Here is a 70673-nt window from a genome sequence, read left to right as displayed (position 1 = left end):
GATCCCTCAGCTTTTATACTGAGCATGAGGCAGATGGGATGGAATACCCTGTTGGTCAGTTTTGGGTCACCTGTCCTGTCGCTCCTCCCCGCAGGTGGGACCCCACTATGCTTTTCCGCTTCCGACCCTCCAACGGGGCAAATAACAAAGCTGGTTGGCCGTGGGGGTTATAGCAATGAGTATAAGCAGAGCCTCTCTGCATCCCATGCCTGGGCATCAGCTGTAACCATTGCTCTTATCGCTCTGAGAGAGTGAACGCTGACGGCACAATAGGCAGTTAATTTCAGTTGGTAGAAGAGGCCCAGCTAAGAAGCCAAGTTACTGAACAAAATTGGTTCTCTTTTACCTCAAACCAGGACACAGGGAGAGTTTCCTTCCATTAAGGCTCTTTTTATTAAAATAAATATTTATATTATATAAAGAAATAAATACTTCTCTTTTCACATTAGATAACTCCCTGGAGACAGCAAAAAACAAACCTGTTGCGGCCAGGTGGAGGGGAGCAAACACACCGATACGATGTATGTTAGCGTCAATCTCCGCTAAGCTCCGTTTATTGTTAACACTCGGGTTACATATATAGTCATTCATATCTTGTACACGCGATCACGCATTGTTTGATTGGCTGTCTCGCTTTGTGCATGCGGCGAGCACGCAGGGTTATTTCACCCATGATTGGTTAACATTATCATATTGTTTAGTCTTGCTCAAGCGTTATTTTTCTTGCGGACACCTGCTCTTGTTTTACTCTTTCTGCCAACTTTCCTGTTATCTAGTCTCAAGGTTAAGGCGTTCTTCACAATTTGCTATACACACGGTCTATTTTCCAAGGACTGGCTCCCACACAAACCACCCCAAACCAGCCCAAAGGACAGGGGCTTTGGTGAGAAATCAAGAGATGGTAAACGCTTTCTTTCCGTGGTCATGACAAATCCAGTTTTAGGAATCAAGTAGACGGTAGATATTCCAGAAACAGAGGAAAACTCTCTTTGAGGAGACGGTAGTTCAGCACGTTGTCCTTGGGAAGGTAAGTTGGGCAAACACAACTGTAACCACCACCACAGATGTTTCCCATTTGTCTGTAATGTGGTCGCGTGCGCTGCGAGGCGCGAGCGTGTGGCTCAGCCATGGAAGTTGACGACATTCCTTCTTCACTCTGCCCTTAACGAGGTCACACCCATCTTTCTGGCTCTCGCTTAAGGTGCGTTAGCTAATTTCAAAGAGAGTTACTGTCTCCAAAATAAGGGGGGGGGGGGGGGGGGCGGGGAAATAAACTGTCTTAACCCACTACTTCATAACTTGAAGAGGAAAATTTGTGTGCCTGCTGCTGTTCCAAATGAGGTCTAAGAAATGTAACTACAATAACAACTAGTCACCTGGAGGTGATCACAGCGTTGTTCTAATAGTGCACATCTCACAGCAGCTGTTGGTGGTGTTGGCAAAAAAAAAACCCAAAACCCCAGAGTTACTGTCTCCAAAATAAGGGAGGTGGGGGGAATAAACCATCTTAACTTCTACTTCATAACCTAAAGAGGAAAATTCGTCTAAGAAATGTAACTAAAGGTCTAAGAAAACTAACTAAAGGTCTAAGAAAAGTAACTAAAGGTCTAAGAAAAGTAACTAAGGTCTAAGAAAAGTAATTAAAATAAGAACTCTTAATAGTCCACATGTCACAGCAGCTGTTGGTGGATTATCTCCCACACCATCTTCTTGCGGAAGTATGGCATGTGAGTCTGAAAAGAGAAGAGAAATCCATTAAATAATGACGTCACAGTAGAAAGAGGCAGCAAACAGGCATAAACGCCCAGCGGAGTCCTTAATATGAAGTTCCCTTTAAGAACTGTCAACCGTTTGGGTACAACACCCCACGCGGTTCCTAAGAGGGTGACACGACAACCCGACAAAACCAGATTGACTTGACTGCGCGACAGCTTACAAGCACGCTAATAAAAGACCGGTCTAAAACAAAATCAATAAAAATAAGCGGTGTCTTGACTGGTCAAAGGGTAGAAGCCATTTCTCCAAAAGATACCGAGGCCAGATATGCCAAACCCGCTGGCGGCAGTATCTTGCCCAAGAGGAATCTCACCGGCAGCAGCTCCCAAAGGCGGGGATGGAGAACCACAACTCTGCCCTGCCCAGGCCACTTGGAAGTTCTGACCCCAGCAACTACGCACCGAAACGGGGCATGAAACCTCAGCCCCTGTCCCGGACACAATTAAGAGCTGCTGCCTAACCTCCCTGGCTCCTGTCCCTGGGCGAGAGGGGCTTGGAGGGGTTTATGACCTTCACTCACCTGGCTAAAGTTGAACGGTTTCTCTCTGGCGATGTACTCTGCGTATTTACACATAAAGACGCCGCAGTCGCTTCCGTTCAGCTGCTGAGGGATCTCCTAAGGAATGCAAAGAAGATGGAGGATTTCCCTCTGTCTCAAAAGAAAAGCAACTTGGAAGTAGCGCACATTACCCACACCGACACTGCGCTCACCGCACACTCCTGACCCTACTTGCCTAATCCCCAATACCCACTCCCGCCCACGAGGAACAGACCCAGTTCACTGCGCACCATCCCTCCCCTCTGCCTCCCGGACTCGGACACTACAATCCAAATTCTTGGCAGTCCCAGAAGTGGCAGCAGCCCTCCTCCCTGCGAGGTGTCTCAAGGTTCGCACGGCGTCTTTCTCAAGTGACCTTTCTTAAATCCAGTCTTTAGGGACCCTTTGCTTTGTCACGTGCCAGGATCTGGGCCCCAAAGAAGCACTTACAGTTCCCATTTCAAACCCAAGTGGTGCTCACGTACACGTGGCTCCATGCTGTGAAGAGTCCACTCCGAAACATTCAGCTCCAGGTTTCTTTTTTCCCGGCTTTCTTTTTGCAGGTATTGGCTGGTTAAAACAAAAGGGAAAAAAAAAATCCCTTTTCATCTCTGTAATTTAGGCCAACAACAAAATAAAGTGGCTGAAGGATCACAGGAAGATGAATGGCAGGACGGGAAAACGTCAGAGGATCCTCACAGCAGCTGATTTAAGGCTGATTTGGGAGGAAAAATCCCAATCTTCAATTTATAAACACGCTGAGAGGCTGTGAGCTAATGGTCAAGAATGAGACCAACAATTCCAACAGAGGCTTCCACACAAACCTAAGTTCATTGCTTCGGAGAGGTCAAAAAACCCCAAATCACATGTTATCAGAGGACCAAGAGACAAACCAAGCAGGGAACTGTAATGCCATAATTCCACCAGGTGCCTTCATCCCACATACTGGGATCCAACTAACAAAGTCGGCACACGTGTGCCACGGGGCTATGGTGGATTTGGCTGTGCCTATCACGGGAAGGCGGCAGAATCCAGGCACCCCAGACCTTGGGCGGAGGGGACGCTGTGACACCAGATAAGCAGTCGATGCCAGACAACTCGCAGCAAGCAACTCCAAGATTCCGGGTTGGTTATCTACAAGCCATGTGAAAACTTGCAGTCGCCTTACAGGGACAAAATCTAAAAACCCTCTCCTCATTCACACCAGAAAAGCAGTGATGGAGCGGTTACTTACAGCAAAGTCTGACAAATCTTGTCCCCTTTCTGCCCAAGCGAGTCCAAGTACGTGATCGTATTCTTCCTGAGATCTATGACCTGTTATTAAAAGGTGACCATTAGACAAAGCACAACCTTCTGCCACACACCCCCCAACACCTAAATGACTTCTCTTGCCAGATTTTGCTCCCCGTCCAATTCTAAAGAAAAAGCCCGTGGGACTCACGGCTAGTGTCCAGTGTGCTCGCAAGTTCACAGGCACGAAGATGATGTCCTGCTTGAAGACATCGACACTTCTGGTCCATCTTCTTACTGCTTCGTAGCCCCCAGATGTTAGTTTGGCATAAAAGAAAGTACTGAATGCATGGACCGCTGGATAGCCTTCCTTCTTGCCTCTTTCCATCAGAAGACCCATGTAGAAATTAACCACCTGTACCATAAAGAGGAAACGTGAGGTGTCAAAATAAGACGCTGCCTTCCCCAACGAAAAATACAGCACCATGTCTTTTCTGGCCACCCTTAAGCACGCAGCGGAGAGAACTCCAGCCTCAGCTGTCAGCTTTTGTTCCCAGAATTTCACACGGGGTTACATCGGCAGTTTGATCAAAACACCTGCCCCCCACACCAATAACCCGGACGAACTCCGGGAAGCTGCGTCATACAAGAAGTAACGGAACTTCCAGAAACGCTCGACCCTTCAATACCTCAAATAAGACTTGTACAGAGATTTCTAGGCTCTGCCGCGGAGGTCGTCAAAGAACGTTGACGGGACTTCTGTACACGGAGGGGTATTTTTCAATAAAGGCTGAGTGAGACTAGCCCTGTGCTGCAGCTGGTTTTACCTCATCATTTAGCCAGCAAAGGTTCCTGAGCGTGCGGATGTCTTCGCGAGTGACCTTTAGTTTGAAGGCACTGCTCATGATCTCATCTGGCTCACCTCTGCCAAATGCGGCACTGACCTCTCTCTCCATGGCCTGAAAGGAACAATTCAATGGGGAAGGACTTGTGAAACAGCGCATGGAGCACGCTGACCTGGGGGCAGCTTTCCACTGAAACACGGCCTGTAAATTCAGCTCAGGTGACAGAGCAACTGCCTTCGACGGTTTCTTGGCTCAGTGAGCGATAGCGCTTTTGCCTTGCTTGGGTGGTTTCAGCATCCTAACTTTGAACTTCACAGGCTTGCTGCCATTTCTTTTCACCAAGGACGTTGGGATAAAACCCGTAAACTCAGCAAACACGCTAAAGCAGCTGAAAATGGAACACAACTCTGGCAAACCCCTTTCCCACGTGCTGCCGCGGCCCTCGCAATACCCAGGTTTAAGCCAATCCCAGCGGGGAATGCAAAGAAACCACTACGGATGGTGGTATAAAATACTCTGATCTGCAATAGTATCTCCTTCTTGCTTGAATCTGGGCGAGCAAAATAAGAAAACCACCCGGTTTCCCTTGTACCCAGCATCAACGCTGCAGACTTTGTAAACTCTGCATTTGCTCGCCCTTTCCAAGTCCATCCTCAACAGGCAGGAAAAGGTGGGGGGAGCTCAATTAGACTGCAACTCCGAAGAATAAAAGCAGCCAAAATTCATACAAGCAGGGGAAACTGAACTCCCACTCCCCGGTGGACGGCACCACGGATCAGCACAAGCTGATCTTTCAGGTTCTATCACCACTGTAGGACAAGAGGCACATCCAATATAACTGGATGAGTCGGGTTAGCACTGCTCTGGAGACTGGTGTTCAACCTGGACTCATTTTTTGTCCTGCTAACAGAAGGCCCACAAACCCTCAAGGCAGCACAACTGAAGGAGCGCTGGAGCACACGAAATCCTTCAAACCAGCTTTAGTGCTGACCCTCGCACTGCGAAGTCACAGCCGCAGACGCTCGCTAACAGGTTCAATGCAAGTTCTTCAGATTTCAAAGAGCCTTAAGAACCACCGAGAATAAGAGGAGTTCCCTGCAGCTCTGTCACAACCTTCTCTTTTGTCTAACAGACTGTCGGCTGTGGTACCTCTGTGAGCGGAGGAAAGCGTTCCGCTACTTTTCCCAAGCCTGGCACTTTCTTTCCTTCCACATTGAGGCTGGCTGACTTTTTGGACTGAACACGTGTTGGGTGTCCTCGGAATAACGCATCTTCTGAGATTTCAGTGCCACGCTGCCTCTGTTAGACAAACGGACGTTAAGCTAGCAATCAAGCACAGATTTGTTTGCTTGGGAATAGGACAGAAAATCTTGCTTATATAGGAAACTGGAAGGGTTTTTGTACACACATCCAAACAGCAAACCCCAAAGTGACTTTTTATTGACGACTGCATTCCAACTGTGCACCCATGGAGTGCTGCACTTGGAGGCAAGAGAGGCAGAGAGCTCGTTTGGTTTGGGCTAGCGTTAAGAACCCCAGCAAAGCCTCCACGTGTAGGTATTAAGTTGAGAGTGAGACTACTATTTATGATTTCCATGATTAAAATTGTATTTTTGACCTCAATCCTGACCAGAGGTGGAAGTCGGAGATGTACTTCCCATCCCAGCAAACAAGATAAGACTAAAGACACCCCAGTCCAGCTTTGCAGGTCAACTAAGGCTGTGCAGTAAAGATTTTGAGGCTATACCCAACACATGAAAGGGGAAGAATCAAAATGCTATAGTGTAGCGTGCTCCTAATAGTCCAGAAACAAAATTAACGGCAGCGGAAAACACTTTGCGACAGCGCTACTCATCAAATAATGCTCCCACTTTCCCGGGGAAAAACAACCTGGGCAAATACAGATATTGTTGAGTAAGTCATGTGAAGAGTGCTGAAGTTTCTGATCACAAATAGCTCTATTTTCCTTGTGAATAACACAATCTTACCCCCGCGATGGTTTGTTTCGCTGCTCCTTCCTCTTCCTCAGAGTTTTCCTCTGGTGTGCAGTACCTGCCAGGAGAGGGAGAGAGAGAAGTGAGCTTTGTATCCGTCCTCTCCCATGGAATTCTCAGGAATTCACCTTCTGGACAAGAAAGGCTTTTTCAAGGCTTATTCTGACAACAGCCCCAGTTGCACACATCAACACGTGACAATATCGCCTCAACGTCCAGCACCATTCTTTCTTAGCAGCAAGACTGGGATAGAATGAAGAGCTGGGAGCTTTGGAATTTTTTTTTTTTTCCCATTTACTTGTACAAGACTCCTTTTCCTTCTCTTTATCAGTTGCATTATTTAGAAAACAGGGAAGCAACCAGCACTTCCTCTATCGAGGGCTTTGTGATCTACTGCTGATAAACACTGCACGCTGGGTGTTCTACTGCAAGGTGTAACAGGAACATCTGCAACTAGACTTGCATCCAAAGAGTGAGCTTCGGGAAACTAAGACCAGCACACTGAATTCCAAATGGGACAGCGACAGGATGTTTACTTGCCTTCTACAGGCCAGTCAAGAGAGTGACTATCCCCATTTGGAGAGGATTGTCATTCAAACCACACAGACTCTGAAGAGCAAACAAATACACAGACATTAAAGTTGTCCAGATATATGTCCCTGCTTCAAAAACAAGAATTCGCATTGTCACCAAAAGACCCCTTTGAGAGAGGCTGCTGGCCTCTCAAACCCAACCGCACGCTGCTTTTTTCCCCCTCCTAGTCAAACCCCACGCATCCTCTAAGTCCCAAAAACTGCCTCAAGTCCCACCAGGCTTTACAAGCTCTCTAATCCTTATGCTCAGGATGCGAGTTTCCAAGTGAAAGAAATGAAATGTCAGCTCATTGATGGCTCGGCAGAACGACTCACAAACAAAAACGGATTCTGCACATCCAAGGACAACTTGGGACAGCCACCACTCGCACCCTTACTGGCTTTCTTCCCACAGCAAACACCACACCAGCACAACCCTCTTTGTCACACAGCACGGCTCTCGCATGGCAGCTGTGTTGGAGATGCAACTGGCTTGCGAGCAATTCCGGAGCCGCAAGGTAGCTACTCATTACTACATTAAAAGAGACTCTACCTGATCGTATCACCTCTCTGCGACCGCTGCGGGCAGCAAACATCTATACATTCGACACCTGCACAGAAAAGAAGTAGTAAGAAAACAAGAAGTCGATTTTCAATCACCATTGGATGTACATAGCTCTCCATTTCTGAGTGATAATTAAAAAAAAAAAAAGAAAAACTTTGAATGCTGACTGTATGGTCAGGAAGTTCGAATTCTGGCAAGCGCTTTGAACATCATCTGCCAGTGTATAAGAAATGCCCTATTCTGATTTGAAGTCTACCTACAAAGTGGAACGGATTGGAATCATGGGGATACTCACCGGTCCTTAGTGTTGGACGTGGATAGACCTCTCCTCCGTATTTTGGTTCTTCCAGGTGACTCACAGTCGTCACTGGTTCCTTAGAGGAGGCTTGAACACTTTGGGGCAGGAAACAAACAACAGAGGAGAATCACAATTTTTATATGTGGGGCATTTGTTATCAGTGTATACCAATTCACGGTGGCTTTTGGGGTTTTTCTTTGAAAAGAAAAAAATATTCTTTGCACATCCAACAAATATCTGCATCAACCTGAGGAGGCCACTTTACTCTGCGGGACAAGACAGCGTTCATTTCAACCAGCCTTGACCAATTCTGCTCAATCTATTTGTTAAAGGTTATGCTGACGCTGAGAATGGCAATGTCCACAACATCCACACTGCTGGGACATTTTACTTCAGACCTGCCCTGCTCTGACCTCAGGGACTATATGCTCAGTAGCAGTTGGAGTGCATTAGACACGTTCCCCAGGAACCTTCTCTGGTTTAGCTTCCTCTGAAAGGAATCTCTTTCTCATGCTGCAGATCTGCTCCAAAATATGAGCCAAACCACAATAAGCAACGACTGGCAGATTAGACGCCGAAAGCAGAGTCTTGACCCGCTCTCAAATGCTATTGCCAGCGCACTTAAGATTACATGAGAAACTGTTTTCTGTATCATTTTCATGATATGGATTTTCATCTGAAGTGGCGGATTCTGGCACAGCGCGCTCCTTCATGGGTGGCCTCAGTGGTAAGAAGCTGTCTGGAGCAGCTTTGATGCTCTGTTTGCCGTTCCGGCTTGTGCTGAAAACATCAACGGCAAAAGAAATGGTATCCAGAGAACATTCCAATATGCACCTCCACCACCAACTACTTTGTCAAGCACGTACACCGATGATGATGGAGACAGACACGAGATGTTCATGACTTTCAGATGAAGACCTGATGTCTTCAACTGGCTAATGGGGAATTACAGAGAAGTGAAAGTGAAAATCACAACTGCCTTGAAGATACGCTGTTGATTGTGTCCTCAGCCTCCTCTCAAGTTCAACACTTCCTCTTACCGCAGACCTTTAATCTCTAGCTAATCTCCTGTGTGAATTAAGTAGCTGGGTTTAAAGAAAATGTTGAAAATTGGTTCTTCTGGGGGGAAGCAGCTGGAGACCTCCCTTACCATAGGCAGTAAACCTTTTGGGGAAGAAGTCGAAGAAAACGGAAGGATTTTTACCTCAGACGTGGAATTGTCTTGTGAGGACGAGATAGTGTTTCCTTAGTCAAGTAAGCATGGGTTCCACACGGCATTTGATCTACGAGAGAAGAGCGTAAGGCATCAGGAACTATGAAAGGGAACTGAAGAGGTTCATGAGTTTACAGTAACGAGCACACACCGGCAACTACAGCAAGTTGTGCGCACAAGGTATTGCCAGCCGAAACCTGAAATACAAAAGGCTTCTCGGGATCTACTACATAAAAGGAGTATTGAAAACAATTTACTTCTGGCAAGCTAACAGTGGACGGATCAGAATGGAAGGACTGCATCCAAGGCAGCTCTGGCACTGAGACGACAAGATAAACGCTCAGCTCCACTCCAGAAGCAATGCAAGGATGCGGGTAAGAAACAGAGGTCACGCTCAAGTCTTCCCAGATGCTGCCTCGTCCTGTGCCTGCAATAATCCGTACAGAACCCCAGGGGTAGGCTTGGACAGTACACAAGGTAGGGTGAAAATGAAACAAGTCGTATAACTTGATGTCAGCCTTACCAATTTGCAGCATTGCTACATCGAGCGATGAAAATCTCGGTCTTTTAGATGAAGTCTCAAAAGAAGTGGACCGAGTCTTAAAAGAAAACAAAAAAAAGTACCAATGTGAGTATAACCTGAATGAGAATCCAAGCAAACACACTTCCTGAGACTTAGCCAGCTCTGCTATGACTTGCGGACCATGACTTGCTGGGTCAGATTGCAGAAGAATGCCAATCTTTGCAGGACCTTTGACAGGGACGCTTTAATTTTTGAATACAGGCTCTCATACGTGCAGTCAGCTCCTAAACATTCCAAAGTGTGATAATTCAGCCCTTGAAAAATATATTTTGTACAAATAAGAGTTAACGACTCTCTCAGGAATGAAGAATTAGAGCCCGACAGTCTCTTAGCCCTCTAATCCCATGGGGTAATAAGAAAAATAGCACTACACCTTTGAACCAAACTAGGGAGTCAAGCAGTCGGTGGCTCGTTTTTACAGAGCCAAAGTCCTACAGGAATCCTCTCCTGAACTGTTGGATAATGAGCAGAAATAGGTTTATCCACAGAAAGTATGCAGTTTTTCTTGTCAGGTAGTGTATTTTGATTCCTTAACCACAAACTTGAGGAAGAGAATAACACAGACTTGAGTAAGGCAAACCCAGCCCACATTATAGCTGCCTGCTAGAAATGGAAAAGAACCACCTACAGCTGTACAGGCTCAGAGCAGGCTCAACCTCAAGATGCATTAGGGAGAGCCGCTTGCTCTCGCACCTTGCACAGATCCTAATATTTCAAACCCCTCGCTAACCTCTTCCGCAGACTCTGTGCCTGGAGCATCTTCGCTGACGGAAGCCGCCAGGCGTTTGGTTGCCTTGGTTGGCAACTGCACCACAGCAGAAACTTCTTCAGCTTTCTCCTTCCGCTCAGAGATGGCATAATCTAAAAAACAAAGACAGGCCATGTAAGAACATGATAGAAAACCAACAGAGGTACATTACGAATACAGCCAGGAGGGAGCACACAGCTTGGATTTAAAATACTCTTTCTGCTGACACGCGCGGGCTCACCGCCAGAGACCTGGGCTATCTCCTGCTGGCAGTAAAAGTATTGTGCCCTGCCACAGTCACCGCAGATAACGTCACACATAGGGCTAAGCCCTACCGTACACCCTCAAGCCATTGGCTATGGGGATAGATAGCCACAAGGAAAGAACAGCTTGAAAAGCCACAGTTTCAGGAACAATGCCAGAGCACAAAAGCCAGACTTTTCCAAGGGACACGAAACCTCAGAAAAATCAGGCATATTCAATACTTCTGTAATGTGCAATACCTGATGTTTTCTTTTTCGGCGGACTCTCGTCACCATCGTCCACAGGTATCCAAACGCTGAGGAAAGAACACACACAACAGTGTTTTGCAGCCCTAGGGAAGCTCCCAACAGGCTGACTTCCCTTCACAGGGCCCAAACTTTCAAAGTTACTTTTCCTATCCCGAAGGTCTTCCCCTCCAAGCGCCCCTGGGATCATCTCAGGCACACACACACCTAACTGCACCTCTCCTCAACATCCCCCAACCTCTCCCAGCCAACGACCGCTCTCAGAGAGCTAATTATCCTGCTGCAGCACATTAGGCCTCTTTTTCTCATTCGGTTAATGCTTCCTAACATTTAACGTTTGTTCCTATTGCCAAAAAATTAAGTTCATATGTAAAGTTTTCCTCTTTCATCAGGGAAAGCAGCACACCAGAGATTACTACGCCATCTCATTTCGTAAATCACTACACTGAGTTGCAAAGAAAGGTCTAAGGAGGACAGGAAATAAAAGGTGGGAAAGCAACTCATGCATACACCCACTTCAATCACTTTTTCCTTTGGGAATGGAGCACAAAGGATGGTCCTAGGTGGGTTTTTGCCTCTATTTGCCCTCCCAAATGTCATGACAGACGGCAAGGATTCTTTGAAGAATTCTATGGTCTTTCTTACACAAAGGAATTTCTTTTAAACTGTTATGCCCCCAAATCCTGCTGATATCATTGCTTCTGGACTATCTTCTCTCTGTATCAGGAGCACAAAGAAGTCCCTAACGGCACCTTTCATACAATGTCAAAAGTATTGGCTATTCCTATGCTATTAAAGTCAGGCAGAAAATATTGGGGGGTAGGCATTAGAGGCAAATACCCTCCCATAAAGATGCACTCTTACTCAGCATATTTCATACTTCAGAAGGCAAAAGTAAAGAAGGCAAAATCTTTGTATCCTCCTGCTCAATTGTTCGCAGGAGCTAACTCCTTCTGAGCTGCTCTCCAGGCTCAAGGCTACGTCCTGAGAGAAGCGCAGTTTCAATACCTGACGGCACTTACGGCAACTCCCTGTGAACAGAAATGCCGCTTTCTCCAGCTTTACCAGAGCACCCGGCACCTGGGAGAGCCTTGTTTTGTCCTTTTTTACTTTACCAGCCACTTGGAGGTTTAGAATCAGTTTGATGGCGAGAAAAGAGGAATTCTCTCCTGGGAAGTTGTACTAAGCTGCTCCCCGCTCCTTCACCACTCCAAGTCTCCACCCCCTCTTTTTCCCTTTTCAAGCCCCCGCTGTGCAGACGGAAAGCCAACGAGGGGGTGGCTTTGCCCACGGATTTGGGGGGAACATCTGGAAGCCACAGTCATCTCGGCATCACAGGGGAACGACTCTGACTGCGGCCCGGGGCGAGCCCAGAGCGGCAGGAGCCACAGCCGCCGCACAGGGCCGGAAGGACGGGGCTGCCGGGCTGGGAGAGGGCGGGGGGGGCACGGGGCTGCCGGGGCCCACCACGAGCCCCACCGCCCCGGAGGGGGGGCTCTGGGCGGGCAGAGGGGCCGAGGCCAGAGCCAGGGGAGCCCCAGAGCAAGACCCCGCCCTGCACCCGAGCCCACAGAGCGACTAACGCCGCTCCCGGCCGAGGCGCCGGGCGGGCTCCCGCCAAGGAGCCCCGGGGGTCCCGCAGGCCCCAGGCGGAGGGGGGAGTGGGCGCCGGGGCAATGCCCGGGGGCGGCCCTGAGGCGACGGGGCGGCTCGCTGACCTGGGGGGCGGCCTCTTGCGCGGCGGCGGGGCCGGGGGCGGCGAGGAGGGCGACGAGGGCCCCCCACAGCCGTCGGTACAAGGGAGGCTGAGGGGGGAGAGAGGGGCGGGGCGGTGGGTGCGCGCAGGCGCGCCGCGTCTGTGCTCTGCCTGAGGGGGCCGTTAAGGGCCGCCCGGCCCGCTTCTGCCCCTGCCCTGCGGTGGGGCCGGGCCGGCGCCGTCCCGCCTCGCCCTCCTCTGTCTTGGGGAGGCACTGGCCCTTCTCCGGAAGCCCCGAGCCGGGCCCCGGCTGGCAGCTGGGAGGCGGGGGGTGCCCGGAGGCGGGGAAGAGGCCTGTCTGCCCTCGGGGAGAGGCCCCCACAGAGGCCGGAGGGGCCCCCCAGAAGCCCTCCAGAGACGGAGGGGCCCCCCAGAAGCCCTCCAGAGACGGAGGGGCCCCCCAGAAGCCTCCCAGAGAACGGAGGGACCCCCCCGATAGCGGAGAAGCCTTTCGGCGTCCCGCAGGCCTGAGGCGAGCGACAGCGGCCGGCGGCGCGGGCTCTCGCGCGCCCCCTCCTGCCTCCTCTGCCCTCGGTGGGTGAGGGAATGCCAGTCCCGGGCTTACCGAGCCCTTTCCTCCGCGCTCGCACGGCGCTTTGCGCCCCTCTGGCGCGGAGCTCCGGTGGCCGCATCCGGCTGCGCCATGGCTGCGGCGCGACTGGAAGGACGCGGACTGCGTTCGGCGTTCCACCATGGTGAGCGGCTGTGACGGAGCGGCGCCCGACCGCCGGCCGCGGGCAGCCCCGCTCGAGCCGCTGCTGCGGGGGCCGGCGAGCGTGTGGTGAGCGCTGAGCTGTGTGCGGGGGGTTGGCTGGCTCTTGGGGCGCTGCCTCGCCCTGCCCTTGCTCCTAAGGGGGCTTTTCAATGCGGTGCTCGCCCGTCGTTAACGGGGGGTGGACATGTGCGGGTGTTGCTGCAGCCCCGTGGCGGAGAGGCTTTTCCAGAGGGGTTTTTAAGTGTAAGAGGAGCGAATGTTCTGAGCAGGACGTGGTGTCGGTGGCTGTAGCTTCATCTGTGGAGCTGTAGAGTCCTGGGAAGGATGGAGGAGAAGGAATGAGGCTCCCGGTGAAGGGAGGGAAGTGAGGAGGTGCAGTGTCCTGCCCGGCGTCGAGGAGTGTCTGGGCAGGAGGGGACACGTTGGTGTAGGAGCCATGGAGCAGCCCGTGGCCCGAAGCAGGGGGTGGACACGGGGAGCATGGGCTCAATGCGAGGAGGAGCACGAAACCTCGGCGTGGTGGGTTTAAATGGAGGGCTGGGAGCGAGAGCGGCATCCAGCCTGGGCAGGGGAGCTGGGTCTGCTCCTTCTCCACGTGAGCAATGGTGGTTTGCAGGTAGCATATGGCTGCACTTGCTGGAACGCAGAGCGGGAGAGAGTTGTGTCCTGGTTTTCCCCTACAAAGGCAGGACATGGGTGGAAACGTGGCAGCGGGGAGGGAGTGGGGTAACTGGGAGCCCCCATGCGCCTCCCAGCCCCATCGCGCTGGGTTGGGGCTGCAGCTCACCCCAATGCACCCTTGGGTGCACCCACGCTCTGTGATGGGGTGTTTCAGGGCCTGAAGGGTTGTCCCCGTGTCCCTGCTGGGCTCACGGTGGTGGCACACTGGTCTGCGTGGGACTGGGAGTGGCCGGGAAGGGTCTCACGCTGAGGCCATCGCTGACCCTCGTTTTCTCTCCGACCATAGGGCTCCTCGATGTACCTCTTGGGTGTGTATGGAGCCCCCACCGGCCGGTGCCTTCTGCCATCAGCACCCAGTAAGTGCCTGGTACCCCTTTCCAGGAGATCTTCGCTTGGGCACCTTGGGAGGGTGAGCAGCTACTACCATGAGATGGTAGCATGGGGACAGCCACCTCCCTTGTCCCTTGTCCGGCCGGTCCCCTGACCCTCTTGCTCTTCTGTGCCCCTTCAGCTGCCAGAGCAAGAGTTTGTGAACCTGTTCATTGGGACGCAGGCGGTGGGGGCCATCATTGGGAAGAAGGGGCAGCACATCAAGCAGCTGGTGTGGTTTTTGGGTGCCTCCATCAAGGTGAGGAAGAGGCCGCGGGGCTTGTCCTGTGTTTTGTGCCTCAGTTTCCCCTCCCCACTGCCGAGGGCAGGGAATGGGATTCTGCGGGTTACAGTGTTGCTCCCCAAATTATCATAGAATGGTTTCGGTTGACAGAGACCTTGAAGACCATCCAGTCCACCCTGCTGCCCTGGTCAGGGACACCTCCCACCCGCCCAGGTTGCTCCAAACCCTGACCAACCTGGCCTTGAACACCTCCAGGAATGGGGCAGCCACAGCTTCTCTTGCCATCTCATGTTGAGCTTCTCATCAATCAGCACCCCCAGGTCCTTCTCCTCAGGGCTGCTCTCCATCCATTCTCCGCCCAGCCTGGATTTTTGCTGGGGATTGCCCCGACCCATGTGCAGGACCTTGCACTTGGCCTCCTTGAACTTCATGAGGTTGGCATGTGCCCACCTCTCCAGCCTGTCATTAGTAGAAGGCCAGGCCTGCAGCACCCTGGTTATTAGCCCAGCTCAGGTGGGAGGGGATGCTCCTGCATGGGGGGGTTGCCCTGCGTTGGGGGGGTACATCCCACCAAGGGAAGGTCTTGCCAAAGTGGGGGCTGCGCTCATGCTCCCTCTCCCTCATCCCTCCCCAGATCGCCCCGGCAGAAGGTCCCGAGGGCAGTGAGCGGATGATCATCACGGGGCTGCCCGAGGCTCAGTTCAAGGTGCGCTGGGTGGGGGGGACAGTAAGGGACAAGTCGAGGGCATCCCTGTGGTCACCACTGTGCTGCCAGCCTGGCTTGGCCTCCCTCAGCGCCAGGGGAGCTCTTTGCTGGGTACAGTTGTTTTGATGCTGCTGGACATGGGGACATCATCAGCTTTGGGGATGGAGAGGCACAGTGGGCGCTGCCTGATGGTTTTCCTTCTGTCCGTCTCCTCCCCAGGCCCAGGGGTGAATATTTTGGGAAGCTGGAAGAGGAAAACGCGAAAGACGTGAAGCTTGAAGCCCACATCAAGGTGCCTTCTTTCGCCACTGGCCATGTTATAGGCAAAGGTGGCAAGATGGTAGGTGGTGGTGCCCCGGGGACGCAGAGTTGGGCATCAGCCATCACCCCTGCCCACCCCAGGGGGACAAATCCCGAGTGCACAGTGGTTTCGGCGATGTCTCAGCCCCCATGTCCTGGTGGTGGTTCTTGTTGGTCCCAAGGAAGGGGGAGACACACAGGGTGCCTGGTGCCGTGGTGACACCGGCAGCAGAGGATTTTGGCTCTTCCACAACACAACCCTCTTGTGGTTCGCTCCAGGTGAATGAACTGCAAAGCTTAACCAGTGTGGAAGTCATTGTGCCACGAGACCAAACCCGGACAAGAACGAGGAGGTCATCGTTAAAATCATTGGGCATTTCTTTGCCAGTCAAGTACAGTTTGGCCGTGGCTTTACCCAATATTTCCCGGCTGCTTCCGTCCACTGAGGAAAGGCGTGGGGTGGCTGAGCCCAGCACCACCCGAGTGTCCTGCCGCTCTTCTTTCAGGTGGTCCCTGTGCCCCCAAGAGGCACTGAAAGTGTTTCGGTAGCTCCCCCCGGCTGTGGGAGTGCTGAAATTGAAGATTGGCTTGTTTGAGCTAAAAATGGGTGTTTTGGATGCTGTGCAGAGCAGCACCCAGGGTGTGAATGGACTCCTCGGTGCGGGCAAAGCTACGCGCATCGCACCTGGGTGCATCTTCCATAACCTTGTCTCCTGTCCACTTGAGAGGGATGGTGGCCCCCCAGAAAAATTCAGGTGCTCTTGAGGAGCGATGGAGGAAGCGCAGGTTTAAAAAAAAAAAAAAAAAAATAATCAAACAGAAAAACCAAACCAAAACAAACCCCTTGAAATTACTTACAGCTTGTCTGCAGTGACAAGTTGGGAGTGGCAAGATGCTCGGTGGGGGCTTGGGGGTGGGTGGTAGGGGGAGAAACAGTGCCCTGACCCCCAACTCTTGCTTTTCCCCTCTCCTCCCCAGGACTGCACAGCACAAGATGAGGGAAATGCTCCAGCAGGGGAAGCAGCAGGAGCAGAAACACGCTCCGGGAGCGCCGGCCTCGCAGCACAGCAAGGGAGGCTCCCGCCATGATGCCCAGCACTGCCCGATGAGTGTAACCCCACTGCCAGACTTCGCCCCCCCCCCCCCCCCCCCCCCCAGCAGGTCAGGGGAGCAAACCAAAGACCCCTCCCAAACACACCTCCCCCCCCCCCCCCCCAATTCCACATGGCACTGTGAGGATGCGCAACCGAGGGGTACGGGGAGGGCTCTCTCCATCACCTCCCGACACTATCCCTTTAGTTGGACTAACATAGGCAGAGAGAGAGAAAGAGAGTTTTTATTATTCTTTTTTTTTTAAATTTTTTATTTCTTAAAAGCCACCGGTTTTTCATCCCAGGCACGGCCAGAGGAGCTCGCCCAGCGTTGAGGGGGGGAGGTTGGGCTGCGTTGCGCAGCGCAGCGGCTCATCAGTTTTTAGAATTAATGCAATGATAACGAAACTAACGGCGATTTTTAAGTTTTGTAAGGATTTTAATTCTTTATTTATTTCATTTCAGAGGGAGTGGGGGCGGGAGCGGGATGTTTGTTTTTTAGCACAAGCTGGCTTTTCTAGAGGTTAAAGGAAAGGCCGTGCTCGGCCGTAAACGCTTTGGGGAATGATCCCGGTTGCAAGGAGAGAAGGGGGAAAGAGGGGCCGGGCGGGAAAGCCAGATTTCCAAGAGGTTGTCAGCCCAGGGCTGGGAAAAAAAAAAAAAAACAAAACACTAGCAAAATAATTTTTTTTTTTAATTTCAAAAATAAAACGCATACAACCCTCAACCCCCGATGACACACACACAACCACAAACAAAAACTACCTCAGGGTTTCATACCTCAGCACACTGTGCTTCTGTTTCCCTTTTAGAGATTTTGTGTGCCTTACAAAACTGATAACTGGCACATTATTTTTGTTTATTTTCTTAATAAAAAAAAAATGAATTGGAAAACATGCTCTACTGAGTGCGAGGCGGGAGAAGGAAAGCAATCCCACGGGTGCCAGAGCTCTTCCATAGTCTCCTTCTGCTGGCTGAGAACCAGGGGCCGTTCCTTCGGAGAAAGATTGAGAAATGTTTAAAAAGAGAAAAAGAAAGAAAAATAAAAGAAAAAATGAGGGGAAAGAAGAAAAAAGGGAAAAAGATAAAAAGGGGGAAAAAGAAAAAAGGGAAAAGGAAAAAAGGGGGGGGGAAGAAAAAAAAAAAGGGAAAAAAAACCAACAACCCCCAAATATAAAAAAAAAGAAAGGTAGAAAGGAAAAAATAAACCAACCAAACCAAGCAAGGTAAGTGGGTGAAAGCCGTCCGGCAGAGGAGGGACGAGAGCCAGCGGTGGGGTGGCGGTGCCAGCGCCGGCCCCGGGGGCTGTGACACCACACTGCAAAATGTTCTGTGAAAAAAACAACCAAAACCCACCCAACGACAACAACATCAAAAAACAAAGAGAAATCTCTCCAGCTCACAAGAGCCTGAGCTTGCTCTCTGTTGCTTTCTCTCCAGTGACTCGGGGGGGGGGGGGGGGGGGGGGGAGGGAGGGAAGGGGAAGGGGGTATAGCGGAGCTGAGAGTGGGGGGGGGGTTGTGGTGGGGAGTTTGCCCCATGGCTGTGATGGGGAGAGAAGGGGTGGGTGGGGAGCGGGGGATGTGGTGTCAGGTTTTTTAGGGTGGTGTGGGTTTTTTTGCCAGGTGTCGCTTTACCCAGTGGCTCGGGGAGTGTGACGAAACGGGAAAAAGGGCTTCACTGAGAGGTTCAAATTAACAATTGATTTGGACTTCACTCACAGGCCCAATACATCACTATTGCAAGTTCTGTGTGTGCGATGGCGATTACACTATTGCGGTTTAGAAGCAATTAGCGGGATCCACTATTGCAAGTTACAAATGATCCCGACAATTGACAACACAAACCACAAGGGCGCTAGATATTAATACCTTAAAAGAGTGCACCAGTCACAAACTCAATCGCATGCCCTATACCGTACGGATGTTTCTTAGTCACTTACCCTCTCTCTCTCAGGTGAGGTCACTCCATCCCGGGGAAGTTACCCTGTACAGCGTCCTGGATGGGGGGGGGCGGATCTCCTAGGGGCCAGCTGTATCCTTGGAGGATTCCCCATTTGTCTCCCCAGACCCTGCGGTTTATATTTCCTGACTCGGTGAGGGTGCAGGATTATGCCCCGAGTGGATTACACTGTCTGGGATATTTCCCTCTGGTGGTGCCATAGCGAAGTCTCTGTTGCCAATTTGTGATGTCCGGCGCTCAGCGTCACGGGAAGAGTGGTGGGATGGGACTCGGGGCATTTTGATTGTTAAGGGCCATTTGGTTTTGGTTGTTCTGTGCCATCTTGAGATAAGCCCGGGCTGAGCTGTTTTGCAGCTCCCCCCAAGTTCTCTCTGCACAGCCAAGGCACGGCGGGGATGGAGCTGAGTGGGATGGCAGCTCCCTGCCTCTCACCTCTGGTGCTCTGAAACCGGCTTGGCTGGCTGCTCCCACACAGTGTGTTACTGGCTTGCCCAGCAGGTAAAGAACCCAGATTTGGGACGCCACTGGGGTGTCTGTAAGGAGTCCTGGGTGGCCCTTATGGGGTCCTGGGGGGGACTCTTGCAGGCCAGAGGGAGTCTGGGGCAGCCCTTCAAGGATCCGGGGGTCCCCTCTGGTGCCTCTGGGGAGGGTTTTGTGGCTGGAGAGGGCCGAGCTGGTTTCAAGAGGTGCTTCCTCCCTTTTTCCAGCCCACCCAGCTCCCCCGACACCACCACCCCCCCAGGTTGGTGGGTGCCAGCAGTGCCAGCCTGTCCCACTGGGTCGGGCACTGAGGGGGGCACAGCCCCAGCCGCGGGATGGGAGGATGAACCACAGCACCAGGGATAGAGACCAACATTTTATTTCTTTAACATTTCCCATGGGGGGCACCCCAGGGTTGCGCGGCTGCACCGCAGCTGGTGCCAGGAGGGACTCCAACGTCCCCCCCACAGCTCACCTGGCTCCGCGCGTGATGCTTTTGATGGGGCTCAGCGCGGTCTCTTCCTGTGCTACGACCAAGCGGCTCCAGGTAGGCGACTGCTGCACCGCACTGTGCCACAGCGTGGGGAGGGGTGGGGGATGCGGCGCGGGCTGGGAGCTGCTCCCAACTCACCCAGCTCCCGGAGTCCTGCAGAGGGACTGGAAGAAGCCAAAGCAAGGGATGACGGACGCGAGAGCCTGCCCGCAGGAGCAGAGCGGTGAGTGGCCCTGGCACCGAGCACCATGCAAACAGCCCACACCCCACGGCAGCCCTGAGCCGGGGGCTGCTGGCTGCTCACTCCTTCCCCTCCCTCAGCAGCTTCCCGGCTAGTGGATGAAGGATCAGAGCTCAAGTCGACGCAGGAGAAGCAGGGAGTGTGGGGGAGACCCCCAGTTCCTGTGCCCTTCCTGCCTGTGCTGGGCAGCCCTGCCCGCCTGCTGAGGAGGGGGTGCTGCCCGCGAGCCCCGACGGAGGAGACGGGGTGCAGCAGGTCTCTTCTCTCTCCTCCTCTGCAGGGCAACCGAGGAGGCAGCAACGGGCCCCGCAGGACCCACTGGGCTCCCTGCCAACCATATACCATCTGAGCAGTGATGCCTCTCTCTACCCCCTGTCCCCCCCAAGCCCCCACGTCCCCCTGCCCTCCTCTGCCGCCTATAGGTCCTATCAGTGGGGACAGCTCCTTCTGGTCCAGGGAACCCCCCGGGCTCCTGGGCCCCTCAAGGGCCACCGCAAGAGCCCCTGCAGCCTGTGCTCGCTGGCCAACTCGGAGGACTGCAGCAGCCTGTTGAGGAGCAGCTCCTCTTCCCAGAGCTCCCTCTACCACTTCCTGGAGCCCTGGCCCAGTGCAGCAACAGAGCCAGTGGTGCTCACACACTCAGGACAACCCCGCTCTCCCATGGCTGCTGGTGGGGCAGTGGGGAAACCGGGGCCAATCCTCGGCCAAGAGCCTCCACAGGAGCTGCCAGCAGGGACCGAGAAAGAGCGGGTTCCCAGGTAGGGGACGGAACTGAGTGTGGAAGCATACGCTGTGGGGCTCTGAGCTGCTGCGTGCTGCCAGGTCTATCCAACGTCAGGCAGTACGTTCCCAGGAGATGTCACTGCTAACAACTCTTCCGTCGTAGCCTGCCTGAAGAAACAGCCCCACGGAGCTAATAGTCTGCTGAGCAGCAAGGGAGCAGAGTCGCTGACTCTCAACCAAGGACTGAAATACAGCAACCCACTCTATTGCCTTCCCCCTTCGCCCGCTGCCTCCCACAGTTTGGAAGAAAAGAACCAGGGAGCTCCAAAGGAGGGGACCCCTCCCCCACTCCCCCAAATCTGCTCAACACCCCCAAACCTCCCCAAAGACACGGGACTCCTCCCACACATCTCCACTCCCCACACCGACAACCCTGCCTCCCCCCCAACGCTCCAAAAAGCGGCATTCCTTAGGGCAGACTCCTTAAGCTGACTCCACAGCTACGGCTCCCCGTCGGCTCTGGGGGAGAAAAGGCGGCCCCGGGGGTCTCCGTGGGCTTTAAGGGGGTCCCAGGGCTGCCCACGGGCTCCCAGCAATGCCCGTGCCCACCACCCACCCCCGCTTCAGGGGGCCCAGCGCTGACACCCCCCGACCCATCTCGGGGGTACCTGGGGGGGCTCGGCCGTGGGCTGGAGGCGGGCGAAGGGGGCACGGCCGGGCTGACCTGCCGGGGGGGGCTGAGAGCGGAGCCCAGAGCGGAGCCAAGCGCCCGGCCAGGCCGGCCCCGGGCACCCTGCGCTGCGGCCGGGGCTGCCGCCACCTGCGGGGAGCGAGCGGGGGGTGAGGGGGGGCAGCGGGGGACGGGGGAGCCTGAATCGGCCCTGTTCTCCCCGGGGACCCCCCACTCGGCTCTGCCCCCTCCAAACAAGTCTAGACCGCCCCCCGAGCCCCCCAACCCGGTCCTGCCACCCCACAAACCCCCCCAACTGGCCCCGGAGACCTCCGCACCGCTCCTGCAGCTGCTGCCGCCGCCACGCCACGCCACGCCACGCCACGCCACGCCACGCCACGCCACGCCACCCCTACCCCTACCCCTACCCCCACCCCCACCCCCACCCCCACCCCGCTCCCGCCCCCCTCGTCCCCGGTCCCCCCATCTCTCCCGGTACCGAACGCCGCAGCTCCCGACCACCGCCGCACAACGGAAACGTTCTCCTTCGCGTCCGCCCAACCGCGCATGCGCTGAGGGGCAGATCCGGGCCACGCCCCCCAACGTCGCCGCGGCAACGGCGGACGAGAGGGGCGGGGCCGCGCCGAGGAGGACGAGGCCCCCTCAGCCCCGCACCACCGCTTCTTTCCGCCCCGGGCACTGCGAGGCCGAAACCAGCCCAGCCCTCCCCCAAAATGCGCCGGGACCCCCCTAAACCAGCCCAATCCTCCGCAAAATGAGCCGGGACTCCCTGAAATCAGCTCAGCCCTCACCAAAATGAGCCCCACATCCGCCTGCAGAGCTCCGCCAGCCCCCCCGACGGACATCACGGGGGTGGGGGGAAAGAAAACAACCAGAAAGGTACTGAAAATTACGTGGAGACGGTGCTTAGAGATCCTTCTGAGAGGCAAAACCCGTCCTTTGTTCTCATTTTTGAACACGGGGTTTCGCAGTGCTTCGCGGGCAGTGGTTATCCAGGGGCATCAGCTATCCCGGGAAGCGAACGTTCCCATCCCACGTGGAAAAAATCCACTCGCATGAATAACTTAGACAGAACCAGCCCACAAAAGGACAAGAGGCACCTTTGGTCACCCTTTGCTTGAAGCTTCGCAAAAACTGTATACTCAGATTGGCCCTGTCCTGCAGTTTCTTTCCCAGAGTTTTGCCCCAAACCCACGCTTCTAGCCCCGCTCCCCAAGCCCTCCCTCGGGGCCCACCACCTTTCCCCAGCCCAGCCTGTCCTTAAAGCTTTTCTTTCCACACACAGCCCTTTCCACTCAGCTCCCTCCGGGGCCTCCTCTCTCACAGGCACCTCACAGCCCTGCAAACCTCCTCTCCTTCGCCTCTCCCGCTCACGAAAACCCATTCCCCCCTCACAAACACCCATTCCCCTCACTCCCCCCTCACACGCTCACTCCCACACCCCCAACCCTTCCCCCCACCATTCTCCCCTCCCCCCTCGACCCACCTCTTCTCTTCTCTTCTCTTCTCTTCTCTTCTCTTCTCTTCTCTTCTCTTCTCTTCTCTTCTCTTCTCTTCTCTTCTCTTCTCTTCTCTTCTCTTCTCTTCTCCTTTTTTCTTCTCCTACCCCTCTCTCTGCCCGTGGGCAGCCCTGGGACCCCCTTAAAGCCCACGGAGACCCCCGGGGCCCCCTTGTCTCCCCCAGAGCCCACGGGGAGCTGTAGCTGTGGAGTCAGCTTAAGGAGTCTGCACTAAGGAATGCTGCTTTTTGGAGCGTTGGGGGAGGGGGAGGGTTGGCGGTGTGGGGAGTGGAGGTGTGTGGGTCCCTTCTGCCAAAGTGCAGTGAGAACCACGTTCACTGAACCCCCATTCTACATGGACAGGGTCAGTTGGATGTATAGGACCAAGTTGTTGGAATAACCTCAGCTCTTTTATTAGCAATTCCAAGGCATTGGTATGTTGGTCAGTCCATTCCCAGGATTTTCCCTTCCTGAGCAAATTATCAAGGGGCGAGCAATGATGGAAAAGCCAGGGGAGTGTTTACGCCAACAGCTTAAAGTTCCTAGAACTTGCTGTAACTCCTTCACACTGGGTGGATTCTGCCCCTGTTCTGTTTTTTTTAGGGTATCTTGAGGGTCCGAAGCAGCTCCTTTAATCCACCAGAGCCCCCGGAATTGCACTTCCTGCGCCGGTCCTTGACACTTGGTGGGGAACGGCCCCAGTTTCAGATCTGACCTTGGGGGATGAAACCAGGCTTGGGTCTAGTGGGAGGTGTCCCTGCCCATGGCGGGGGGGTGGAACTCGATGACCTTCAAGGTCCCTTCCAGCCCAAACCGTTCCGTGAGTCTATGATGGTGTCTGTCCAGCTGATGAGCTCCCACCCGAGTTTCACTCAGCGGAAAGCAGCAGCCGGTGCTTGGGTACCCAAAGGCTTTTACATTTTTCCTCTTTTTTGTATCTTAACTTTTTCAACTCAAACCAAAGGTGTTGGAAAGGGCGGCCCCATGGGCAGAGAAATCATTCCTCCCTGCGAGATGGGCTGTGGCACCACGGGGCCATCTCACCTGAAAGGAGGAAACCCACAGGTCACTCCTTTTGGTCCAAAGAGTGGAAAAAAATAGAAAAGAGAACCACCACCACCACCCACCCCCTACCCCCCCCCACCCCCCACCCCCCCCAACCACCAAACCAGCCCCTCGCTGAAGGCGTAAGGTGGGAAATACTGCAACAACTGTATTTTTTGCAACAGCCCCACTTAAAAAATGCTGTAATGATTCATAACGACCCATCCGACTAAAACCAGGAGTAGCGGTGACCTACCCGTCAGCTTTTAGCATCCTGCTAACCAGCTTAAAGGCACCGGTGAGGAGAAGAGTTCAGCCACAACCAGCTCGAAGGAGGAAAAGAGGATCTTGCTTTTAGGGGAACGGCTGTCTTCGCAGAAGGTAAGTGCCCCCGCGGCTCGACCGCCCCTTCAAACCTCGATTTCTCTGGCTCAGTTTTCTCTGTAACTGCTCCCACAGCACCGCGGATCCTGCAGCTTTCCCTAAATCGTAATAAAACCTTCCCTAAATCCGGCAGCAGGTTTCTGACGTCTCCAACACCTCCGAGCATCGCATGGGGATCCCGCACGCCGCTGGTCCCCCGGGATTTCCAGGCTCTGACCCCTGGCTTGGCTCAGGTGCCCTCTTTTTTCACTCAATTCCTCAAGTTTTAGGTAAAAGGGCACTGGGGATGCGCCTGCCTGACCCCACAGACCTGTGCCAGAGGGGATTTTGAAAGAAATTAATAAAAAAAAATACTATATGAAAGATAACTAGAATCTCTTTGGATTTAATGTAATGCTGATTAACTGTATTGCAGATGGGCAAAAATATACCCCCAAGAATGTAGGGAGGAAGAAATGCTCAATTTCTGTTGTGCGCTGGACCCTCCCTCCCCCCAGTCCCCTTTCTGAGCTCCCTGAGCACCCCACGGTCTGGCAGAGGGGACACGTGTGACACTGCTGTCCCCTCCCTCCTGCAACACAGAGCTCATTGCAATTACTTGCACAGAGAAACAAACAAAATTTAAAAAAAAAATTTAAAAACCCAAATTAAAGAAAACAACAAAATTTAAAACCCCCAAATGTAATAACCCAAATTAAAAAAAAAAAAAACCAAAACAACAAAATTTAAAAACCAAAACATAGTTAAGTCATTAAATTTTTCAAACCCCCAAACCCACTAATTTCAGCCCTTTCCCCAGTCAGCTGGTTCCTCACCCCCAGCCCCAGGCAAATGGGCTTTCCCCCAAAAATCAGTGCTGCCCACTCCCCCATCCCCTCCAGCCCTCCCAAAAAAAGCTCCACAGCCCCCTCCGCCTCCTCCCCGCCCTCCCAAAGACACGGCAGCGGCGCAGTGAGACAAACGAGAGGTTTATTCCATTCTTTTTCCCATTACGTTCAATGGGCAATAAGAGAAAAAGGGCCGACAGTCCCGGCTCCGGCGGGGGGAACCCCTCAGTCCACAGTGACGCTCCACCGACGGGACCCACGCGACGGCGACAGGGATTTGTGTCATTTGTGTTCCACAGAATGAACCCAAAATAAATTAAAAAACCCAATGAAACAAAAAAACTAAAACCAAACACAAAACCACACAAAGATTCAAAGTGATAAATAACACAGATTCGCTTGGGGGATTCCCCCACCCCCCACCCCCAGTTTTATTTACAACACGGAGCGTTTCCAAACTAGATCATCTCTTACAATAAAATAAATATATTTCAGCATCTGCGCAACAAAAATAATTACTGTATTTCTACATGTAGCGCACTGGGGGAGGGGGAATTAAAATAATTTAAAAAAAAAACACCCGTTTTAATTACCTTTTTACATTCCCCCCACCCCGCTTAAGGATCTCTATTATGCGCATCATTTTAGGAAACTTCTTTTGAGGGGCCCCCGGGGGATGTGAGGAGCTGTTTGAAGGCACCGAAGCGCACAGCAGCCCCCGTCCCGCCTCGCTGGGAAGGGGCTTTGCTGCCAACTAAAGCATTGCGGGGCACTGCAGGGATATCTCTTTTGATTCCTAAAGCGACTCCAGCAGCAGCTTTGAGAGGGATTTTTCCTCCCGACTCCTCCCCATAAAATTCTCCTCTGCACAGGGAAATATTAAATCCTCCCGAAATACAGAGCCGGCTGTGGGATTACGGGGCACAAATTGGGGGACAGGCGCAGCACTGTGTCCCACAGTCAGCCCGGGGGGTTACAGCCGCCTTTTAGGTGGCTCAGAGTCACGTTGTTAACCAAGACCTCAGCTTTCATTTAATTAAAAATAAATACATAAATATATAAATAAATAAAAAATCTCACCCTGTAAGCAGCAAAAACCCCCGAGCTTCGAATGCAGAAGAGGGCCGCGCTGGGGAAATCTGCTTTGCTTTTTAAGTAAGGACTTTTGGAGGCAGCCGCCAAGGTTTTGTGGCCCCTGGGGAGGGGGGAGATGCAGAGCCGGACTCAGCCCGCTCTGCCCCAAAACCGGCCGCGTTTTCCCTCCAGGGTGATTTTCTTCCTTTCTGTCTCTGCTGGAGTGATGCCCGGCACGTGCCGAAAACAATCCCAGGCTCTGGCCCTGGTCCCGGCCAGGAGGGAGTGAAGCTCAGCTCCACTCCCTCCTTTTACAGGGAGGAAAACAAAATGGAAAAAAAAACCCAAATTGTCCTATATTAGAAGTGTATAATTCCATTTTAAGGGCAGGGCAGCAATAGGGCTGGTACCACAGCCCCCAGTCCCACAGCCACTGCGGGTCACCAGCGTAAGGATTAAATTACAGTTTCTTTTGGGAAGGGGGGAGAGACAGGGACTCTCCTGCGCCGGGACCTTTCCCCTCCAGGGAGGCAGAGCCGGAGCAGCGAGCACGGTCCTGCCCGGAGGGCAGCGTGGAGGGGACGCGCACGGGCATCCCGGAGGAACAGCAGCAAGGAAACCCGGTGCTGCACCTTTCCCTTCCTCCGAGCCTTTTTCTTTTCCTCTTTTTAAGGGCTCCTCAAAAGGAGGAGGAAAAGGCACCTTCCCACTTGCCTCCGGGCTCATCCCACCCTGCGAGAGAGACGCGGCTTTGTGAGGAGAGGGGAGGAGGAAAAAACACCACAGAGAGAGAGCCAGGGAGGGAAAAGGAAGGAAAGCGGAGGGACAGCGGAGGGGCAGCCCAGGGACACAGAGCCCCAGGTCTCGCCTGGCCGCTCCCGCCACCACCCGGCGGATTGGAGGGGTTTGATCTGAAGTGCTGCCTTATATTAATTTAACAGCCGGGGGAGGAGAAGGCGCCATTTCTGCCTTTTGCAGCTTCCAGGCTGACGGCAGAGCCAAAGCAAGAAAAATAATTATCATAAAACAGACAAACAAACAAACAAAAATTCCAAAAAAAACTCCAGTGTAAAACTGGAGCGCAGGGAGCAAATGCTTTTCCTTCGCCTCGGCCCAACCGCTCGGGCGCTCTGCGCTGCCCCGCCACGGAGGGCATCCCTCTCCTGCCAGGGAGAGACAGAAGGGCAAACTGAAGGCAGGACCCCAAACCAGACCCGAGAACCTGGTCGCGATGAAGAAGAAAGTGGAGAATGCATCACATACAACAGAAACATTCAGAGTTTATTTTTGGGGAACAAAAAAAAAAAGAGAAACAGAAGAGGAGGAGTGAGATATTAAAAAAATGGCACTGAACGATGAAGCAGTAGCAGTCCCTCTACCGCTACAAAACGGCAACAACCCACACACGAACACACGGAGGCGGAACACCACCGAACTCCCACTGACTGTCATGTGCACCTCAGTTTGCTGCTCTGGAGAGAGGGAATGCCTGAAGCACACCAAGGACAGCTGAAACCATCGCCATGGCTTAAAGGGGAATCCTCCAACTGGAAAACAAAATAAAAGCGGTTTCTGCCCATGTCTGCGTGGGCACATCCCCGAGTCACGTTCTCACGCCTCTCCTTCAAAGTCAAGATTCCTAAACATGAAAACTGGAGTTGGGGGGAGGGAGGAGAGAGAAAAGGAGGGAGAGCGTCATCAGTGGGGCTGTTGTCCCGCTCATGGGACCGCGCCGGCAGAGAGGAGCTGGTTCGTGTGCCGCAGCCCTCGCCGCTTGCTCAGCATTGCCGGCAAAAAAAAAAAAAGCCGTAGGCACGTGCCACCGCTCGCAAAGTAGCACGGCCACGTTCCCACGAGATCCTTTACCTCTTTCCTCCCCAGATTCAGACTGTTTCCGTGCTCATAGTGAGAGCCTTCCACATGGGTATTTTCGACACCTCATTCGAGATATTAATCTCCGAAGGATCAGTCCTGCAATAAATATTTGAGACAGCAATCCGTGACTGCGGGAACTGACGCCACCCAGCGCATCAGCACCAGCAAGAGGAACAGGGGGGAGGAGAACCAAAGCTGAGCATAAGCACAGCGGGTTGGGCGGGATGAGGAGGTTTGGAAGGCGAGCCGGAGAGCCGCAGAGCTACAGCTCTGTGCAAAGGCTCTGCACAGAATCCCAGACTGGTCAGGGCTGGAAGGGCCCTCTGGAGCTCACCCAGTCCCACCCCCGCCAGAGCAAGGGCACCTACAGCAGTGGCACAGGACACCTCCAGGCGGGTTTGGAATGGCTCCTGAGTGGGAGACTCCCCCACCTCTCTGGGCAGCCTGTGCCAGCACTCTGCCGCCCGCCCTGCCCATAAATTTGCTCTTCCCACCAAGCTGAGTGCATGGCGCTGGGATGCTCAGCAAAGATAAACGTGGAGAAAATTCTGCCAACCCCCTTCAGGCTGATCTTGCCGGGGGTCCTGCTGCTTGGTGGGGCTTTACCTGTCGCTGCTTGGCTTTGGGATATCCGCGCTGCTGGTCTTGCCCAGCTGCAGCCGAACGGAGTTTGCAGCAGCAGCTTCCATCATCTCCTGGGACTCCTGACATAAAAAGGGACAAATCAAAGTTGTCTGTCTATGATCGAAGTGGAGATAAACTAAACACCCAGCAAAGCCCACGTGCTGCCCTCTCCTTCTGACCTTCTGTTAGCGCAGCCGGGGAAAGACCTTTCACTCCAAACATTTTGGGGGGGGGTTAAAACCACCCTTACGAGCAAATCTTTCCATCATAATTATAATGTTGATTATAAATGGCACCTTTAAAAATTATACCGCTATTCAAGTGTTAAGCACACTGCTAATTTAAAAACAAGGTTATGATGCGGGATCCAGGCTGTCAGGATCTCTTTCTATTGAGTTCGGATCTTCCCCCAACATTTCAAAAGAAGCTGTGACGGAAAGAGGCAATCTCAGAGCCCGAGGGAGACATCCACCCCCGAGCACCCAGCAAGCATCACCTCTTCTTCTTTGGCTTCATTTTTGGCATCGGACAACTTCTTCCTGCTTTCTGGCATAAGGTCATCCAAAAAGCTGAGCTCTCGCTTTGAGAAGCAGAAGTCCATCACTTTCCGGACAAACACGAGAGCCAAAACCTTCACAAAATAAGAAGGAAGAGGGGGTTGAGGTGTGAGATGATGCTACGTCTCACTCCGACGCTGCAAACGTCCCGCTGCAGAGCGGCACCGGCTCTTACCATCATGGGAAAGATAATGGCAGCACGGGACACCTTGATGGCCCAGAGCAGGACGAGGCAGATGAGCTGGATCACGGTGAAGAAATGCACCTTCCGCAAGGGAACGTGCCGCAGGTAGATGAAATCCGGCTGGTGTTTTGCCGGCATCCAAAAGAGCTTCAAGCGGTCGAAGAACTGCAAAATAAAAGCGGAAAAGTTACCCCTTGGGGCTGCAGAAAGTTTCCGGCCCTGTTGGGACGTGGAAGGAGTTTTCAGGATCTCGCGTGCAGTGAGAAATCCTGGATCCCATTTTGTTCCTCCCAGGAGCAGCACCCGTTTTCCCTTTGCTCCATCTATAAACCAGTGTGTCCATGAGAGCTGCCCACCAAATTGCAATTATTCCACGTCCTTCTATTATAGAATCACAGAAGGGTTTAGGTTGGAAGGGACCTCGAAGATCATCCAGTCCCACCCCCTGCCTTGGGCAGGGACACCTCCCACCAGCCCAGGTTGCTCCAAGCCCCGTCCAACCTGGCCTTGAACACCTCCAGGGATGGGGCAGCCACAGATTCTCAGGGCAACCTGCGCTGGTGCCTCACCACCCTCACAGGGAAAAATTTCTCCCTGATATCTCATCTCAATCTGCCCTCTGTCAGTGTCAAACCATCCCCCCTCGTTCCATTGCTCCCCTCCCTCATCCAGAGTCCCTCCCCAACTCTCCTGGAGCCCCTTTAGGCACTGGCAGGGGCTCTGAGGACTCCCCGGAGCCTTCTCTTCTCCGGTCTGAACCCCCCACCTCTCCCAGACTGTCCTCCCAGCAGAGGGGCTCCAGCCCTCCCAGCAGCTCCAGGGCCTCCTCTGCCCCCGCTCCACCAGGTCCATGGCTCTCCTGTGCTGTGGCCCCAGAGTTGGAGGCAGCACTGCAGGGGGTCTCCCCAGAGCAGAGCACAGCAGAGGGCACAATCCCCCCCTCGCCCTGCCGGCCACACTGCTGATGCAGCCCAGGATGCGGTCGGCCTTCTGGGCTGTGATCGCGCATTGCCGGCTCACGGTGAGCTTCTCATCAGTCCGCACCCCCAGGTCCTTCTCCTCATACCGTCTCCCCCTCCCCCTCCCTGTTCTTCTATAAAAGTATATGTTTAATATATTCTATTCTTCTGTTTGTTATTTGGCATTTCTCAGCCCACTCAATCCCCCAGTGAGGATTCCCACCGGCAGTAGAAATCGCCTTCGCTTTGCACTGAATTCCCCCATTTTCACCACACCAAACACTGCCCTGTCCCAAACCGTGACGCAGAGCGCGCTGAACTTGCCTGGTCCTCCCGCCCTACGTACCTCCTGTGCCCCCACCAATCTTTTCCTTATACAAAATACTTTCACTGCCTGCTTTTTGGGGAGGTTTTCTCCCACACCACTGCTTTTTTCCTGCTTCTCTGGAGATGACACAGCAGGGAGCTGCACGCTGTAAGAGTCCGTACCTGAATCCCTCTGAGCGACGACACACCCATGTAGAGAAAGACACCGTAAAGCACAGGCATGGGTATAAACTGGGAAATTAAAAAAAAAAGAATGCAATAATTAATTTTTTTAATTGCTTTTTCAGTATTACTGCTCTCTTCTAGAGGCACTGCCTAAAATTGCCTAAAGCTTTCCAGTTTCCACAGGCTTAGAGATGTTTCAGCTCTCAACCCGTAGAGGTTTTGTGCGTGCGAGTGAGTGAGTGTATGCTCTGCTTTAGGCAGAGCATTTAGTTACGTTTCATTAGAATACTCCTGTTTTCCTGAAAGGTTGGAGGAAAATAGGACATTTCACCCATGAAACTGTACGCCACGTTCTGTGACGGCAGAAGAACATTTCTACACATTTTTGTGGCAACACGCAAAAGCGAAGTGCCTCCTTTTAGCCTAGAGCTGCGGTGACTTTGTGGGAGGAGCACACAAGGAAGCCCACGGGGATGATTTTGGTGTGTTTAGCTACTGGGAAAGGCTGTTGGGAGGCATTTGGGGGAGCCAATTGCATCCCATAAGGTGCTGCCTGCTTGAAAGACAGCAGTGTACTGGTCTGAATCCGCTTCGTCGTAACCCATAAACACAGGTGGGCCTGAGAGACACCTGGGAATTAAAGCAGTTGTCCTCCTCACTTGCCTCGAGGACACCAAACTGGTGGAAAGGGTAACTGAGGCTGGTTCCCACCATGGGCCAAGCCTCAAGGTTTGGGATCGCCTCCTCCTCTGCTCCACACCTACTCAGGCCTGGAGGGAGGGGATGGTTTTTGTATAACCTCCAAAAAGCTCACGCTCGTTGAGCGTTTTGCATTTTCCTCTTACCTTTAACACCGAAGTGAAGAAGACAGAGCAGCCCATGAGCACAAAGACCATCAAGCCGGTGACTCTCTGCTCTCGTATCCCCAGAAACTTGGGTTGTTCTCCTGGAGCTGAGCAGCCAGACTCCACTTTGAGGCTATTCACGTGGGTGATGGACAGGACAGTCGCAGCCACAAACCAGGGCAGCCCCATCACGGAGCACACCCCGAGCATCACGGCCACCATGAAAAGGTCCAGGTGGTACCCGCATCCTTTCTGTGGGCAGCAAAACAAGGAACAGAGCATCCCACAGCACAAGAGCGAGGACAACGTCGCGACTCAGACTCAAACCCTACTTGGGCGCAAGTCACCCTCTTGAAAATTTAAGAGAAGAATTGGCAAAAATAAGGATGGATCCAGTCTTTGCGCAAGCACCTTGCATGAAAATCTGGCAGGAGTTCAGACCAAGTGGATTTGGGAGGTTTGTGCAATAGCTACTTCTCAAACAAACACACAAACAAACAGACTATTTTCATTCATAAAGAAATTTCTACTGCTTGTAAGCAAGATGTGACCCTGAGTTATCCCTGGCAGTGCGTCAAAACAGTTCGTTCCCCCAGCTCCTGCTGGCATTCTGAAACAAAAACACGCTTCTATAGTGCTCGAAAATTAATTTGTTCCTCCAAAAGATTGCTCATCTGAACTGCCCTCGTTTGCTCCCTGTGACATCACTAATCCAGCAGAGCATCCTGCCACACAGCCTGACCTTGTCCCAAACCAACGCCTTCACAAAGCACTTGGCATAGGAGCTTCTCCTCACACCTGCAGCCCAGAGTGGGGTGGGGATGGGGTCAGCTCTTGCAGCCCCTTACCTTCAGCTTGTGCTCCTTCCTGTTGACAATGACAGACGTGATCTGCTGGTCCATGAATATCAAGATGGTGCAGAGCAGAGCTGGGATGGGCGCGGCCAACACTGTCCACCAAGGGTTGGGCCCTATGGGGTTGACCAACCACCCGCGGTCGTCTCTGGTAGGCTGCAACAAAGCCAAACCACACATCAGGATCAACTCCCAGCCCAGCCACTTCACTGGCTTTGATTTTCCTCTCCATCGCTGTGCCGCCTCATCTCCTGGCCCTGCCTTCGTGTCACCCTCTCCTACGGGGTTCAGCAGTGCCAGTGTCCTCGTTGCAAGCACCTATAGATACTTCTGTAGGTATCAAGTTTTGGGGCTGGCGTCTTCTTTCCAGAAGGAAACGATGCATTCGGAGGTGGAAGAGGAGATGGTAACACCACCAGCATCCCCAGACTCAGCCCTGTCCTGTCCCAGCATCACCCTGTGGCATCCCCAAGGGCCGAAAGCGGCTCCACACCAAAACACCCCATTACCTTGAACATGTGGGGGACGTGGAGCTTCGGCGATGGGATCCCAACCAGGAAGTCAATGAGGACCATGACGACGATGGTGAGGAAGACACCAAAGTCACTTACTGTGGACCGTACCTGGGGCAAGAAAGCAGAGCTGAAAGGGACAGCACAAACGGGGCCATACCATGAGATGGAAAAGTTAAAGACATCAACAGCATTAAGGCTGGTTAACAAATTCCCACCACTCTGAGAAGATGCAGCCAAATCCCTCGATTGGATAGTGTTGCTGTGTTTGTACCTGCAAGATCTGGTGTCAGGCAATAAAAAAAGTTTAATTAGGTGGAAAAGGGTGGTTTAAATTCAAACTTAAAAAAAAAGCCAATAAATATTAAAAAATAACGAAACAGACGTCTGCCACTACAGCTGCACTCACAGCTACAATGGGAATAAGGCACTGAGGCATCATTTGCTCCTCAAAAGGAAGAAACAGTGTCTTTTGTGTCTTTTTCTATGGCAGTTCCTCATTTGAATCAACTTTCCCCTTGGGCACACAAGGTGAAAAAAACCACAAATGAAAATACAACAAACAACCAACTTTGGAAGACCGATTTCCCACTGCCTGGGGAAAAAACCACTCCGGGGCAGGTCACGAGGCAGGTGGGAAACACTACGATCATTTTGCACTCCTGGAAATGAGTGAGAGACATCCAAGTTTGGCCTTCAAGGTCCAATATTTCCCAGTTTGACCAAGCGGTGGCAAACACTGCTTAGTGCTCCGGGAAAGCCATTTTGGGAAATGAGTGTGGAGACTGCTGCTGGCCACCGTCTTATACCTACTCTGGTCGGGAAGTAGCGGCTGGTTTTAAACTTCTTCAATAAGCCCGACAGGACAAAGGTGGAGAAGAAGAGGATGCAGCACCAGAAGAGGACATCGGGCGTGTAGGGGCCATCGTGTCCACAGGCAGGTCCACGAAACTCTCCATGCAAATACCGACATTCCTGGGGAAACAGAGCATCAGGACACAAAGGTAGTGCACATGCGTCAAGGAAACCTCGGATAACTAGGGAGTTTGGAGGATCTTGCTCCAAGATCTGTGACCTCGGGACTGCTGCAGCTAGCGGAGATTTATATTTAACGATCAACAGCAGCTGAATAAGTGACACATGGAACTACACAGACAGCGGAGAGAGGAGATGTGATGGGACACTGTACCACAGACCTATGGCACATTCTCTGCTTGAACAGCAGGTAACCGTGGCTGAAGAAGACACCAGAGGGGAAGGAAACACTGGGAACTCTTGGGGAGAGTGAAAGAGGGAACGGGGAAGGAGGGCTAAGACAACAGTGACAGGAAAGGAGAAGAGACAAATTGTCCCTTCCCAGGGGCGGGCTCACAGGACACGGCCAAGGGGGGTGAAGATGTCCATAAGAGCATCCCACCCTGTGCCTGAGCTCTGCTTCCAGCAACAATGGCCCAAGGGGCTGCTCAGACATGCAAGTTTATGCACGTACCTTCAGACAGCGCTGAGTAAGAAAGCAAGGCCTGGAGTTACTAGGAACCAATGAAGGAAGCTAATTACAGCCTTCAAGCATGAACTTAAGTCCTCCAACTTCTCCAATAACCAAAGCACCCACTGAACCTTGCTCCCAGACAGAACCGCTGTCCTGAGGATAACAGTTATTGCCCACCATGTCGGGGATGAGGTGGACTCTCCTTCCCAGGCCCAAGGAGGTTAAACACACTGAAGTAATGACTTTTCAGAGCAGCACTGGCACAAGTTGAAGCCCACCATCACCTGAAGGGCTCTGAGCTTTGCACCAGGCCAGTGCCCCTGGACCCCGCGGCCGCAGCACGAGGAAGCAGTGACTCGGGGCACTTACAGTCACCGTGAGGTTCTCCCAGGTGATGCCAGACACATTGATCTTGTTGCTCTCCCAGAACTGCAGGGTTTCGTTGCTGGGATGGGTCGGTGCCTCACACTTACAGCTGGGAGGAGAGAAGCCAAGACAGGGGTGAGGGGAAGGCGATGGAGGTGCAGCCCTGAGCTCCTGCCAAGGGGCAGCGGCACTTTAGGAGGAAGAAACCCACTAGGAGATGGTGAGGAAGTCCAGCTTGCTGTGCGTGTGCACAGGGTAGGTCTCTCGCAGGTGACTCAGCTTCTCCAGAGCCTCATAGATGAAGATGATGCAGATGAGGGAGGCGAAGGCTTCTTCGGTGAAGCGGGTGATGTAGCACACCAAAGAGCTAGCATCAGTGGCCACCAGCACTATGCAGAAGAAGGCGGTCCACAGACCAATGCATGCCCGGAGAGAGAGATAAGAGAGCGCGTAGTCCCTGGGAAAGCAAAAGAAAACGCAGGGTGGAGAGGGCAGCAAGAGACTCCGAGCCGTGCCTTCCTTCGGGGAAAGTCGGCAGCAATTCAGGAGCGTGTCAAGGCTGCGGATGGTGAATGCAGTTTCCAGTCCTACGACAGACAGCCTCGGGGCTGCGGCACAGGGTGTGGGCCCGCAGGAGGAGAGGCTAATTAATCCTTATTTAACAATGACCTTGTGTTAATGCCTCGGAGGCTAATTGAGGTCAGGTCCCTGTTGTGGAAGGTGGTGTTCTCCCACATCACCCCGATGCCCTAACAGCGAAACCGGCTGGGTTTGCACCCAGTTACCTGCTGCCAGCAAGTTGGGGCTTCATAATAAATTTAATTGCAATAAGGGGGTTAATCTCCCATCACAGTTGCCACAACAAAAAGACTGTCATGGAAAATATCCATTTCGCCTGAAAAGCTCCTGCTTTCTCAAAAATCATCAAAACATTGGACCAGAAAACTCTTTGGATATGTGGGTAAAATATATTTCCACTTCCAGCAAAAATCATGCAAAAAAGTGCCCGAGTTTGTACTGAGAGGAAAGCAAATCTTCCCTCATTCCCAAACCAGAGTCATTTGTCTCATCTTCCCTGTGCAGCCCAGCTCGGGCATCCACATCCTTGTGGTTTCTCCTCCTCCTGCTCTTTCACTTTAACCCTAAAAAACCCGAACCACCCATCCATCCTTCAGAGACTGAGGGCTCCTGCACCGTCACATACTAAAGCAGCAGCGCGTGATGTCTGTGACACAGAAGACAACTTAAATCTACCAACTACCACTAAGAAAAACATCCTTTCTCCATCCCTGCCTTCTTCCAAAGGCGCTCGCAGCACCTGGCCGCAGCAGCCAGCCTTACTTGCAGAATTTGTAGAGGATCTTCTCGAACATGAGGACGGGGCCGGTGCTGCCGAGGATGGTGAGAGGTTGGCCAGCAAAGAGGGAATACACCACGCCGGTCATGGATGCGCCCAGCAGCGACTCCATGGCACTCTGTCCGGGGAAGAGAGGCAGCAGTGAGTAATTAAATCATTAGGGGGAAAAAAACAAGTGCAAATTCACTGCAGCAAGGACTTTTGCATGAGTTTTGTCCTCCCCCGTGCCACCCAACAGAGAGAGGTGCTCACTATGTGGCCGTTGGTCGCCTCCCCCAGCAGTCCCCCGAAGGTGATGATGGGGGACATGCAGGCACAGTAGAGGAAGAGGAAGGACGCCAGACACTGCAGGCTCAGACCATCCCGAAAGTCACTCCAGAACCAGGGGGCTTTTCGCTTCACATCCCGGATCAAACCGCCAAAGAGCCTGGAGGAAGGAAAAAAAAAAAAAACAACATTTTCGTGGAAGACAGCGTTAAATTTTCTTGGCTGAGGAAGGACAATCACAAGCACAGAGTAACTTCCGTTGCTAAAAAGAAGTCTCCTTCTCCCATTTTAGCCCCAGTAGAAACTGAGGCATACAAAAAACCCCTCCAACAAAAAGAAAAGGAGACCAAACCTGAGAGCCCACCCCCTCTTATTGCAACAGTCCCTCACTTTGAGAAGCAGCAGAGCTCTACCTGGAGGTACTTACACATCTGCTTCCACCCCAAAGCAAGAAAACCTCTGTGCAACCACACTGCAGCTGAGCCCAGCTGCCCAAATCTCCCACCCACCCAGCCCAGGGGACCAAGCTGGGAACCTGGAGCCCCTTCACTGACCCAGTTAACCCCAAAACTCTGCTAGAAGGGAGGTGCGCACTCAGATTTTAGGGGCAAACAGAAAAACACCCCACCAAACTATTTCAGTTCACACCTTCCTGTCCGCTCCAGTTCAGGACCGCTGTGTTTCTCCGGCTTGCTGTGAGAAGCGCTGTCATCAAGACCTTCTGGCACCTTCCTTTTTTCCTGTTAAAATGGAAATAAGATAAAGATATGTCTTTGCAGCCACTGGCTTGTTTTGCTTTTTGGGCTGGGTACGTGACCTGTGAATTTGGGCCCCTGAGCAGCACCCCCAGCCGTGCTGCCCTCCTGCCCGTCCCCATTGTGCCTCCTTCTGCCGCAGCACCCACCTGCGAAGGGACGTTTTTCGGGGGCTCAATTCGGATGGAGGGATCCCACTCTCCTGGTGGCAAAACCATGACCTGATCCAGAAACTCATCGATGCCAGCCACCAGGTCAGCCCGGTTCTTGGCTTTATAGGCAACGTCGTGGAAAACCTGCCGTAGGAGACAACCCGGTGAGAGCATGACCCATCTCGGATGTCCTAACCTGTGCAATAAGCTCTTGGCTAAATGCAAGGTCATTTCCCCCAAATCGCCTGTTGGAAGTGGCAGGAAATATTCCCCCAAAGGAAAAATCTGTGCATCACAGTATTTGTAACCATCTCCACCAGGCTCCCGTCCCCCATGGCACACCACAGCCTTCTGCTTCAAGAGGAGAAGTTTCACTGGCCCTGGCAATGCCACCACTGGGGACAGCATGCTGGGGACCCTGGGGAGAAGGATGAGGCGCGGGCTGCAGCCCAGGTGGGATTTTAGCCTCCTGCAGGCAGCTAACAGGGACAACAAACCCTCTTCCTCACTACTACAGAGACAGGAAGAGGTGAAGAAAGCCCCAAAAAAATGACCCGGCGATATCTCTTATCTCGTCACACCTCATCCGTCATGATAGTAGCCATGGACCTGCCGATCTCGTGGTACTGATGGGCTTTTCCTCCTGGTCCAAGCAAAACAAACAGGAACCTAGGCAAGAAAACCAAAATGAGAGAGAAGAACATGGCCTCACTCAAAGGGCACCCAAGGAAATCCCTGGGAGCTCCCACCCCAGAGCGTGGCTCCAGGGGGGACGTGTAGGCTCACCGACTCCGGTGATGAATTTGAAACGCATCAAAACCAAACGCAAATTTGAGTTTTGGGCAAACTTTCATTAAAATTGGCCAATGGGTTTAAAAGCTCCAGCAGGGAAGGGAGAAATGAAAGCACGGAGATGTGGGTGGGAGAAACCTGCTTGCTCCCACTGGCCGTGTTCCCCTGGGACGCCCAACTGATGCATGAATTTGGTGTTTTGTTGTGGTGGGTTTTTTTTAAATAAAAACTTTGCGCTTCTCATTCAGACCTCGTTGGGATGGGAACTTCCGTCATGCCCGAGAGGAGGACAGCTGGGGTCAGGCGGACAAATGCCACGATGGGCTGGCGAAGGAAATCCAGCTCTCCTACGAGCACGTTGCACGCTTCAGCCCCGGTGGGAATTTTCTTCATGAAGCGCAGCTCCGCCTGGGCACGACAAGGGATTTTCAGCCATTACCCCAAAAGCAAAGCCCACAGCACTCTGCAGAACACTCTGCAGCCAAGTTTGCAAGAGCAAATCTGGCCTAAAAGCGTAAGAAAGCTACGAGTGTCTCACCTTGCTTAGATCCATTGCATTGGTGTCACGGTTCACCCCATTTTTAGCTTCTGCAGTGGTGGGAGATGGATGAGGAATGAGTGTTTGGGTTGGGAGGAGAAAGAAAGACACTGAGAAAGACAGGCAAGGAGCAATCGGGACACTTCTCCTTTGCCGGGAGAAGTCTAATGGGGCCAAAGCCCTGCAGAAACCTTCACCTGGTGCCAAAGCCTGGCAGAAACCCTCACCGGGTACCAAACCCTGCAGGAACCCTCACCTGGCTTGTCGAGGGGAAGGACGTCTAACTGCTTCTTGCTCATGTCAGCAAATGAGCAGACGATGGGGAGAAGGTTGTTTCTTTTCTTCGCGTTCTGATGGTGATGCTTCTTCAAAAGCACTTCTCGAACTTTCACCCGCATGCGCTCATCAAACCCCGCGGACTGCTCTTGCTGGCCCAGGATCATATCTGGAGATGGCAACGGGAAACGAAGCCGTCAGAGCAGAAAGTCCCCAAGCCCCGACCCCTCAAGCCCCCGGCGAAGGCTGCGCCACGCAGGATACCCTAACGTGGGCTCAGCCTTGCTTAGCAAGACGTTTTAACGCAGTTCAGCCTTTGCAGCGAAAGGAAGAATTCTCTTTTGCTAAAAGCCATCATCAAAGTGCTTATTCATCACTCCGCTCAGATAATTATTCCCAATCCTAGATAATGACATTTTTTTGCCCAATCTGGCGTTTCTAGACAGACTCTCTAGACTCGACACATTTCAACAAATTATAAGCAATCTCTAGCACAGGCTTTCCCAGAGTTTCCTTTGCCCATCGACTGCAATTTGCCAAACACAGGGAGAAACGTGCTAATAACGGCTCCGATTTCTCCAGCTCTTGCAAGGGCTGAATGGAGACCTGCCAGTCAAAGATAATTTCTCCAAAGCCGCTTTTTCAATTAACTTCAATTATCTTCCCCACAGAAATATGCTGCTTGGTCACCTGCCATATAAACTCTGCCTTTAAAGCTCTTAAATCCTGGATGTTAAGGCAATAGGAAAAAAACAAAACAAACAACGGGAGGAAACAGCTTGTAGTAAGTAGCTTATTTAAGGAGGTTCAGCTCTTACGCAGACTCCATGTTTCTGAGAGCAGCCTGCCAAGCCCTGACACTCCTTTCTGGCCAGAGAATATTCTCTAATCGCCTCTCTGACCCCACAAATTGCTTTCAAAAGGCTCCCATACTGGGAGAAAAAGCTGATGTGACTGTTGTACACCCAGTCTACATCCAAAAAGCAACCCACGATTTAAAAACACCGCGCGACTTCTGGAAAAGGATGTGCCATTGGGGCAGGGTTTGATACGGGAGTGAAGGGCACCGCGGCAAATTGAGCTCAGCCGTTCCCGGCGGGACACAGCGTGCTCAGTACCTGCGATCTCTTCGATGCTGTTGGCACAAACGTCCAGCAGCACCATCCCGTTGCTGATGCAGCTCCGCAGCTCAAAGAGGCTGTGCAAGGACAGCGTGGCCACGTAGGGCTTGCTCCAGCGCTCGCCACCATCTTCCACGTCCTCCTCAAACTTCAGCCACCTGCGGACATTGGGCACGATCAGCCCCGTTGCAAGAAAACAGCCTCAGCTCTGCAACCCCTTCGGTGCAGCTACGGGGCGGCAAGAGGAGAAGGCTCCGCGCATCGGCACCTGCAGCTGCAAAAGCTTCGCGTTCCAGAGAGCGGAAGGCAGAGCCCACGGCCGCCACTGCAGCCGGCGGCAGGGATTTACCTTGCCGTTTCCTTCCACTCGGCATCTTCACCCGCCTTCAGGAAGATCTCATCCAGCTCGGTGAACAAGTGGTGGGGAACATGCTGCTCGTCCTCCTCGGTGCTGAGGATGAACTGCACCCGCTGGGATGGGGTGTCTGGGGGCAGAAGATAAATCCCGTTACCACACCTGCATTCGACCCGTCACGCTCACACGCAAAGTGGCCATCGATCGGCACCAGTTCAGCCCTAAATATTGGGCTAGCCCCTCTCCCCCAGGTCTGGCCAGGCTTGCACAGAGCCACGGAGAAGGAGAAGCATCTATTGCACCTCTGCATAAGGACGGGCCACTTTCCTTCCCCACGTTTCCATTTTTAAAGGCAGGATCCCTCTACGGAAGACCAGCCTCAATCCATTATGCCTTCAACTGCCTCCCAAATAATGCCACTTTCCCTCAGAAGAACAGCAAACCACACAAATCAGCCACACAGACCTGCTTGCAGAGGACCCCGGCACCCACGCAGCCCCGAGAAGGCTCGTGAACACTGCGGCGGGACTTACAGTGGTAGCCCTGCTCCATTGGGGCACAGTCCTTCTCCCGTTCCTTCTTCCGATGCTTCTGGCGGTGGGGTCGGTGGTGCCGGTGGCGCCGGTGGCTTTGCCTCACCAGCGGCATCCGCACGCCCACGGACAGGGTGCGGTGGCCTGCGAAAAAAGCAGTGTTCGCATCACTCTCGATATTGCGGAGATGGTTGACGCCGCTGCCACGATTAAACCAGCGCATCCATCCCAGGAGGAAACACCAACTTCTCTTCATTTTAGTTTCACTGCATCCCTGAATGTCAGAGACATCCTTTTTTCCAAGCCTGTTTTACTCTAACTTTGCAACAACAGAGCAACAACAAGCGATGGCTCCGGGTCACCTAAAAGTGCCCTGAAAATATCAACCCTTGTCTAAAATTCCAGCTTTGGCTGGACAACACTCAGACCTGCTCATTAAGCAGCCGCAGAAGGTAATTATTTTTAAAATCTTTGTATGGCACAAGGCAACAAGAGGAGATCCAATCAGTCCTGTGATAATGAAGTCTGGAACAAAAAAAAAAGAAAATCACAGCCCTGTGTCTGCAGCCATCAAATTATTCTCCTGACCTCTCCAAGCCAAGAGCAGCCTCTGAGAAAACAAGCTGGGAACTACCAAGCTCTGTGGCCAACGCTCACACCGCAGATGCCATGGGGGCTTTTTCCCCTCTGTCTAAAAGCCATAATATTAAAACAATGTGAAAATAACTGTGCTTGTTTATTTAGAAGCACGCCACGTTTCGCTGCAGGTGATGCATACGCTGAGCACAGGACGCAGCAGGGACTTAGCGCGACGGAAAAACGCGTGGGGCTGGTGGCACCTCTCCCGACTCACCTTCCAGCTCCTCCTTCTCATAGTGAATAGTGACAGCGGTGCTCGTTCTTCCCTGGTCAATCACCGCCTCCTCGTCGTGTCTCTGTTTAGTGAGGAGAAGAAGATACAAGTTGGGACCAGGTGAGGAGAGCTCCCTTACGTCCTCCCAGTCATCACCCATCCCTGCGGCCACGTGAGCCCAAGAGCATCACACCTCTGCGTGTCTCCTCCTCCAGGCACAGCCCTAAAAACACGGACTTGGAGGTTTTTATTCCCATACCCAAATAAAACCACCTGTAATGTCACCTGTATTGTATATACCGTGAGTCTGGAAGGATTTACTAAAAGGGGAGACAGTTGAGTGTTTCAAACCAAAACCAAACCTCCTGCTTCGTTCTTGTGGTTCCTTTCGAAAAATTAAAATTAAAAAAGGGATTTCCAAACTGGGGGTGGAGTGGGGTGGGGGAACCCAACTCCACACTTTTGAGCACAGCCAGTTTCATTCTCCAAAAGTGATACCTGCAGGACTCACTAGATGGCACTTGGCCACAAGACATGGCCACCAACAACCTCCAAAGGCCCTCAAGAATCTGCAAGGGTGAAGCTTCGACTTCAGCCCAACCAGGCTCGGGCTTCTCTTGCTGCAAGCCTGCTTTCCACACAAAACTGCGTTTTTCTCCTCAAAAGAAAAGCCAAAGACTAACAGCTAATGCCCTCCTTGGCTGAAATACCACTGCCAGCGCTGCACAAAGAGCATCTGTGCCTTAAAAGCTGAAGGAGAATTACAGGCGTTCTCTTCTCCCCTTGCCCCTGTGCTGGGGAAGGGCATCACCGGGATCACCACACTCAAAGAAATAAAAACCCAACCACGTCTCACACTCGAGTCGCAACTGCAACTTTGAAAGGGCCTCCAGGAAACACTTCTCTTTAGAGAAGAGCAAAACACCAGAAATCTGCTTTTTATCCCCCAAATCCCTGCTTCGACTGAATGGCATCATCTGCTGCCGCGCAGCAGCGACACTCGGGAAGCTCACACCTCCCGCTCACCAGTTAATTTAATGAGCAAAAGAAACAAACGTTCCCATCTGGGAATGAGTTTTTTCTGGCCCCCGAGTACTAATTTCAAAGCCGACTTGCTGCGACCTCCCCGCCACCTCCCGGCACTCGCCCGCGTCACCCGGCAGCCGGATTATGACGCGCCTGTGGCTTTCCCGTCCTCTCTCCCACGCCGATCTCCACCACCCTCCGTCCCTTCTTAGCAATGCGTCTACTCCCCTCCAGATTTACCGGAAAAAAAAATCAAAAACCCAAACCCCATCCTCAGAAAAGGCACGGGACAAAAGGGGCTTAATCAAATCGCTTTAAATGGCAATTTTAGTAAAATCATTACTTAAGTAAAACACCAATTTGAATTAAATCACAATTTAAGTAAAATCGCCACCGAAATAAAACCCCAATTTGAATTAAATCACTGTTTAAATTAAATCGCAACTTAGATACAATCACAATTGAAATAAAATCGCAATTTAAATACAATAGCGAGCTTGAGTGTGTTACAGGGGTGTCAGAGTGGGAATAAACGGAGCGATTTGGGCATCACAGCTCCCCAAATCCCCCCCGAGCAACATGGGGAAAGTCTGCTTCTCTCTCAGAAACCATTTTGGCTCCGTGCTCCCACCCACGATGCTAAACCTGCCCCCGGCAGGGCACAAAGCATCGTCCCCCCGCATCCTTCCCTGCTCTGGCGACATGCCACTGGGATTTTGGGAAGTCTCCCCCCCTTTTTGGGGGATGCGCAGACCCTCGGCACAGCCCTCCCACCTGTAACTCTTCCAGAAGTGTCATTTTGGGACGCTCCTCCTGCTTCATCCTCAAGTCGGTCACCGGTTTTGGGGGATAACTGAGCCTCCAGATCAATCAGAGGACCAAACCCTCCGACTGCAGCCCAGTGACTCCCAGTCTGCACCATCTCCAGCACATAAACAGCGACCGTTGCTGGGATCGGAATGTTCAGGGTGACCCCGGCAGTTATTTAAAGCTATACACCCCAATACTGATCCCGCTTGGAAAACTTAGCGGATGGGGAGAAACCTGCTCTGTTTTGAGGAAAAACTATCCAGAATAGAGAAAAGGGGTGGAAACGCTGCATCTCGGCAGGGCAAAAGGTGTTACACAGTGTTTGGGTGTATTTGAAAGCCCAAACTGCCAAAAGACCACGTGAGGCACAAACCATTGGGGAAATGCCCGTTATGGGGCAGCCCTGATCTTCATCAACATTTCCTGCATCAAATCAGGGTGTTTCAGGGAGGTCTCCCTTCGGCACAGCCTCCGTCCCTTCGCGGCTTCCATAAACCCTCGTTAGCCAGACCAAGTCCTACGCCGTACGGAAATGTCCAGGGAAGCCCCATGTTTTACTCTCCTCGCTTCCGCCAGCTATCTCCAGCCCTACTTTATGTTCCGAGCGGAGCTAATCCCTCATTTCCAGCCTACAGATTCATTTGCTGTCATGAACTTCCTCCCCGGCGCTGCTCAGCACAAAGGTTGACAGCCCCGGCTCGCCCTGAAAGGTGACATGGGATGTAAAATAACACAGCGAAGGAGGGTGACAATGAGGTCTAATCCGTTAAAATCCCATCGGGATCCAAGCTCAGATCTCTGCTGCTTTTTTATTATTTAGTATTAAAGCTTCAGGCGCAAATACAGGAGAAAGAAGCCAAGCGGGTCCGTGGCAAGACACTCCGAGAATCCCATCGCCCTTCCCCAGTTGTTGCAGCAGAAATCGCGGCAAACCTCGCACAGAGATGCCACCGAAGGAAACGGTGCCACTCAAAACCCTCTTTTTCCCGATTAAGACACCCAAATGGACTCAGAAAGGTTATTTCATTGAGGAAATCGCTGGAGGATTTAAGGATTTAATAAGTCTATGGGATCTGTGGACGCGTGGGCTTGGGATGGGATGGAGCAGGATGGAGAGATGCCTCCAGAAAGCAAATTATCCCATCCCAGGATGGGTACCAGCACTTGCAGACACTTCGCCTTCCCTCTTTGTCCTTCTCCGCTGCTGCCAGGCGCCTGGAAAACATCAAATCATCGAAACTGGGCTGGGAAAGGGGATGGCAAGCTCACTTTTGACTTTCGGAGCAGAGAGTGTTGTTCCCTCTCAAGAAAACTTCTCCAAATTATTATTTTGCTGCAGGGTTTTTTTTGTCCCAGCAGGAGAGAGAGGGACTTTTGACTGTCCTGCCTCAGTTTACCTGTCTCAGTGCAACTCCTCCAGTTAGAAAGAAAAATCTTTCCCTGGGGAAGCTTTGGTGTAATTGAGGATGAGGAAAAGCACAAAGCAGAGGTTCAGGTCCGGCTTTGAGTCCTCCCGGTGCCAGGGGAGGCCAAAAGCATCGCACGAGCAGGCAAACTTCCCATCTCAGCCCCCTCATTCCGTCACTCGCAAGCTGGACTGGCCACCAGCAGCAGGAGGGAGGATTGATGTAATTAATCTCGCGCAAAGTGTAATTAATAACACTGATCCCAGTGTTATAAGGGGATGAGGGGCCAAACTGGGGGAGCTGCTCTAGTGGTGGAGCAGGAGACCCCCCTCCTCGCCCCTCTCCATCTCCATCCTACCCAGACGAAGCTACCGGTCCTGTGGCTCCCTCCTTTGCTATCGTGGGGGTCAGCACCATCCCCTGCAGGGACCCCTCCAGCTCCTGAGCCAGGATTTGGGCTGTGACGGGGACTGGACCCGGGAGAGGACACATCTCCAGAGCCCCAAAGTGGGGCTGTGAGGGGGACACACACGCAGGTCACAGCTGAGCATCACCAGGACATGACCGTCTTCCCTTGCTGGCAGAGACGCAAATTCCTCTCAGTCTTTCCCGTGAGCTGTAATTTCAGGGCAGATTAATTAATTCCCCACCTCTCGTTTGCCCCCAAGAGCACCTCCTGCAGCTGGGTCCCATGGGTGCAGCGGGGGGGCGGACAGGCCCTCCCCCGGGCCAAGGAGATGCAGAAAGAGGGGGGGACCACCCAGCCACCTCCTGCCTGCACCCCAACACCGGGCGCATCCGTGCAAGCGCCCGGTGGGACAATAGCTGAGGTGACCGGGTGGCATGGGGCTCTGTGGGGACAGTGGCCTTTGTCCCCCTGCTCTGAAGGGCCACAGCATCACCAGGGGGTCACATCGAGATGCGGAGGAGGGGGGGTCTGGTGGGGAGACCCCCAACAGGCATTGCCCAGGTGCCTTCCTCCCCTCCTCACATCCCTCCCGCACCCAACTTGGGTACCCCTCGCCTCCCCCTTTGAGCCCCCACCCCTCTGCCTTGCAGATGCCTTGCTGATGCCTTACACCCCCTTTCAGCGGCCTGCTGTCCCCCCTCCTTGCACACCCCCAGCACCCTATTTTAGACACCTACCACCCTCCTTACCCCCTCCAACCTTGCAGATGCCCTTCACTCCCCTTTCCATGGCCCTCACAGCCCCTTGCAGATGCTTTGCCTCCCCCATTCACCCCCACCCCCTGCTCCCAACGTGTTTCCCCCCAGCCATGAGAAATGCCGCAGTGAGCAGCCATGGAGCATTCTCCAGCCACACCGTCGGCATGGCCCGCCCGGGGGTACCAGGCATCGCCCTCCCTGCCCTGGTGCCGCTGCCCCCCACCTGACAGCTGAGGATCCCATCGGCCCGTTGCTGCTGGTGGGCATGGCGGGGCTGGGGGGGAGATAATTGCTTGATAACGATACTCTTAAGACATCCAAACAAAACACAAACAAAAATCACTACGATCACAAAAATGAGTAGGTTTCACAATAGGCTTTGCAGCTGTCAGCTCAGGGCAAACTCAAAGCCATGCAAGATTTTGTTCAACCATCCGACTTCTATTGCCTCTCGTAGATTTCTGCCATCCAAGTAGAAAACAAATTAATTTTTCTTATTTTCTCTTTTGACTGATTCCCTGTCCAATCAATACACCAAGGAGGAGATCGCGTGTAATGCCATTCTCCGTGTTCTGCCGTCTTCCAAACTGAAGGGAACTGCATTCGAGAAAGTGCTCGAAAGCCCAGCAGTTATCGCCTCTGTTTTGGACCCGCGCTTCAAGGAGATGCAGTTTCTCAGCCCCAGCCTGAGAAGCGAGCTGCACCAGCCAGTGAGAACCACGCTGTTGTGGGTTTGCAACCACCAGTCCCCATCTGCCACCCAGTTTGGGGTGCCAAACTCAGATTCCAAAGCCACGGGCGCAGATGCCGGCAGCCAGCTGCCTGCTCGCAAGGACCCATGCGCCAGCGCCCCGTCTCAGAGTAGCTACGACATCCTTCTGGGGTAGGACCCGATGGAGAGCATGCCCGAGATCCACCAGCAACTGGAAAACTACATCCTGGAGCCCCTCTGCAAGCGCAGCACCAGCTGCTGCGCTGGTGGAAGAAGAACGAGCATCGCTTCCCGGCCGTGGGGCGGCTGAGCCGGCAGTACCTCGCCATCCCCGCCACCGCCCTCCTGCCAGACCAGGCCTTCGCTGCTGGGGAAAGCGCCCTGGAGCATCGGTGCACTGTCCTGGTGCCGGAGAATCTGGTCCAAATTCTGTTCTTGCATCCACATTCTGATTTTTTAGAATCAATGTGAAACAGCAACAAGACTTGGAACAGGAACTGGCACGTGGAGCCCTTCCCTGGGTCAGTGGGGGGTTAAATCGACCCGCGGGGTTTTGGACACCACAGTTAGATAGGGTGCCGGGTATTTTTCCCAAACTCCCGCCTTTTTGGCATCGCTTGGGCAGCACCGGCAGTGAGGAGCAGGCTTAGGGAAGAGGTGTGAACACGCCGATGCCTCTTCTGACTTTTAGGGTAGTTTTTTTATAAATACAAGTGATGGGAAACAAAAGGAGAATGTTCGTACCCGCTCTGCAAAGCGGGCGCTTCGGGGAAAGAAGTTTACCATGGCCCAGACCTGAAGATCAATACTTTAAAGACAAAACAGAACCAAAATACAGATTTGCTTCAACCGGGCGGGAATATTCAGCCACACAAAAAAAAAACCAAACCAAACCAAACCAAAACAAAAAAAAAAAAACAAACAAAAAACCAAAGCCATGAAAATCAGGTGGCCTGGCAACGAAAAGTAAACCTTTTCTCCCTCCTGGTACACCGCCAGCAGAGACCAGCCCCCTTCTTTAGATGTCATTCCCTGAACTAACCCAACCACCATTGTCACTGCCAAACGCTGCGTTATTTGTGCAAACAAAGACCGATGGGCGCTACAGCGCAGCACGAAAGGCCAACGCCGACTCTGGCAAATAACCAAGAGGCCTCGCAGACATCCAATGCCTTCACCCGCCCCAATCCTGCTGCCGGCTTTGTCATGGCAGTGCCGCTGCGCTCTCCGGTGGGAAAACCAACCCGGGAACAGCACTGTGTGGCGCAGGCCCAGGTTCTCCTTTGCTTCGCACCACCAACCGCACAGAACGGGTTTTGACGGCTTCGATTATTTCTGGCTCAAACCCAGCAAGAGCAGCCCCAGGACTTGAACGTTCAACAGCTCAATTTAATAAATTGAGGAGAACACATAAAAAAAAAAACCTTACTCCTCTCAGAAGAACAACAAACCTTACTCCTATCAGAACAACACTAAAGCCTAAAACTAAGAGCTAAAAGATGCCTAACTAAGACCGAAAATCTACACGTCACTATCACCTAAGGGGGAAACACTATTAAATACAATACCTTATTCTCTGCTGTTCTTATCTTCTGGGTCTTTCTGGAGCGGGGGTGACCTCGTGGTGGTGGACCCTCCGCAGAGCTCAGGCGCTGCTGGAGGCGAGAGATGGTGGGTGGGGTTTTCTTAGTGGTGGAAAGGGACCTGGTTGCTGGGCTGCACCGGCAGTTGCCCAGTTGCCAACGGGAGGAGGTCACCCTCTGGGCTTCTGCCGGCTTCGCCGCCCTTTGAAGACGTCCCCAGGGCCTTCCGATCCTCCCGTGGGCGATGGTATTTCACATGCGCGTTCCTCCCGTTGACTGTCCCAAACACCCTGGAAGGGAAAAAACAAACGGGGATTTTTAACTCCTTTTCTAAGAAAAAAAAATTTGTTAGACGACGTTTCATTACTTCTAATTTTGTGAGTTTCTTGTGCGTTTTGCTGCGTGGTGCCACACAGTCTCTGCCGGTACCCCCGGCTGGGTGGGACCTCGTTGGTTAAACACGGCAGATCATTGGGGATTAAAATAGGAGAATTAACATCACGATGGATCAAAATCGGGTCGGACTGAAACTCGAGTGGCTCTGCGTGGCACGAGCAATGTCGCTTGGCACGAGCGACTGCAGCGCGGGAGACCTCGGGCCGCAAACCGCAAGAAGGAACTTCAGTGGAACCTTTTTCTCAGCCAAACAAAGGAGAAACGCTGGGATTCTCGCCCAAGGAGATGAACCGCCCCGAGCCTGTAATGGGAGGAAAGGGCCTTCAAAGAGAGAGAGAGAAACCGTTGTGGCTGCAGTCAGCGGGAGACGGAGGAGCCCCGAGTGCAGGGGAGACGGGAGGAGGATGGAACTGAGCAGGAACAATCCCGACAGGTTCGTTGCTCCTACAAGCGCAGAGGAAAAGAGGCTATTAAACAAATGGTGGTGACAACACGTGGCCATGTGCGGCATGGGACAGGTGCCCCAACACCTCAGGGAAGAGACCGTGAGGCGTTCAAAGGCACAGGAAAACACAGCGGTTTCAGCTAAAAGTCCAACAAAAGCAGCAGGTGGTGGCGGGACAGTGGGAATCCTCCAGCTGCCCTTAGTTCTGCTCCCCCCCAGCCATCTCTGAGAGTTTCCATCTGTTTGAGCCCAAAGCAGTGAGTTTCAAGAAGAAAAAGCGAGCAGCTCACCTTCCACACTGCCCGCAGGGAAACCCAGCTGCATCGCCTGCGCCTCCAACCCCGCGCGGAGCGTCCCCGGGATGGCGGGAGGGACTGCCTGTGCCACGGGGCGTCTTTTCGCTGCTCTTCTGCTTCTTGGTGGGCCCAAGCCGGCGCCTCTTCTTTGGGCTGCAACCAGCCTGTAAACCAGACAGCTTGTGCTCATTTCTCCTGCTCCTCAGCAAGGGGGACAGCTAAAGCGAAAAACTGGCTGGAAACATCCCCAAACGGCCCAGGCAGTGAGGGGTTTATTTGTGTGCTGGGTGGAACGCGTTCTATCAGCCCCAGCCTGCCCCGCTGAGCTCCTCCAAATGCTAAAACAGCCAAAACAATGCTGAAATTCGACGGGGAGGATGGGGTGCAAAGACAGATGGTGAAAGAAAAAACATATTATTTCTACTGTCCTCAGCAGAACAGTAGAATTACAGAGAACTGAAGTGACATGCTTACCCAGTGGCTGCCATCAAAAAAAAACCCTAAATAATATGTATTTCTGTGAGCCACATTTCTGCTTCCAGGCAAGGAACATTTTGGCAAGACCCACACAGAGGCGGATCACCGGCAGTTCCTGTGACGGAGCACTGGGACGTCATGAAACATCCCCGAAAATAATCAGAAGCAAGTTTAATGCGAAGGGGATCGTTTCCCAGAGCCCGAGACAATGCGTCCATGGGGCATCTCGCACCCACCCCCGGCAGTTCTCTTACCTTCTCTTCAGCCGCCTCCACCTCATCCGTGCCTCGCTGGAGCCTTTTGGCTGTCTGTCCTGGTCGGGTGGCGCCAAACCTGACGTGTTTTTTCCAGGTGTAGTAATATTCCACACACTGGGCCACGGTCTTCGTCTGAATCTGTCAGGAAAAAAACAGAAGCGATCGATGAGGGAAATACTGCAGGAAAACACTGAAGGCACAGACCCACAACAAATCTATCCAGTGCTCTTTGTCTGTCCCCCCCTCTGTCTGCAGTCCCCACAGCACAATGAACAGGTGAGATCAGGCCGAAAACGAGCCCCCTTCTTCTGAAAGGGCCGTAAAGAAGCCTTGGGAGGGCAGAACTGTACGTTATACGCCGATGGTCAGCGGAATGTGTCATTATTCTTTTAATATTTCCCATATTTTGTACCGGAGAGATTCAATTTCTTTGGTAATTACACATTAGGAAAATTATGTTTCGTACCGGTGTCTTTTTAGCATGAAGCTGCATCCCAAGGACAGGATTCCGACACGCCGTTCAAAAGATGACTTTTCTGGGTTAAAACTCCCCTCCACACTAACAACCCGCAACCCGCCTTGGTCTAACGGCTTTACCTTCTTCTGGATCAGGTGGAAATTCTTCTTATGCACATAAAAAGCCTCTTTAAACAACTGCTCCTCCAGGGGCGTCCAAGTGTCTGAGCCTGGGAAGAAACAGCCACGTGCAAATGATTAGACCACTCGCAGCCTACCTGAAATCCGCACAAGTTATTCATCACACATCCACATCTCTCCTCCTGTGGAAAGTGATTAGCCAATGCCGCAGGGAGTTCGTTAGCACGAGCAGTTATGGCTGCCAGCAGAGCTGCCGTGAAGCCGGCATGCAAAAGGAGGAGCGTACAGCAGCGTGGGGCATCACTGTACAGGACAGCAATGGGCTGGAACACAGGGACAAGGCACTCCCCATGCCAAAAGACCCCCGGAACAGATTAAAACAACTATTTTCCCTGCCCCGAAGAACATGAACCGTTGCTCGCACGTTTTTAAAAATCACTTCTTTCAATCAGAACAAAGGGAACGGCAGTACCCGCTCGCATTCCTGGAGAAGCAACAAGCTCTGCTTCCACTTTACCTGCGTAATGATAATCAGCCAGGGGATGGGATTCAGGTCGCTGAGGTGCCCCAGACTGCAACATCTCCAGACCCTCCTGCAGGAGTTCAGAGAACAAGACTTAGATTCCCCCTCAGGAGGGACCTCAACTCTTCAGCCCACTGTGGGAAGACGGTGCTCAGTCGATGCTCAGAAACAGCGCGTCGGGGTCACCTCCGCCCACGGCAGTCGATGGGAATATTTCCTCAATCCACACTGATGTGTTTTAAGAAACCAGAACCTGCGCAGATCTCCGGGGACCAAGCTGTGGCACCCCAACAGCCATTGCTTGCTGCTGGAGTCCTTCTGGGCTCGTCCCTGCTGCAGGCAGAGCTGCCTGCAGGAGTAGGAGGACTTCTATTCTCCAAATTGTCACAGAATTGACAAGAGACACAACAAGCTCTCATTGATACACAGGGTCTGTCATCCCACAAGACCTTAATGCAGAGGGCGGCCAACAGGCAGCACGCAAGAACTCTGCCCCTTTAGCAAAGGGACTGGAGCCTGTGGAACAGAAAACTCAGGAGCGACTCCCAGCTCACCCCAGTAACAAAGGCTGTCCTAGTCCGGTAGGAATTCGAAAATAGCTGCTTCTTACCAGAGCTTCATGCAGGCGGTGCAAGGCGTGCTCCAGGTTGCCTCTTCCCCCCGGCACCATATTGGAGCAGGCGAAATTGAGCAGATTTGTCACTAGAAATGCAACAAAAACCAACAGAAAGTCAGTTCCCATCAAGAAAGAGGAAAAGATACAATACAAGGCCGAGGGCAAACAGAGCAGACAGACTGGAGACCCAGAAAAGGCACCAAAAAAAAGGCAGGTTATCAGGTATCGCTCTCTCTCCCTTCAGAGCAGCTTTGGGACCAGAAGCTCCAGAGACAGATCTCCCCTCTACCAGTCGCTGCAGTTGAGGTGGGACAGCTACAAACACCCCTGACCGTCTCTCCCAGAGGACGCGACTCAGAGCACCACCGGTTATCTGTTCACTGTCCCATCAGATCTGAGCACCCTCGGGTGCTACCAGCCACGAAGGCAGTCAATGAAAGGAGGGAGAGGGTCCCAACAGACAAACAGCTGCTGTGAAAATGTGCAGTTTTCGACCCTTAGTATCTCGGGGGGGAACTGACAAGAAAAACGTTAAGAGAAACCTCTGTCCTGTGTTTCCGGGTTTGCTGCGATGTCTCCCCAGGGCTTCCACACTAGCGACGCTCCCTCCTCCTCCTCTTCCAACCGGGATCTCTCCTGCAGGTCTGGGATCTCTGCCTGAAAGTCGCTGCCAATGTTGACGTGTCTGAAATTGTTAAGGCAGAGGAGGTGAGGAAGGAGAGCTGGGAACAGCACGATAGCACGCACCCGCTTCAAAGGAGGGGATGTGTCAGGTACGGCAGTTATTTCCCAGCACAGCATCACCAACTGCCCTCTAACAACTCCCACAGCCCCTTCTCGCCACCAACAGCATTACCGTTCCACCACGTGAGCCCTTTTGCGCCCCATCGGGCAAGAAAATTGCCGCTTCCTTCCTCAAAACCCTGAGCAAACTGGCAAAGTTCACTCCAAGAGCCACAGCCAGCAGCAGAAGAGCTGCGACGGTGGGCCAAGACCACCGTCGGAATGTTGTGTAGAAGGCGGGAGGCCGGCAACCGGCATCATGAGGTCAGCCTGAGTGGCAAGCCCAGCCTGGGCTAGCACTGGCCATTTCTGGCCAGCACAGGGGTATACTCCAGCCAAAAATAACCCTCCATTACCCTCCGCAGTGCTGTGGGGCAGTGGGAGAAGTGGCCGAGCCACAGGGAGAAGGTCAACGGCAACAGTGAGGGCTGGCAGAGCCCCGGCGCCGAACCAACCACGCACCCACTCCTCAGCCCCCTTTCCCCAGGGTTTGCGGTTATTCTGATCGCTGGGCCGGAACTCACGGCCCAATGCGGATTTTAGAGTTAACCTTCATTGGCCAAAACACAAAGTCCCCGTCCATTCTGCCCGAAAGATATATGAAAAAACCCGCTCACGGTAAAAATCATTGAGACCATCCTTTAGCCTTCTTCGCCACCCTCATCATTGAACACCGCTCCCCATTCTCCCAGAATGTCCCTCCTTTCGGGGAAATCTCTCACTGGACACGGAAGGTGTGGAGATGGACCCTCCGGATCTCCTGGCACAGCTGCCCCTCACCTGGGTTACAGTCGGCCCCGCAGGGATTGAGCCATTCAGGGCTTTTTCCAATCCAAAGCCAGGAGCGGAGCAAAAGCCCGGTGGGCTGTTTCCATCCCCTCTGCCACAAAAGCAATCCCAAAGGAGAAAGGCACATCCTTTTTCACTTTTCCAGACTTTCTTTGCAAGGCACGAGTCTTTTAACAATATAGTTTAATCACCGTCAACATTAGATCCGCGCTTGCATTCACTCAGTAGAGCTCACTGCCTGTCTAGCTGGGAAATCTCTGCTGCTCAATTAGCGGCAAAAGATGGGAACTGGAGAAAAATCCCCAGCGGGACATCAATCCCTGGCGTTATCACGATACAGCCTGAAATAAGAGATGCGGTTAAGATCCATTCTCCTTCCAGCGACTACGTGAATTGCACCCATTGACAAATACGTATAAATATTTGTTTCAAAGTTACAGATGTCGCTTTTTAATTGCGACACCAAAAAGGAATGACCTGCATTAAAAGTTCCAGGAGCGTTTTCTTCCCATACCGTGCTGGAATTTCTGAAAAATCCCGTTTCCTGCACAGAATAACACATCGTTTGTGGATAAGAAATAGCGAACTCAGCGTTTGGGGAAGGTGAGCTCCAAAGTGCTGAGGATTCATCTCTCCATTTGCAGGAGGAAGATAGCAAAGGCAGTCAAAGCTTCCCAGCGCAGCATCCTTACTGCCTGCCTGTTCCTATAGCCCGGGAGATCCTTGGAGACTTCCCACAGGGAAAGGGAGGGGGCTGACCACCAAGGCCGGCTGGACCACGTAATGATTGTCACCACATTCGTTTCTTGCCAAAGAACGATGAAATTCATCCATCTGAACAAGACAGCAGGTCCCTTCCCTGCCATGGTTCCAGCGCTGGAGGAAAGGTGCCTCTCCCGAGGCTGCATTGGCATGGCACTGCTACACAGAAGGACAGAGATTTTTAAATCTCTTTATTTCTTCCAGGGAAAAACTTGCTTTCTCACTCAGTAAAGGACAAGCTCCCCAGGCCGGGCAGGAAGGCAGCACAGCCACGATTTACTTACAGAGAAAGGACCAGAAGGGTGTGCGGTCCCTGCGCCCAAGGAAAGCGGCCATTGCCAAAGCAGAGGGCAGGACGTGTCTCATCTTCAGCAGAGAGAACCGAGTCACAGAGTCACTCTAAAAAAAAAAAGAATTAACCACAAAATTAGCTAATGGTTTCCTAAACCTAAACTCAGGCCCTGTCTCCATGATTATAATACAATAATGGTCTTAACAGGCAGGCAGCTCACCAGGAATGAGATGGAGAGTGACCCCCATATTCCCCTGGAAACCCTTCGGCCAGGCAAGACCCTGAACACCCTCCCAGATTGTCGGTTCTTTACCTCCACGAGGAACTTGTGGCCTTTTATTGTCATATTGGGTAAACAGAACAAGCCCCGCCATTCCTTATTCCAGCCTTAACAGCCTTCAGCGTTTCACTCCGGTCACCTCCCTGTCCCACTTCCGTCCCTGCACAATTTTTAAGATGGCGACTCAGAAATTAGGTCTTCTGGTTCTCATTGAAACACGCATTAATTCATACAACCAAAAGCTAGGCAAATGAAAAGGCCATAGAATCAGTGAGGTTGGAAGGGACCTTTAAGATCATCAAGTCCAACCATTAACCTACCCTGATAAAAACACCACCACTCCTAAACCATGTCCCTAAGCAGCTCATCTACCCTTTTCTTAAACACCTCCAGGGATGGTGAATCCACCACCTCTCTGGGCAGCTTATTCCAATGTTTAATAACCCTTTCAGTGAAAAAATGCTTCCTAACATCTAATCTAAACCGGCCCTGACATAACTTGAACCCATTTCCTCTTGTCCTATCACTTGTCGCCAGGGAGAAGAGGTCGGCTCCCATCTCTCTAAAACCTCCTTTCAGGTAGTTGTAGAGGGTGATAAGGTCTCCCCTCAGCCTCCTCTTCTCCAGGCTAAACAACCCCAGATCCCTCAGTCGTTCCTCATAAGGTTTGTCCTCCAATGTTAAACCTCAGCCCCCAGGGAAAAGAAATGTGCCCGACGAGGGGCTAAAAGGCACTCTGGCAAACCACCCCCCTCTCCAAACTGCAGTTTGCTCTAGGAAACTGACAAGTTTTCTTCCTCTGCGGCCTTAGTGAGGCTGTAGATTTTTCCACCCTGCAGGGAAAGAAACAATCCTCAAAAACAGATGTTATTCTGCCTGCAAGGAAAGCTTTAAAATAGGCATTCTGCCTTTAAAAAAAGAAAAATAAACGGAACATCTGAGCTGGTTTCTCCATGAAAATAACACTTTGCACTTGCACAGCAAAGCAACGCTCATTAACCAATCTCATAAAGCTTCGAAGGCATTAAGAAACACTCCCAGTAACACACATGCGAAGAGGAATCCCCATTTACGCACCCCGGCTATATCAAACCGCACTATTTCCCTCACAAGCTGTGATGGAAATGGGCCACGCTCCCATTCCTTGGCTCCAGAGCTCCGGCAATGCCGGGATCATGCCGACACAGCTGCTGTGGGCATCAGCTCTGCTAACACCCCGCTGACGGGCCAGCGACAGGAATCTGGGAGCAGGAAGGGGATTGTACCACCCAGGCTCCCCAAAATCCCACGCAGGTAAGAGGAATACAAATCTCAGGCTCCCCTAAGCCAACACATTTCTCACCGTGACTGCTGCACTAACACCCAGAGCAGTTTTTAAGCAGCACGCACCGGGTTTAACCTCTGCACTTGAGAAATACCCTGCCCTGAGGGCTGCCGGTCCCCTCGGCCCATTGCAGGAGGCAGCAGCAAACCCCTCCAGACAGGGCAAGAGGTGCTTGTAAGAGTGACATCCAGCTAATAACCAAAAAGCACTTAAACCAACCCCAAACTGTGGAGACATTTAGTCTCGGGCCAGCAGCAGCATGTTGCTCAGTAAGGCACGCTTCCACAACTCCCCTCAATTAACCGTCACCTCCAGAGCCCGATCTGTGAAGGTGAGAAGTTCCTTTAGGTTGACTCTTGACGTCCCTTTCCCTCCCACAGGCAACAAGACCCCAAGTATTGCCACTTGAGAGTGTGGTTCCCCTTCCATGGGCACCCAGCTCGCTCTGCAGTTTTGGATTATCACCGACCTTCAACGTAACAAATTTTACCATTTTTCCACCCCTCTTTCTTGGGAAAAGACAGAGGGAATGAGACAACTCCAAACCGCTCTCTTTTATTTGATCTGCAGCGATTTGACCTGGTATTTGATCTGCAGCAACCTGACAACCCCAGCACTTCCCGCTGGATTAGGCTTTGGGAAACAATTCAAGGGTCCCAACTACAAGTAAGGACCACGCGTAAGGAACGAGCTGTTACTAATTGGCGAATCAGTAAAAACACCAGCCCCAATCATGAGGAGAAAGTCTCATTTTTCAGTCATGGATTTTCATGTGTTTTGTTTTCAGGCCACCCAAAGAGCGCGCGCTTTTATAGCCATCAGCAATTAAGTTCTCTGTCCCCTCCAGAAAAGCCTTTTCCTAAAGGCGCTCTCCTCCCAAGGGCAGACCCACAAAAAGAAGCCCTCTCTGCTTAATCCATTTCACAGAGACTTTCAAATGCAAAATAGAATTGAACAGGACATCTTTTCCCCGCTTCCGGGAAAGCCAGTAATAGAGACCTTGGCAACATATTTAGCAAATCTATCATTGTAATGCCTTTGCATTGCCCATTTCCACCTGGAGAGCAGGCTGAAAGGACTCTCATAAAAGAAAAAAAAACAAACCATCCACAAAACATATTCCTGTCTAGGAGGTAATTTTATGAAAATAGGACAGAAGTGAAATTCCTGTGAAACAGAGGGGTTATGATTGTTACCATCTTCTTCAGCCTTAACGATTTGAACGTCTTTTTACAGGTACAAGGCAACAAGAAACATTCTCAAGGTGCAAAAAAAAAATACAACTAGTCACCTCTTTACCCCAAAGATCTTTTCACCACACGGATTCCACCACCAATACACAGCTGCTAAATATCCCCAGCTGCTGCCGATCCGTAAGAAACCCTTCAAAATAAAAGAGAACGCCGAGCCCGGCACGCTGACGGTGCTGCCAGGGCTGTGAGTCAGAGCTGGACATAGTCGCAGCCCCTGAGGTTGAAATCAGCCCCATGTTTAGGCACAATGCGGGGTTTTAAGCCTCGCTACAAACCAGCCCCCTGCTTCTCAAGAAAAACAGGGAGATTCACCTTGAAATAAACCACTTTCTTGATGCCGCATGGGCGCTGGTCCATGGCCGCTGCCGCCCTTAGGGCCAGTTCCATGGGGCTTCGCTTGACCTGGAGCAGAACTCGAGGGCGTGAGGACAACGAGCCCCCTACACAAAATCTGAAAAAAGGAAAAGTTCAATAAGATTTGCTCTTACTCACCCACTGTAATAAGTAATTTAGCAAAAGAATTTTGCTTCAGCTAAAATGGATGTGTGTTCGCTATGGCTTCAGCTAAAGATGGGTATATGCTTGCTATGCGTTTGATAGATGTGTGCTCGCTATGGCTTCAGCTAAAGATAGTTATGTGCTTGCTATGCGCTTGGGAAAGGGGATAGTGTTAGATAGGGTATCAGACGAAACCAACAGTTGGAGGCACCGAACCATTGCAAAACAAAGGGTGGTGTCTCTAGCTAAGATAACCACAGAAGTGTAAGGAGTGAAGAAGCCACAAGAAGGACATGGTGATAAAGACTTTGGCCCTCCCTCCATGGACTATCAGGAAGACCCCAGAGGAAGCATGCCGCCTGGGAAGGGGGCATGTTGCATTCCCAGAACTCATTGACTATGTATTTGGGGGCATGTTGCATTCCCAGAACTCATCGATTATGTATTTGGGGGTGGGTCGCGTTCCAAAAACTCATTGACTATGCAAACTATGTTCCAAGAAGAAACATGAATAATTATAAGGAATATGAAATAAAAACAAGCGGTTGTAAAGGGAAAAATGAGACACAGGAGGAGAAATCCCCTGTGTAACTCCCAGCGCTGCAATAAATATTCTTTGCTCCACCGAATTTGCCCCGGACTAAAATTCAATACAGTGAGCGCGTTTCTCACACCCACCAAAGCCTAACCACTACAACTGGCCCTTTCACAACCAGGCCTGATCGCAGAAGAAAACTGAAATATCCCAATTCCCAGTTCACACACAAGGCGTGGAGCTGCCCAGACCCCACGTGTGGGCTGGGGAGATGGGGGGCTCTTCTTCTCAAAACCCGCAGGAAGAGAAATGGCAGGAGTGTTTTCCCAGCCCTGGAAGAGGTGTGGGGAGAAGGTGGGAGGGAGGAAAAGGCTGCCCAGGAGTGGGGTAGGGGGAAGGAGAGGGCTCCATCCATGGGGGAAACGCTGTTCCTGGCCACACAGGCAGCTGTGGGACCACCCTGGGGATGGATTTGGGGGCTCTCCCTGAGGGAAACCCCATTCCCGGACACACAGGAGGCTGTGGGGCCGCCCAGGGGACAGATCTGAGGGCTCTCCCTGAGGAGAGCCTGTGGGGAGGAGGGAGGCGGGGGCCGCCCCAGGGCCGGGGCCACTCCTGGAAGGGGGGGGGGGGGGATCTCCAGCCGCCCACGCGGGGCTGCCCGAAGCCTGAGGAGATGAAACGAAGAGGAAAAAAGCGGAAAATTCCCTCCCCGCCATCGCCTCTCACAGCCCCGGCCCTCCCCGCCGCGCCTCATGGCGGCTGTGTGCGGTGTCACCTGAGCGGGGGGCGGGGGCTGAGGCAGGAAAAGGCGAGAGGGGGAGGGAAGGGCCATTTTGAATGGGAGGAGAGGGGAAGGGGGGGCGAAAGATGGGGGGAGGGGTGTGGGAGCGAGTGTGTGAGGGGAAGAGGTGTTGCGTGAGGGGGGAGCGAGGGGGGAATGGGTTTTCGTGAGAGGGAGGTTTGCAGGGCTGTGAGGTGCCTGTGAGAGAGGAGGCCCCGGAGGGAGCTGAGTGGAAAGGGCTGTGTGTGGAAAGAAAAGCTTTAAGGACAGGCTGGGCTGGGGAAAGGTGGTGGGCCCCGAGGGAGGGCTTGGGGAGCGGGGCTAGAAGCGTGGGTTTGGGGCAAAACTCTGGGAAAGAAACTGCAGGACAGGGCCAATCTGAGTATACAGTTTTAGCGAAGCTTCAAGCAAAGGGTGACCAAACGTGCCTCTTGTGGGCTGGTTTTGTCTAAGTTATTCATGCGAGTGGACTTTTGCCACACGGGATGGGAACGTTCGCTTCCCGGGATAGCTGATGCCCCTGGATAACCACTGCCCGCGAAGCACTGCGAAACCCCGTGTTCAAAAATGAGAACAAAGGGCGGGTTTTGCCTCTCGGAAGGATCTCTAAGCACCGTCTCCACGTTATTTTCAGTACCTTTCTGGTTGTTTTCTTTCCCCCCATCCCCGTGATGTCCGTCGGGGGGGCTGGCGGAGCTCTGCAGACGGCTGTCCGGCTCATTTTGGGGAAGGCTGGGCTGGTTTCGGAGGTCCCGGCGCATTTGGGGAAGCGCTGGGCTGGTTTCGGCCTCGCACTGCCCGAGGCGGAAAGAAGCGGTGGTGCGGTGATGAGGGCAGGGGCGGTGCTGGGGGGCGTGGCCCGGGTTTGCCCCTCGGCGCATGCGCGGTTGGGCGGACGCGAAGGGGAGCATTTCCGGTGTGCGTCGGCGGTCGGGAGCTGCGATGGTCGATACCGGGCGAGACGGTACCCGGTCGGACCGGGGCCGAGGGTGGGCGGGAGCGGGAGCGGGGTGGGGAGCGTGCGCGGGCGGGGCGGCGGCGGCGGAGGCGGAGGCGGAGGCGGAGGCGGAGGCGGCGGCAGCGGCAGCGGCAGCGGGAGGAGCGGAGGTGTCCAGGGCCAGTTCGGGGGATTTGTGGGGTGGCGGGACCGGGCTGGGGGGCGCGGGGGGCGGCCTGGGCCTGTTTGGGGGGGGCAGAGCTGACTGGGGGGTCCCCGGAGGGAACAGGGCCGATTCAGGCCCCCCGTCCCCCGCTGCCCCCCCTCACCCCCCGCTCGCTCCCCGCAGGTGGCGGCAGCCCCGGCCGCAGCGCAGGGTGCCCGGGGCCGGCCTGGCCGGGCGCTTGGCTCCGCTCTGGGCTCCGCTCTCAGCCCCCCCCGGCAGGTCAGCCCGGCCGTGCCCCCTTCGCCCGCCTCCAGCCCACGGCCGAGCCCCCCCAGGTACCCCCGAGATGGGGTGGGGGGTGTCAGCGCTGGGCCCCCTGAAGCGGGGGTGGGTGGTGGGCACGGGCATTGCTGGGAGCCCGTGGGCAGCCCTGGGACCCCCTTAAAGCCCACGGAGAGCCCCGGGGCCCCGTTGTCTCCCCCAGAGCCGACGGGGAGCCGTAGCTGTGGAGTCAGCTTAAGGAGTCTGCCCTAAGGACTGCTGCTTTTTGGAGCTTTGGGGGGGAGGCAGGGTTGTCGGTGTGGGGAGTGGAGATGTGTGTGAGGAGTCCCGTGTCTTGAGGGAGCTTTGGGGGTGTTGGGCAGATTTGGGGGAGTGGGGGAGGGGTCCCCTCACTTGGAGCTCCCTGGTGACTGTGGGAGGCAGCGGGCGAAGGGGGAAGGCAATAGAGTGGGTTGCTGTATTTCAGTCCTTGGTTGAGAGTCAGCGACTCTGCTCCCTTGCTGCTCAGCAGACTATTGGCTCCGTGGGGCTCTTTCTCCAGGCAGGCTACGACTACAGAAACGGCCCCACTTCCTCGGAAGAGTTGTTAGCGGTGACATCTCCTGGGAACATACTGCCTGATGTTGGATAGACCTGGCACCACGCAGCAGCTCAGAGCTTCACAGCGTATGCTTCCACGCTCAGTTCCGTCCCCTGCCTGGGAACCCACTCTTTCTCGGTCCCTGCTGGCAGCTCCTGTGGAGGCTCCTGGCTGAGGACCAGCCCCAGTTTCCCCACTGCCCCACCAGCAGCCATGGGAGAGCGGGGGTGTCCTGAGTGTGTGAGCACCACTGGCTCTGTTGCTGCACTGGGCCAGGGCTCCAGGAAGTGGTAGAGGGAGCTGTGGGAAGAGGAGCTGCTCCTCAACAGGCTGCTGCAGTCCTCCGAGTTGGCCAGCGAGCACAGGCTGCAGGGGCTCTTGGGGTGGCCCTCGGGGGGCCCAGGAGCCCGGGGGGTGCCTGGACCAGAAGGAGCTGTCCCCACTGATAGGACCTATGGGTGGCAGAGGAGGGCAGGGGGACCTGGGGGCTTGGGGGGGGGCAGGGGGTAGAGAGAGGCATCACTGCTTCGATGGTATATGGTTGGCAGGGAGCCCAGTGGGTGCTGCCTCCTCGGTTGCCCTGCAGAGGAGGAGAGAGAAGAGAGCCCACTATACCCTGTCTCCTCTATCGGGGCCCGTGGGCAGCACCCCCTCCTCAGCAGGCGGGCAGGGCTGCCCAGCGCAGGCAGGGCAGGGCACGGGCTGAGGGTCTGGGGCAGGATCTGGGGGTCTCCCCCACACTCCCTGCTTCTCCTGTGTCGACTTGAGCTCCCATCCTTCATCCGCTAGCCGAGAAGCTGCTGAGGGAGGGGACGGAGTCCTCCTCCCATCCCGCGGCTGGGGCTGTGCCCCCCTCAGTGCCCGACCCAGTGGGACAGGCTGGCACTGCGGGCACCCACCAACCTGGGGGGGTGATGGTGTCGGGGGAGCTGGGTGGGCTGGAGAAAGGGAGGAAGCACTTCTTGAAACCAGCTCGGCCCTCTCCAGCCACAAAACCCTCCCCAGAGGCACCAGAGGGGACCCCCAGATCCTTGAAAAACTGCCCCAGACTCCCTCTGGCCTGCAAGAGTCCCCCCCAGGACCCCATAAGGGCCGCCCAGGACCCCTTACGGACACCCCAGTGGCGTCCCAAATCTGGGTTCTTTACCTGCTGGGCAAGCCAGTAACACACTGTGTGCGAGCAGCCAGCCAAGCCGGTTTCAGAGCACCAGAGGTGAGAGGCAGGGAGCTGCCATCCCACTCAGCTCCATCTCCGCTGTGCCTTGGCTGTGCAGAGAGAACTTGGGGGGAGCTGCAGAACAGCTCAGCCCGGGCTTATCTCCAGATGGCACAGAACAACCAAAACCAAATGGCCCTTAACAAACAAAATGCCCCGAGTCCCATCCCACCACTATTCCTGTGACGTTGAGCGCCGGACATCACAAACTGGCAACAGAGACTTCGCTATGGCACCACCAGAGGGAAATATCCCAGACAGTGTAATCCACTCGGGCATAATCCTGCACCCTCACCGAGTCAGGAAATATAAACCGCAGGGTCTGGGGAGACAAATGGGGAATCCTCCAAGGATACAGCTGGCCCCTCGGAGATCCGTCCCCACCATCCAGGACGCTGTACAGGGTAACTTCCCCGGGATGGAGCGACCTCACCTGAGAGAGAGAGGGTAAGTGACTAAGAAACATCCGTACGGTATAGGGCATGCGATTGAGTTTGTGACTGGTGTACTCTTCTAAGGTATTAATATCTAGCGCCCTTGTGGTTTGTGTTGCTACTTGTCGGGGGCATTTGTAGCTCGCAATAGTGGATCCCGCTAATTTCTTTTAAACCGCAATAGTGTAATCGCCATCGCACACACAGAACTTGCAATAGTGACATATTGGGCCCGTGACCGAAGTCCAAAGAAATTATTAATTTGAACCTCTCAGTGAAGCCCTTTTTCCCGTTTCGTCACACTCCCCGAGCCACTGGGTAAAGCGACACCTGGCAAAAAAAACACCACCACCTCAAAAAAACCACCACCACCCCAAAAAAACCCCACACGACACCCCCCACTCCCCACCCACCCCTTCTCCCCCCATCACAGCCATGGGGCAAACTCCCACCACCACCACCCCCCAGTCTCAGCTCGGCTGTGACCCCCCGAAGACACTGGAATGAGAGCAACGGAGAGCGAGCTCAGGCTCTTGTGAGTTTGGTTTTTGATGTTGTCGTTGGGTGGGTTTTGGTTGGGTTTTTCACAGAACACTTTGCAGTGTGGTGTCACAGCCCCCGGGGCCGGCGCTGGCACCGCCACCTCACCCCCGGCTCTCGTCCCTCGTCTTGCCCGAGGGCTTTCACCCCTTTCCTTGCTTGGCTTGGTTGTTTGTTTTTTCCTTTCTACCTTTCTTTTTTTTTATATTTGGGGTTTTTGTTTCCTTTTCCTTTTTTTTTCTCTTCCCCCCCCTTTTTTCCTTTTCCCTTTTTTTCTTTTTCCCCCTTTTTTCTTCCCCCCCTTTTATCTCTTTTTCTCTTTGTTCTTCTTTCCCCTCTTTTTTTTTCGCCCCCATTTTTTTCTTTTGGTTTTTTTCTTTTTCTCTCTTTAAGCATCTCTCAAGCTTTCTCCGAAGGAACGGCCCCTGGCTCTCAGCCAGCAGAAGGAGACTATGGAAGAGCTCTGGCACCCGTGGGATTGCTTTCCTTCTCCCGCCTCGCACTCAGTAGAGAGCGTGTTTTCCAAGTCTTTTTTTTTTTTTTTTATTAAGAAAATAAACAAAAATAATGCTCCAGCTATCAGTTTTGTAAGGCACAAAAAATCTCTAAAAGGAACAGAAGCGCAATGTGCTGAGGTATGAAAGCCTGAGGTAGTTTTTGTGTGTGGATGTGTGTGTGTCATCGGGGGTTGGGGGTTGTGTGTGTGTTACTTTTGAAACTAAAAAAAAAATTAATATTTTTGCTAGTGTTGGGTTTTTTTTTCCCCCAGCCCTGGGCTGACAACCTCTTGGAAATCTGTTTTTCCCCCCCGCCCCTCTTTCCCCCCTTCTCTCCTTGCAACTGGGATCTTTCCGCAAAGCGTTTACGGCCGAGCACAGCCTTTCCTTTAACCTCTAGAAAAGCCGGCTTGTGCTAAAAAACAAACATCCCCCTCCCGCCCCCACCCCCTCTGAAATGAAATAAATAAATAAATAAAATAAAGTCCTTACAAAACTTAAAAATCACCATTTGTTTCGTTATCGTTACATTAATTCTAAAAACTAATGAGCCGCTGTGCTGTGCACTGCAGCCCAACCTCCCCCCCTCAACGCTGGGCGCACCTCTGGCCATGCCTGGGATGAAAACCGGTGGCTTTTAGGAAATAAAAAATTAAAAAAAAAAAAAAAGAATAATAAAACCTCTCTCTCTCTCTCTCCTCACAGTGCCACGGGGAATGGGGGTGGGGGGGGTCTGTGTGGGGGTCTTTGGTTTGCACAGGGTGGCCGTGGTGGGGGCTCAGCCCCATCCTTACAGTGCTGGGGCGCACGGGGCTACCAGGCACAGGGTCCCTCCCCCAGTGAGGTGCTTTGGTGCGTTGAGGTGTTAGATGGGGTGGCACCAGCCCCTGCCCGCCCCGGGAGGGGGGACACCACCTCTCCGGTGGCACTGGATGGGTGGGAGGGAGGGAGGGAGCAGAGCTGTGGGAGCCATGGAGAAAGGCGTGGGGGTGTCCCTCATCGTGGCAGCCCCCAGCAGCCCCACCCGGCCACCCCAAGGGACACCCAAGCCCCATCTTGGTCCTCTCCCCGTTGGGTGACGCCCTTCCACCCACCCCGGAGGTGCGCTCCTCTCCTGTGGGGGGGACGCCCAGCGCTCGCCTGGCTAGAGAAGCACCGGGGCGGGTGCTTAGGGGGCATCTGAGCTTCCCCATTACACGGGCCTAATTACTGTGCTGTTGAAACCCCCACACCACATCCCTCACTCCCCACCCACCCCTTCTCCCCCCATCACAGCCATGGGGCAAACTCCCACCACCCCCACCCCCCAATCTCAGCTCGGCCGTGACCCCCCCGAGACACTGGAAAGAGAGCAACGGAGAGCGAGCTCAGGCTCTTGTGAGCTGGAGAGATTTCTCTTTGGGTTTTGATGTTGTCGGTGGGTGGGATTTGGTTGGGGTTTTTTCACAGAACACTTTGCAGTAGAGGACAAAAACGTGGTGTCGCAGCCCCCGGGGCCGCCGCTGGCACCGCCACCTCCCCCCACGGCCCCCCCCTCCCCCGGCTCCTGTCCCTCCTCCTGCCCCGCGGCTGTTCCCACTTTCCTTCCTTGGTTTGTTTGTTTTTTTTTCTTTTCTACCTTTCTTTTTTAATATGTGGGGTTTTCTTCTTTCTCCCTTTTGTTATTCGCTTCCCCCTCCTTTTTTCTCTTTTTTCCCTTTTTTTCTTTTTCCCTTTTTTTTGCCTTTTCCCCCTTTTTTCTGTTTCTCCTTTTCCCCGTTTTACTTTTTCTCTTTTTTTACTTTTTTCCTCTTTTTCCCCTTTGTTCTTTTTCCCTTTTTTTTTCCTTATCTCCCTTTTTTCTCTGTTTCTCCCTTTCCCCCGTTTTCACTTTTCTCATTTTTTCACTTTTTTCCCCTTTTTTTCTCTTTTTTCCCCTTTTTTCTTTTCCCACTTCCCCCCCCGCTTTTTTTTTTTCCTCTCTTTAAACAAGCTCTCTCCCGAAGGAGCGGCCCCTGGCTCTCCGCTGGCAGAAGGAGCCTACGGAAGAGCTCTGGCACTGACACGGGCGGGAACACCCACTCACACATCGCAACACAGCAGTTAGTTTGGCAACACCCCCACAGCCTGTCACAAGTGAGACCTGCACAGACAAAAGGCTCCTGAGTGAGGGCACTGGGGCAGCCCCACCTTAGAAGCAGCAGAGGAGCAGAGCCATCCGGAGCCATCAAGAGCACAGGAAGGGCTATTCAGGGCCTCATTGTCTGCGCCGAGTGACCGTCTGCTGAGAACCGCTCTGGCGGCTCAGAGCTCAGCCCCAGCAGCAGTCTGGAGCCAACGGGGAAAAGTACACTGGGAGGAAGACTGGCAGCCTTCCTCCACAACGCCCCGGAGAGAATGACCACAGTGCTGCCTATTCCCATCGTTTTGTCCAACTCGTTTCTTTTTTTATTAGAAAATTAATAAAAAAACCCTCCAACTCGCAGGTTTCCAAGGCACACAAAATCTCTAAAAGGGAGACACAAGCGTGAGGTGCTGAGGTACCCAAACCTGCCCACGTTAGTCCAACTAAAGGGAGAGCGTCGGGAGGCGAGGGAGGAGGAAGGGGGAGGCTGTGGGATGGAGAGAGCCCTCCCCGTACCCCTCGGCTGTGCATCCTCGCAGCGCCGCGGGGAATGGGGGGCTGTGTGTTTGGGGGGGTCTTTGGTTTGCTCCCCTGACCTGCTGGGGGTGGGGGAGGAGGGTTTGGGACGGGGGGATGTCCGGCGGTGGGGTTACATTCATCGGGCGGTGGTGGGCGGCACGGCGGGAGCCTCCCTTGCTGTGCTGCGAGGCTGGGGCTCCCGGAGCGTGTTTCTGCTCCTGCTGCTTCACCTGCTGGAGCATTTCCCTCATCTTGCGCTGTGCAGTCCTGGGGAGGAGAGGGGAAAAGCAAGAGGTGGGGGTCAGGGCACCTCTTCTCCCCCCACCAACCACTCCCGAGCCCCCACTGAGCATCTCGCCACTCCCAACTTTTCACTCTGGACAAGCTGTAATTAATTTCGTGGGAGTGGTGCTGGTGTGTGTTTGGGTTTTTTTTTGTTAATTTTTTGTTTTGTTTTGTTCTTTTTTTTTTTTAACTTGTGCTTCACTCCTCGAGAGAGCCTGAATTTTTTGGGGGGTCGCCATCCCGCCGAAGTGGACAGGAGACAAGGTTATGGAAGATGCACCCAGGTGGGATGCGCATGGATTTGCCCGCACCAAGGAGTCCATTCACACCCTGGGTGCTGCTCTGCACAGCATCCAAAACACACATTTTTAGCTCAATCAAGCCAATCTTCAATTTCAGTTCTCGCACAGCCGGGGGGAGCTACCGAAACACCTTCAGTGCCTCTTGGGGACACAGGGACCTCCCAAAAGAAGAGCAGCAGGTCGCTCGGGTGGTGCTGGGCTCAGCAAGCCCCACACCTTTCCTCGGTGGATGAAAGTGGCCAGGGAGGATCGGGTAAAGCCACAGCCAAACAGTACCTGACTGGCAAAGAAATGCCCAATGATTTTAACGATGACCTCCTCGTTCTCGTCCGGGGTTTGGTCTCATGGCACAATGACTTCCACACTGGTTAAGTTTTGCAGTTCGTTCACCTGGAGGAACCACAAGAGGCTTCTGTTGTGGAAGAGCCAAAAACCTCCACTACCGGTGTCACGACGGCACCAGGCACCCTGTGTGTCTCCCCCTTCCTTGGGACCAACGAGAACCACCACCAGGACATGGGGGCTGAGGGTCAAGACGTCGCTGAAACCACTGTGCACCCGGGATTTGTCCCCCTGGGGTGGGCAGGGGTGATGGGTGATGCCCAACTCTGCATCCCCGGGGCACCACCACCTACCGTTTTGCCACCTTTGCCTATCACACGACCAGCAGTGAAGGAAGGCACCTTGATGTGGGCTTCAAGCTTCACTTCTTTCGCGTTAAAGAAGTTTGCCTCTTTCAGCTTCCCAAATATTCACCCCTGGGCCTGGGGAGCAGACGGACGGGAAGGAAAACCATCAGGCAACGCCCGCTGTGCCTCTCCATCCCCAAAGCTGATAATGTCCCCACGTCCAGCAGCATCAAAACCACTGTACCCAGCAAAGAGCATCCCCTGGCGCTGAGGGAGGCCAAGCCAGGCTGGCAGCACAGTGGTGACCACAGGGACGCCCGCGACTTGTCCCTTACTGTCCCCCCCACCCACAGCCCCCACCCAGAGCACCTTGAACTGAGCCTCGGGCGGCCCTGTGATGATGACCATCCGCTCGCTGCCCTCGGGACCTTCTGCCGGGGCGATCTGGGGAGGGATGGGGGAGAGGGAGCATGAGCGCGGCCCCCACTTTGGCGAGACCTTCCCTCGGTGGCATTTCCCCCCCAGTGCAGGGCAACCCCCCCATGCAGGAGCATCCCCTCCCACCCGAGCCGGGCTGATAACCGGGGTGCTGCAGGCCTGGCCTTCTACTAATGACAGGCCGGAGAGGTGGGCCCATGCCAACCTCATCAAGTTCAACCAGGACAAGTGCAATGTCCTGCTCCTGGGTCGGGGCAATCCCCAGCCCAAATCCAGGCTGGGCGGAGAATGGATGGAGAGCAGCCCTGGGGAGAAGGACCTGGGGGTGCTGACTGATGAGAAGCTCAACATGAGATGGCAACACATGATCACGAGATGTGGGGACTGAGGCAAAAGAAGGGTTAAGTGGGGTAGAACTAATAGGGAGGAATAAGCAGCTGCAGCACTGTTCTGGCAGACGATGAAGCTGTGTGAAGCTCCTCCCGAGATAAGGAGGTGCTGCTCACAGGGAAGAGAGATTCCCTTTTCGGTGGGAACGTGATCTTTTGGAGTACGCGATGGTGTAAACAAGTACAGTAGGCAATTACTGCCTTGGTAGAAAGGTATGTAAAGAGCACGCTTGCTTAATACAGCGGATTCCGGTTTCGATCCTGCATATCGCAGTCCGCGCATTCCCATCGCCGCACGCCCCCTCCCCCGCGGGCCGCCCCCCGGCCCCGGCAGCGCCCCGCTCCGCCCGCCCGCCCCCGCCCTGGGCAGGAGCTCCCCGAGCCCGCGCCGCCCCGCCGGAGCGCAGCGGGACGAGCAGCTGCAGCGCCCGGTGCCGCGGGGCCGGTTCCTGCGCGCCGTCACCCGCGGCGGGAGGAGCCGCACCGCGCCCGCGGGCACCGGCGGGGCTCGGCTCCGCTCGGATGGGGTCGGATGGGTTCGGCCCATCCATCCCCCAGTGGTGGGAGGGGAGAAGGGAACCCCCCCTCTTTGCCAGCACCGCCTCCTCCCCACAGTGTCCCCCAGAGAAGGCTCTGAACTCGGGACGATGCCAACGCGGGGGGGGACTGCAGTCTCTGCCCTCCCGCACCCACTCCGAGGGGATCTTCCGCTCTCTGACCATCTCCTGCTCCCGCTGCGGGGAGTTCCTGCTCTGGATGGATCCAGCCGGTTATGGAGGTACCGAGGGAAGTTGGACTCTCGCGTCCGCTACGGGGAGGTCAGAGCTGGGAAGCGCTCCGTACCCCGGCAGCAGCGGGGGGGGTTGAGCTGAGCAGGGAGGTGTTGGCCGGGCAGGAGGAACTGCTGCGCCGTCCCTGTCTCCCTCCAGAAGGACAGCGGCAAGAGAGGAGTGTGGGAGGAGGAGGTGGCGGGGGCAGAAGAGGAGGGGGAAGGGGAGCCGAACGCGGAGGAGCTGCGGGAGAAGAGCTGGACCATGGGGCTGTCCTGCCCCCCGCTGCCGGGCACGGGGTTCTGGGGGCACCGAGGGCTGGAGCTGTGCTCCGCAGGGCTGTGCTGGCCCCCAGGTGCGGTTTTAATGTGGAATTTCTGTAAAGAACTGGCTTGTAGAAGGCAGGTGTAGATTTGGGGAGGGGAGAAGCAGGAGCTGTGGCCGTGGGGGGGTGCATGCAGCTGAGGGGGTGGAGCTGTGTCCTTGCTGGGCAGGAAGGACCACGGACCCGTCCGTGTCTGACCCCTGCAGCCCCCCCGGCTGTCCCCCTGCAGCTCTAGGGGAAGGGGCTGCCAGCGTCGGACAGGCGGCTCCTGCTCCTGCCCCCCTCCGGGGGAAAAGGGTCCCCGGGGCTGCGGGCAGAGCCCCTCCTGTGCTCCCCGGGGGCTCTCGGGACAACGCCAAGGTGCCGTCAGGGGCGACCTCCTCTTGCAGTAGCAGCGGGGGGGGCAATGCCGCCCGAACCAAGGTGCCTGCCTGTGTCAGGTTCTGCAGGCAGCCTGTGGGCAGGGACGGTGCCCGGAGGGGGCTGGGGGGACCCCGCGCTCTTCCCACATGCCTGCAGCAGGGCAAGCAGCCCCAGGACCCTCCAGCTCCCCACGAGCGCTGGGGGATGTGCCTGTCCCCACCATGGCACCGCTACGGGGAAACAACATCCAGAGAGACATTGCAACATGGCAAAATGCATAGCGAGAGTCGTAGCTGAGAGGCTCCTGAATGGTGACCCTGGGGCAGCTCTACCTTGGAAGTGGCAGAGAGCAGAGCCATCTGGAGCCATAGAGCAGCGG

General features: G+C 53.7%; 1 protein-coding gene across 1 annotated transcript; it reads right to left on the bottom strand.

The window, feature by feature from the left end:
- Positions 1 to 28034: 28034 nt before the first annotated feature.
- LOC309684027 (electroneutral sodium bicarbonate exchanger 1-like) lies at positions 28035 to 58058 on the bottom strand (the record flags this gene model as incomplete). The annotated part of the gene is made up of 24 exons (XM_082499991.1): positions 28035 to 28122; positions 28633 to 28730; positions 29147 to 29281; positions 29383 to 29556; positions 30840 to 30908; positions 31688 to 31939; positions 32536 to 32697; positions 33051 to 33164; positions 33867 to 34028; positions 34912 to 35017; positions 35120 to 35365; positions 36250 to 36383; positions 36518 to 36692; positions 37181 to 37272; positions 37437 to 37583; positions 38021 to 38108; positions 38482 to 38639; positions 38770 to 38879; positions 39026 to 39214; positions 40164 to 40324; positions 40516 to 40651; positions 41055 to 41198; positions 41908 to 41989; positions 58014 to 58058. 24 exons carry the CDS (start codon positions 58056 to 58058, stop codon positions 28035 to 28037), a joined length of 3267 nt encoding a protein of 1088 aa, XP_082356117.1.
- Positions 58059 to 70673: the final 12615 nt, after the last annotated feature.

Source organism: Vanellus vanellus (genome assembly GCF_965231255.1).
Source record: "Vanellus vanellus genome assembly, contig: HAP1_SCAFFOLD_68, whole genome shotgun sequence".
Lineage (NCBI taxonomy): Eukaryota > Metazoa > Chordata > Aves > Charadriiformes > Charadriidae > Vanellus > Vanellus vanellus.
This window is presented reverse-complemented; position numbering and strand designations above follow the sequence as displayed.